At 37.5% G+C, this 61386-nt stretch overlaps 1 protein-coding gene across 1 annotated transcript; it reads right to left on the bottom strand.

Moving 5' to 3' along the window:
* Window positions 1-759: 759 nt before the first annotated feature.
* SYT10 (synaptotagmin 10) lies at window positions 760-32776 on the bottom strand. Its single transcript, XM_042890173.1, has 7 exons — window positions 32626-32776; window positions 20526-20883; window positions 15068-15632; window positions 3738-3858; window positions 2649-2820; window positions 1133-1262; window positions 760-831 (listed from the first exon to the last, which is right to left on the bottom strand). Exons 1-7 carry the CDS (start codon window positions 32774-32776, stop codon window positions 760-762), a joined length of 1569 nt encoding a protein of 522 aa, XP_042746107.1.
* Between the last annotated feature and the right edge of the window lie 28610 nt (window positions 32777-61386).

The following is a 61386-nucleotide window of genomic DNA, read 5'->3' as shown; positions in this document are numbered from 1 at the left end:
TTTTTCTTTTTCTTTTTCTTTTTCTTTTTCTTTTTCTTTTTCTTTTTCTTTTTCTTTTTCTTTTCCTTTTCCTTTTTCTTTTCCTTTTCCTTTTCCTTTTTCTTTTCCTTTTTCTTTTTCTTTTCCTTTTTCTTTTCCTTTTCCTTTTCCTTTTTCTTTTCCTTTTTCTTTTTCCTCTTTTTCTTCTTTTTCTTCTTCTCCTTCTTCTCCTTCTTCTGCTTCTTCTTCTTCTTCTGCTTCTTATTATTTCTTTGTTTCTATCTCCTTCTCTATTTCTCTCTCACTTCCTTTCTTTCTTTATTTCTTTCTTTTTCATGCAGTGTTCAGCTTGAAGTGTTATCTTGAGAAGCCATATAAAATTTAGTTCAATTTAGATGAGATTTACAAGAGCCATATATGACTATTTGCTCTCTCTCAGAAGAATTAAGCATCCAAATCTGCAGTGGTTTTGCATTGCTTTAGGGAGTGTTCTTTTTGATTTCTATATCTATTCAAATATATTGGATCTGATACTGGGTATGTACCAGAGAGAAAACAGGTGAGTGAATTTTTTGAGAAAGGATTATATTTGGCTCAAGTCAACTTCATTCATATGTTAAGAAATTATTATAAACTGTAATATAGGACTTAGAATAGGAAAAAATGCATTTTAATACAAAAATATGGATGCAGTTCATCTGTGGAATCCAAACCTGTTTATGTAGATGTGAGTTACATGGGAGCACTGGATACTGAACCTGATGAATCCGCTCTTGTTCCCTAGGGTGTAAGTGGTGGTTTTGGTGATGAACAAGATCCCTGGCTATCAAAACTGGTTGCTCGGCCAGGTAACTGCAAGAAAAACAGTTTGCAGATTTAAGATCAAAATCTAAGGAATTTTAAAGGTTTTAATGTTACAGTGCTGTAACATGTGGTATCCTCATGAAAATGTTTGAAATGGCAGATATAATAAGCAATAAACCTAAGCAACCAGACATAGGTTGTGCAGAGGGTATTATAGCAGTGTGATAGATGGGAAGCTGCAACAATGATGTGCTGATCTTCATGATTCATAGAAGCACATAAATGAGAGAGAGAAAATAACCCTAAACATGCAATACACTCCAGAGGAGAAAATTGTGCTACTTCTTACCTCTACCAAAGGATGCCAGTGAGTTATTGGTTTACGTGGGTAAGCCAACATTTCATTCCAGTGATCTCTTCCAAGCCCTTCAGCATCTATTCCTGTCCGGCATACTCCAATGACCTCATTGTGCCCTACGCTGAGAATTGTAAAGAAAGATAATTATTTTTGAATGCAGTTTTAATAACATTTGATGTATAATTCAGGTTACTAGTTTCATGCAACATAGAATATATGTCCAAGATTTTCCTGGTATTTATTACAGATATTAGTTTTAGTGGATTTGTGGCAATAAGAAATTCTGTAATACCATCCAAAACCTTCAGCCACTCCCAGACTATTTCTAGGAGCTATAAAAACAGTGATGAAGACTTAACCTTTGCCATTACAATTTTACAGACCAAAACACTCAAGGAGAGTACGTTCAAGTTTTATTGTACGGGAAGGTGATGGAAGATGCCAGAGAATAAATTCTTGCTCCAGATGTTTCAGATGTAATTCACACTATATATCCTAGATCTAATTAATATCATTGGAATTTCTGCTAAAAATGTGAAAGACAAGGTGTTACAGCAGTGAAAGGTTTACCTTAGTATTTCAGAATTCCCAGCAGTGTCATAGACTTGCTGAGGGAACCCAGAAAGTCCTTTTCCTTACCTCCCTACAAGTACCTGAGACTAACATTTCCTACTTTCCATTTAGTCAACGTTTTGAAGGGAGCAGCTGGAGAATACTGGAGGAGCACAAGTTGCTCTACATTTCTCCCCCCAGTGGTGTTGCAGTGTCCTTTTCACATCTGAACCTCTTCCTAACAGAATTTATGGAAGCAGAATCAAATCTGATGGTGAGCAAAGATAATCTGACATTTTGTATAAGTAAACTGGACTTTCACTGTTTATTTGCCCTGCAATCTCAAGAGCTCATTATTAATAGCCCTGGAAGGAAGCAGACTTGGATCAGACACAGTACTGTCAGTCACAGTCTAGTTTACTTTGCAATATTTGAGCTGCTTTGAGTAGGAATCTCCTCAATTCTCAGTAAGGATACAGATTAGTTGAAGCTAAGATGTGTAATCAGTGAGGGATGAACTGAAGGATTCATCCAAATAATTAATTGTGGCTTAATTCAATGAGGCAATTAGGTACCTAACTCTTTCTTAGGCATCTAAACTTCCATTGATTTTAGATACCTGGCATTTAAATAGAAACTGGAGGCACAAGTGTCTTTTAAACCAGGAGCCACAACTGACAAACTTTTACATTGTATAGCATCTAGATGGGGACAGAAAGCATGTCACTGCTAGAGGCAGGCAAGGAGTTCTATCCAAGCTTCTTCCTTACCACAGACATCATGGACTGAGTTCTAAAAGTAGTGGAAGCTTAAAACCTCTTCAGGAAAGGCACAAATACTTTATTTTTTGTGACACTGACTTACTCGAAAGTTCAGGGAGGTAGAAATCAGTTGTTTGCAATGATCAGATAATGTCTAACTGAAGATTAATGTTTGGAGAGAAAACATTGCTTACCGATCGTAATCCATCACTGCAATTGAGAGGCTGACCTGGTCCACATTCTCTGGAGGGATATCAAAGATGATGGCCTCGTTATAAACGGGATTGAGTGTATTCTTCTTTGTGGTTGTTTTCCGCTTTTTCAGTCTTCGACCCTCACACATCAGTGACACTTTGACATATGGATCTAAGTAACAGACAATAAGTTGTGTGTACTTGGACTCAAAGCCACTCATACATGTAGCATATATACAATATTTGTGTAGGTATGTCATACTTATAAGACATAAAATGCAATATCTTCAGTGACCTTGGGAATCCATGCTTCCAATGCGCTGTCAATGCAATGGAAAGGTATAAACTTTCTGAATGGATGTGCCAAACACCACACCAAAGATAGCAGATATGAAGGCTGCCCCAAAAGTAATTTCTCCTATTTTATTATGTTAGGCCTTGATGTCAGAGACAGACGTTGGTGGTATGGCAGCAGAGATTGAACCTTCCTGACAATATCCTACTACATTTTGTTGCTGTGCAACAGATAGCAGCAGAGGGGAAGGCTGGCAAAATGGCATCTGACATGGAAGTGTGTAAGAAACAACGGTGCTTTATTGTGAATTCCATGCAGAAAAAGACCACACCCATTGAAATACATCAGTACTTGCTGAACATTTACGAAGACCAAACATCAGATGTGAGAACAGTGAGGAGGTAGGAGGTGCATTTCAGCAGTGATGCTGTTACAGCAGCTATGAAATTGTGGGTGACTTCTGCTGGTGGAGACATTTATAAGCATGGAATGGGGGCTTTTTTTCATTGTTGACAAAAATGCGCAGCTGATGGTGGAGACTATATTGAAAAATAGCGTTTTGTAACTGAGAATTTGCTCTATCAAATAGTGTTATTGTGATCTTCGTAGCCATTGTAGTTTCCATGGAAATAAATAGGAGGCCGTACTTTCAGTGTGACATACATAGGTGCTATACTCATTCTGATGCTACTTCCATTCAGAACCATGCTAAACATGCAGTAAAAGAAGAGGTTGTTTTTTGTCTCTTTTCTGAGTAAGCTCTGCTATGCTGCTTAAAAAAGAAGTAGATTCACCTGATGCACCAGTTATATCCATTGCTTTGAGATTTCTGCATTTGATGACTGTTAATGTCATTCTCCCCGCAGTAGGCAAATAACAAAGGGAAAACATGATCTCACCCAAATCTATGCTTTCCTGGAAGAGAAAAGCAATTATTAGAAATCTAATCACACTGCCAACAATTCAGTTCATACCATGCTGAAATTCAGAAATATTTTTACCATGAAGAGAAACATCTTTTGATATGAATGAAGAGAACCAGAAAACAAGAATATATGGAGCATACAGAAAGAATACCAATAGGATAATATTTTAATGACAGGATCTAGAGTTACTAAATGGAGAATTTAAATCAAAAGCATAGCCAAATTTTTCTGGAATTCCTGGCATTCATGTTGAATTCACAGTTAGAGAAGCTGCTGAATGTAGAATTTCACACTTTTCTTTTGGAAAAACTCAGATTGCATTATACCCAGTGTAAAGAAATCAAGTGGGATATTTAGATCACTTAGATTTCCTTGCATTTTAGCCACTGAAATGAATGCAGCAGTTTTATTCATTCACATATGTAAGTATCTGAAAGGTTCATTCTGTCTGAGAGCTTCAAAAAAATGAATGTGCTTCTAAACATTACTAGCCTTATTGATTTTACTCTGTTTAGTGGATGACTTTGTTTCAGAAGAAGATAAAGCAAAGGAGTAGCACCTCAAACTTTCCTGCCTCAAGGACAACTTCCAGGAGGATCTTACACTAGGACAGATAGAAAAGAAAGGATCTTGATGATACTCATGGAGAAATAGTATCTATGCTGTGACAATGTGTTGTAAATTAAAAAAAAATGCTATATAGTTCAGATACAACAACATCTGATGAATGGGATCTAAGGAAGAGAGTTTTTTTTTTTTATTTTTTTTCCTTAATTATACACAAGAACATATAATTTCTTAATATCATGCAAGTTTAGCTCTTCAGATATTAGTTATATTCTGAATTATTCCTGTTCTTTTAAGATAGTAAATAACTTCCTACTCCTCCTCCTCAAACAAGCAAACATAATTAACCCTACTACAACACGCTAAGAACAAGTCAGGATTTTTAAATAATAGCTTGTAAAGATCTTGTAAGGCTGTCAGCTCAGTAAGGCAGCAATTCTCAAGCATGCTCGTATGATCTTGAAGGATTATTTTTAACTTCACTAAAATGCTTGTTTTTAATTCTCAGCTTTAGTATTTTATCTGTCAGACCAGCAACTACCCTGAGATTACAAATTTGAGTTGAGCTGGATTTATGTTGCAGCTGATCTAACATCAGAAGGTGAGCATGATATATTTTTAAATGATGCATGGTGAAATAATTGCTGCTGGGTAGATGACAAACATGTTGCTTATAGCTGTGAGTCAGAGTGAGGATTTTTCACATTGTTCAGCTATATATATGAAGTCTTACTAGCTTCCCTTGGGTTAATGCTTAAACCTGAAATAGATACTTCAAATCTTTCTTGAATAAAGATGGACTTAATCACATGCATAGGTAGTTTTTATTCTTTTTTTTTCCTGCACAGTGAACTCTAGATAGAAGAATGTAATTTTAAAATAGCTTTAAAATCTCTGTTGCACTGTTAATAAAAGACTGACTTTTGTGTAGGTTGGTCAGTTCACAAGTTCAGTCATTTTGCTGTGATTCTGTTCTAAGTATTAAGAGTGCTGTGCATGTGTACCCATGCATTCTCCATGGGTAGATTTCATGCTTGTCAGGGTTTCTCAGGATTTCAAAATTATTTAGCTCATCCAGTCTACATAATAGAGTCATTTTGTACCCCCCTTTGTCCAGTTTCTTACTTAGCCACACAAACTGCACAATTTTGTACCACAGAATACCCACACAGATAGTGAACAAATTCACTTTTTTTAATTGCAAAAAACTTGAACAAATGAAGTGTAATCCTTTTCAATTTCAATTATTTATTAAAGTGATAGTTGCCCTGTGTTATACTTAACAGGTTTGTCATGTGTGGAATCCGTGTTTTAAACACAGCTTCTGTTGCTACCATTACTTTCTGAATTCAGACTGATCACTGGTCCTCATATACGTATATGAAAGACATCCCATCCTTTTCTTTGAAAAGAAAATGCACTTCCCCCACATTCAGCTATTCAAAGTGTGAAGCCTGAGTTGAGGGAGGTGACGAGGATGGGTTCGGTCATGGAGCACAGTGAGAAGATCATGAAAAAGATTAAGAGGTCATAAATTCTTCCTCCAGAGAGTTGATTTGTGTAGGTGAATAGGGAGAAAATAATTTTTTTCCAAGATGGGAGAATGTACTTGAATCTTCTATTATTACATTCTGAAGATAAATTGTATACACTCAGAAATTTGAGTGAGATTAAATGATAAACAACAGTTCATACAGGACTATTTACCATAACTTAAGTGTTTTTAAAAAATGCACTGCTTAAAACACTTGCAAAGCTCCATGTGGCGGTTAATCTATTAATGGTGATTAATCTATTAATCTATCTATTAATCTAATACTCATGAAAACCATCAGTGCTGAACAAAATGACAACGACTTGATACTAATGCTCAGCCCTTTTTCTTTCCTTTCTAAACCTTGTGTACTGAATATATATATTATCTCAGAAAAGAACTTGTAAAATTTCCTGCAATCAAACATAGTGTTTTTGACCACAAAATGATACGCAACATGCCTAATGCAACATAATGCCTGGATAACGAATGAGGGTGAGGTTTTCAGCCCACACATCAGGCCATGAAAAGGGGTGTATTGAAGTTACCAGAGCTCTGTTTTATACTCTTCAGTTTGAAGTAATAAGGGATGAGTTTTTCCCAGGGAAAAGGCTCTCTACCATTCCACTATTTATTCAGGCATCCCTTGAGACCTCCTATGATCTATATCTGGGGAAAAGGTGGCTCACTTCACCCTGAAAAATCTGATTTTCATATGGCAGAATAATACTCATGCTACTACCTGTGCTATGAAAACAGGTAAATTCTGCAGTAAGCTAGAACACATACTATTTCAGATAAACACCCTTGTCTATGTCAAAGACATTTATCAGCATATTGTCATAAGATCAGAAAGCTAGAAATAAAATCAGTAGCTACACTGCACTGATCTGCAGACACCATGTAACTCTCCTGGTAAAGAGAACCAGCTGTGATAGACTATTACCAGCGGTTAGGAGTTCCCATGGTCCTCTGAGGTCAAATACAAATCCTTTCAGAATCCTCTGAAACAATTCTGATGCTTTTCTCCTTTTGATTTGATACTAGTTGCAGCATTTGCACCTTTACTTATTTATTTACTTATTAATCTATTGTGGTGTCTTTTTGATTAGCAAGGAATCGAAATTCCTAATATTTTTACTAAATTTCTGTTCCGAATATCTGTTAAGACTGGTAGTCTTTCTTCATACTTGTGTGAATTGTTATGGTTATATTTTATGGTTATAACTGTAAAAGTTATGTTAAGACCTCTGGAAATTATCAGGCAACTGAAAACTAAGATATTAAAAGTAATATAACTAAAATACATATTCTTTGGAACTCAGGGTGAAGCCCAAGAATCTTGAACTTTAAAATTTTCTTTTGAAGGGTTAAGGATAAAATTACATATATATATATAAGCATCAGAGATTGGGCACCACATGAAATGGCTGGGATATCACACATTTTATTTTGTTTTTCATAACTTGTGTGCTAGAGGGCCATGAACTTGGAGATGAATACACAAGTTCAGACATAGATAATGAACAAAGTAACAGTCAACATATAAACTTTTTCTGAAACCCTTTGTCTATCAAACTGACTATCATGAGTAACATTTTTGAACACCTTGGGTACTTAAGTATTATTTCTTTTAATTGAGGTATAAAAATAGGATTTAAATTACTTCAGAATCCCATTGCTCTAGAAAATTTGTATTCCTCTCACTGTATAATACACTAGGTAATTAAGTTCACACAATTCATCTGACAGGAACCCTTTAGTTTGAGCAAATCTACAAAAGCTGAGGTACAGACAACATCACTAACTACATCTGCACTGCAATCCACTTCAAAAAACCATGACTCAGAGGACACAGGCCCAGAACCACCAGCAGCATCTCATGCAAATCTGAACTATCCTTCAGACTGCTTTACATGTACCACATATTCTCCTATAACTTTTGTTATAGCAGTACCTATGTAACTCTCATGACATTTTCTCTCTTTTCTTGGCCCATTTTGATATTTTTTTCTTTTTAAACTATACTCAGATTCTTGCAATCATTATCCCCCCCATCAAATTACAATAAGAGGTACAAAACCCAATAAGCAAAGAATAAAAACTACCAGCATCAAGCACAGCTGCACTAATACAGAAAGAAGCATTTGATGGTACTGCATATCTTTTTTTTTCTTTTTTTTTTTTCTTCCCCATTTATTTTCCTTTTGTGTATGGAAGACATAATAGACAACTAAGGAACTGGAACGGTGGTAAGCACTACACCAGTTTTAGTTATTCTTATGGCTCCCAATCTATCTATTCAATCCATTTTCTGTTACAGCAGTGCTAGAACAAAACAGAGGAAACAGACTATAAGTATGTCTGTTAGCTACACAGATTAATTTGATTTTTTAGATACAGAATGTAAATTCTTTTTTGAATACCATAATTATCATCCTACAAAAGCAACCACCCCATAGTGGATATGCTAACCAGTTACCAAGTATCTGTACACATTCATTGTTCTATGTCTGCTTGGGATATCAGCCCAGAGGTTGGCAAAGTTGGACAAAAAATCATCCTTATTCTATTACTTTGTCATCAGACCCACCAGAGAGCAGTACTCACATCTTCACACTTAGTTCTATGCAAGCATTTCTACAGAAATGCTCCCCAGTTATGTCATAGAAAGAGTAGAGCATTGTAAAGAGAAGTTTGAAACCTTTGCACAGGAGCATAAATTAGCCCAATCAAGTTTTTTAGTTGTTGCTGGACAAAATTCTGCTGTTGCTCATAGAATCGTAGAATAGCTCAGGTTGGAAAAGACTTTAAAGATCATCGAGTCCAACCACGATTAATCATTCTGATTAATTTGTCCAGTCTTGACATTAAATTTAATCAGAGATAACATTTAGCTAAGAATACCTACAAATCCAGTGAGAAAGTTAGGAGAAGATGATATCACGTTCAGGGTGGTTTCCTTTCACAGATTGCCACCATATCCTAAACTGAATGAGAAAAATTATTTACCAGTTATGTTGCCAATGAGAGAATCTACATAGTGTCCTGCTGATATGTGAAATAAAGTGTCTTTTTACAATAATTTTGTAATAATAATAATTGGTCATAAATGTATTCTTGCCATTTGTTTAGGTGGTGCTTGTTCCTTGCCTTTCCTTTTTCAAGTTTTGCAATTCAAATAAAATCTTAACAATCTAAATGTTACTAGAACTCAAAATTGCATATACTTGTATTGGTACTAGTGTGTCTTTTACTTCTGTTGTTAAAATACCAGTGATTTGCAAAATGAATACTGCTCTAGAAATTGAATTTCCTATGAACCATCCATGTTAATTTCATGGTCATAATCTTCAACAATTAATAATTTTAATTTTTAATCTCTATGTTACTATTGAGGACTACTTTCCCAATAGTTCTAATTTAAATGGTGTTTTAATGATTACAAGAGTTGATTACAAGAGAAAATTCTTAGATTGGCATTAATTTATTTTACACCCAAAGAAATGATTTACACATTTTCTCTTTCCATTTTCCTGCAGTATGTTGAGTGAGTGCCTGTACTAAGTAGTAATCACTTTCTAGTTATCATAGAAATTATTCAGACACATTTCTGAATTCTTAGCTGTTCAGACATATTAAAAACTATCTTTATGTCCAGTATGTAATAATAATAATAATTAATAATAATAATAATAACAAAGCAGTGGCAGAAATTAGACCTTTGGACTTTTTGAATACTGTTTTCTCATCTATACATTTTGAATTTGATGCTATTTATGCCAGCACAGACATTGTCAAAATTGCATGACGTCTGCATAGGACAGCTAATTCTACCATCTCTCAATGGGATTTCACTTTGGAAATCTGGTCCTCAAGGCTAATATTTACTTCCCTCTTCTGTTATTCTTTGGATACAAAATTCAGCTCTTTTTCTTCTTCCCAGCACCACTTATTGATTGAGTGGGTCTCCTGGAAAATGAATCAATGAGATTTGTGTTTGTTCTTGCCTCTGTAGAAGATGGTATAGAGACATTGGGGTCTGTTGCTTCATAATGACTGTGTCTTCCTCTTCAGGAGGCCTAATGTTTGTTTTAGCCCGATGTCCTGATTGCTCTGGGTAGGAGTAGTTTCTGATTGTGATTCTGATCACAGAAGGAGGACTCCCTGAGACAGCAGTTAGGATCTTGCAGGCTGAATGCTCCCAACAGGAGACCAGGAAGCCTCCTGGGTGCTGGTTTTGTCAACCCTTCTGTACCTAAATATCTGCCTTATGCATGTAGGGGGTAGTTTCATACTTCTCACCAGCAAGGAAGCTCAGAACAACTAGGAACAGAGATACGCGTGTGATCTAAACGTGGCGTCCATTGGCAGGTGAATGGAACAGTAACTAAGTAACTTCAGATATATTCATCTGAAGGAGCAATGAATTGATCGCTAAGAGAAAATCAGTAGCAAGAAATTCAGAGGTCACTTGAAGCTCAGCTACCACCTGGAGGCAGAAAAATTAGTTTCCTCAGGGTAAACCACCCTCTTTATTCATCTACTATCTCTTACATTTAAGGTAGATCAAAAGTAGTAGTTAGCTTTTAGCAAGACAGAATATTCAAATGATCTATTGTTTCAAATGAAAAGAAATATTCAACAATTGAAGCTGCTTTCAGGGGCTAGTAAGAAACCCATTCTTTCTCAACTGTCTTTTCTGGCTATGAACTGGGCTGAAAGCAGTCCCAAACCTAAATAAAAAACCTAAGCACTTTTCCTATAAAGACTGACCAGAGTATTCTCTCATTAGTAGAGCAGTAGGTAATCATATGGATCTTTTATATTATCAGGATAGATTGGAAATGGCAAGTGCCAGCTATTCTTGGCTATAAAGGCACTGTTACTATTACAGAAGTAAAAAATGTTTCTGTGCTTACAAGACTTTACTCTTTCACATGCATTCAACATTATTTCACAGCTTTTATGGACATTTCCTGAAATGGTAAGGTAAAACCATTCTGATGAGGATGGCTAATTGCATGGCATAGTCCCCTACATTGCCAGTAATAAAACAGCTCCTGATAGTTCTGCTCTTTGAATGTCAACAAATAAGATAATCCAAATAATGTGGCCTCAAGGTTTGACTACATAAGAGAAATTGTTATTAGCTCTGTACCACTATTGCATTACTCAGTCCAGTATGCTACTTTTATCCACTTATAAAATTGTAAACTACAGGGAAAACAAGGAAAGCTGCAATAGCCCTGGGTAAATGGGCTTCAATTGTGTTTGATTTACTTTCCACCAATATTTTGGGCAATGACATCAGAGGCAGATGTTTCCAAAGCAGTGCATCAATTTTCAAATAAGAATCAGAAGTTGATGAACTTTCACATCCAGAAAATATTAGATCATTTCAAGAAGTGTCCTTTTTGCCTAAATCTTTTAATGATACTAAGTACTGGCACTTAAATTCTTGTTAGCAATTCAAATTTTCTTTTTCTGTTGATTTAAAAAAAACAAACAAACAAAAACGTACAGTATATAGGTAATAACAAACTTCAGAAATATATGCAAAGCTTGCAAGCACTTTACAAAAAAAGAAGATAGATATGTTGACTAAACAGTTCATGTGATATTGTTTGCCTTGGATGCTATGAAATAGTTTCCTACAGTGCACTAAGAATTACAGTATACCAGTATACTGCACAACCTTTGCAGGTGGTCCAAAGCTGCCTCTGGTTTGTCTTTTAATTCAATCAATCAAACGAACCAAGTAAATAATGGATTATTTATTGAAAGTTCAACCACCCATGTTGAAGCAAAACTGGGGGGTATTAATATCATCAGATATCTAGAATACTTCTTTTCCACAGCCAATTTTACACCAAATTTATTTTGGTAATTTAACATTAAAAATGAAAATGCTTTAGCACTTACAACAGGTACATGCTACATATTATACAATAGCTGCAGGTTTCCAACAGAACACATAACAGAGAAACAATGATATGAATGAAAAATTAAAGGAACAAAATACAAAATACAAATACAAAAGATGAATAAATATCAACGGTTGAAAACTATAAAACTGAGTATGTGAGGTACCAATCCTGCACTTCATTAAGTCATTTCAAATAACTATTGTGAGAGGAAAAAAAAAAAAGGATTCAAATTGTGGTTTACCACATAGTCATTGGTTTTACGGCCAAAAGGATTCAATGCATCCACTCAGACTCACCTTCCCCAGGTTGTGTGTTTCCTCTACCAAATAAAAACTCCTTATAGATGTGCGAGCAAAGCCTCTAAAGATGTCTGCCTGACAGCCTTTACACAGTGGAGAATCTCCTGATCTGCTGCAGCAACTTCCTTCACAGTAAAATTTTGTAGTTCATTTCTCTGGTAATTCTGTCTAGTGGATCTTCAACTCCTAGACTGTGTCATAAAAATAAGCTTTTTCCAAGTAGACAATAAGAATGTTTTTAAGTTCATTATATCTTCTGAACAGAAAATCCTGGACTATGGAAGAGATGCAGAAGACAAAAAGCTGAAGAGAAGCCACTTCTGCTGTACTTTTTAAAGTTTTGGACCAATTTTTGATCCACCACTTCTACCATTTTCTACTACTTATCATTTAGCAAAAGTATGAGCAAACCACTGGTGCAGAAAGCATATCTGAACAGTAAATCTGCAAATTTCATACAACATACAACAAAACAGAGCAAAGGTGAGGAAGGAAAAAACATGAGGGAAATATATTTGTATGTGGGTGTCTTGATTCCTCCTTACAGTGAAAGTGCTTTCCTGTTGAGAACCCCAGTTTTCTTTTTTTCTTTTTCTTTTAAATTACAAGTTTTTTATGAAAATCAAAATATGCCTGTCTTGGATATAGTTATTTTTTACTTATTGCAAAACCATGCAGATCATGTTTTTCAAGGCTTGATCCAAGTTCCATTGACTCTGGCAAGTGTTAGTTGTTTAATAGCTAGTTAGTGACTCTGGGAAACTTTAGATCTGGTACGCAGTACTGTAAATCCCCACTGACTAGTATCTTACGTGCTGTTTCTTGCAGTGCAGGATTGGCTCCCTCATCTTACAGTTTCTGAAATGTCAGAATTAGCAACCTTTATTACTAATTGAATTTTAATCTACATGAAACAGCAGAAGTAAAACACAAGGCAGCACATTGCACATATAGTAACAGGACACCTTATAGGAGGGCTCCATTTTGACAGGATTAAAAAAAAACAAAAAACAAAAAACAAAAAACAATTACACCAGTTTATTACATAATTTGCTGAGAATTAGGTGAAGTGTGTGAAAGTGCGTACAGTCACTGAATGCTTGAAAATACTTTGTGTGCATGTGTTTACTGCTAATGATGTAGGGAAAATTTATGCACTTGGAATACTATAAGCTACAGTGGCAGAAAGGCTGAAATCCAAATGCTAGATGGTTTATCGTAAACTTCATACAGATTAAAATGGGCAGAACAAACTAAGCACTGCAACTGTGTGTACTAACTCTTAGAGAAGAAGAAACTTTGATTAGAATACAGTGCCAAGATTAGCAGACTTTTTCTTCCAGATGTATATTAGTCTCTCTATAGAATATCTCTCTCTCAACAGCACCATCTGCTATGCCATTTCAATCTGCCTAAAATGATGGGACAGTCCAGGGATTCTAAATTACTGAAATCTAATTGTAAGCTAAAGACACACTCGTCTGTTGCAAAAAAACAGTAAGCATATAAATTATTACTAAAGTATTAGAGATAATACCAACACTAGAAGAAATATATATGCATATAAGTATATATATATACAAATATAAAAATATTAGTACTATATTATCTCAAGGCCTTAAACACAGATTTAACTTAAAGATTGAGAACATCATCCTTAAGTTGAAATCTGAGTTTGATCAAACAAAGCATACAGAGATGTGTTTTTCTGGAGCTGTGCCAGAGACTGCTCACAGCAATTTGGAAAACCTCATAGTTGAAATAAATAATTGTTTTCCTGAATTCACTACTGAAAATTGTCCTCATTATGTTCTGCTGCCTGGTCTTCTCCTTCCTCAGGAAATATGTCGCTCATGCTCAAACTAGTGAGCAAATCCAAGTCCTTCTTGTCCTCTTAGTCATGCACACCTAGATTCCATCATCCAGCAGGTATGCACAGCATGAGAATGTTTGAGAGAAGAGATATGGGAAGTCTCTGGCTCTACTGAAGAAATGGTATGAAGATTCTGCCTCTGATGCAATGTCTAGCATTTCTTAAAAACCAGGATAACAGACTATTTTGGTTATCTCCACAGAGCAGTGGAGGGGGAAATTTCTATAAAAATAAGCATTTTAGTTGAAAATACCAACCAATTCATCAAAACAACCAAACCATCTAAAAACAGTGTTTTGCCGTTTCTTCTCAAATTCTAACCAGGGAAGATTTTTAAGTTGATGATCGTTAGGGACTGGTGAGTTTTCAGATGATAGTTTCTCACCAATTCTATGTGTGAATTGTGCGGGCCTTCTTCTCTTGCTTGTAACAATAAACAACAAATAATTTATATTTCCTAACTCTCCTTGCTTGTGTCTCTTGGGTTTTGCTAGTAACCAACAGCAACAGAGACACATCTACTGGGGGACTCTAAGCAAAGGGCAGCAAGCAAAGAATTTCAAGCATTTTTAGCCTCTCTTGTCTCATAAGTTTCACAAGTATTGAAAATCTGCTAAAAAGAGGAGAATGGGTTCTGTTTCTTAATAGATGATCACTTGGAAGGACAAGGTATTTTCCTATCAAAAAAATATTAATAGTTATTCTTGAACGGTGATTTTTTTGTGACATATTATTTAATTGATAAATCTAATTTACATTTGCACAGTGAGCTATAAGAATGCCGATATGTTCCCAGAAGATTATTTCAGTAATTAAATTTTATAGCTTCCTAAGCATCTTTTTCTCTATGCTTAAAGGGAAATATTGACAAGAGTTTAGTTATTCATATATTTATTTATTCCTTCTAGCATCTGCTGATAAGCAGGATGCTCTGCCATGAACTACAAAATGGAAATGAAAATATCACATTAATAGGTTTGGAACACATTACTTACAGTGGTTGCACAGTGGATGTCTTTCCATACATTGGCTTCCCTGGAGAGATCTGAGACTTCAAAAAGGTTATCAAGAATTACTTCCCCAATCATGTCATGTCTAGAAAATCTGTCAAAATCATAAACACTGAAATGCAATTTTCTGTTGCTGAGTTGATCATAGGCTACAGGAAACTGAAAGGTTTCATCAAAGACAGGATTTAATGTCTTTCTGTGAACTCGTGTCTGAAACTTCTTTTTCCTATCTGGAAGCAGATAAATCTTAACGTAGGGGTCAGATGTTCCTGTGAAGTCTTTAGCAGGCAGATCTAAGGCTTTGACAATTGTGACAGCCAAAAGTTCGTTCTCATAATCATACCGGAGAGTGAAATTAAGTTTTCCACATGTTTTCACATCTTCTTGTTGCCCATCGGAATCCACAGACTTCTGTTTGTAGAGTTCTGGTTTTATTCTCCCAATGCTGGTTGTTGTCTCTCCCCTTTGTAAAATTGGATCTGTCCCCATGTTAAAATCAACACTGGACACTTGCATCTGCCTTGGCAAGTGCCTCCTGAAAGAATTGTGCCTGCACACATACACACACAAAATGAGCCATGGTTATCTCCAGGAAAAGACCTGGCTATTACTAAGTAGAAAATACAAGAAGACAAAATTAGTAAGGCTTCCACTCTTTAAAGCAACCAAAAAACAAGCCTCAAATGCTTTATAAGTGCTAAAACAACTTTAAGAGGAAATGATTATTCAGAATGAACTTGGCCTGAGAAATGCTCAGTATCCTGGCATTATATATATTTCTTACCTTGTTTTCAAGCTATGCAGCTGAAAATGAGCTCAGGTTCTTTCATAGAATTCCAGCATTATTTGATCCTACTCTGCTAGGACATGAACAAAATATAGTCATGCAGAAAAAAGCATCACAGACAACAGACCTCCTGTTGTTTGAAGGCACTCCTTGTCTGCTTTCCAATTAAATGTTTACCATGCTTAACAGTGACCACTGTGAAAGCCTCAAGGAAGCCATGGAAAGGTATAGATGTTTTCAGCATAGTATTTACCAACCTGAAACACTTTATGTGTACCTATTGGGTATCTGGTACACTGAGGTACAGGTCATTTTATCCTGTAACATTGTTTTGGCTGCAACACATTTCATTTTCAGACAATATTTTACTGTGGCATATTTTTTTTCCTTCTGTTCTCACACTCCTCTGTGTAGTGTATTAGCAAACAGAATCTACTACAACCAAAAACTGTAAATCCTCACAAAAAATGTTTAAATCCTCGCAATTCTGAATACTATGTAGTATATCTGTACTTATTTATGAGATTATCTTGACGGATGAACATTAATGGAATTAATGGAAGAGTGAAATCAAATCTCTGGTATATCATACAGCTTTAAAATAGTATAAAAACATTGGTCAAAAAGCTTCATAGACATAATCATCAGCAGATGCCATTATGACTACATCGTTCAGTTTATTTTTTGGACATTTTCACTTTTCCTTGGTACTTCACTACCCTTACAATCTGCACTGGAAGAGCTCACTTCCTCCTCCTGTGAGCATACTCAGTTGCCATTAAAAAACAATTTAATTGTCAGAATTTCCTCTGCTTTTTGCAATCAATTGCTTATTAATGCCAAATGCAGCCTTGCCTTATTGCTTGGTTTCCCTGTGGTGTTGTGTTCTGAAAACAAGAGGTGTCACAGCTGTGTGTTTCTTTCTTTAAATCAGAAATGCAAATTGTCTATTTGGAGGCAACTAGGACTCATTTCATAGATATTATTTGTATTTTTGCTTAAGTGAAGTGGTTGCAGAAGGCACCCAGCACAAAACGACTGCAATTTAGCTGAGCAGAGATACAAGAGGGTAATCTGCAGCCATTAAATAATAGACAAGAATGTTTCCCATTTTGGTTGCTTCAGTACTGCTAGACGTAGTATGCAGCAAAATTGTGACAAAAGAATAGGGGAGGGAGAACTTTGTAGTTCAAGTTTGAAGTAACTCCAGAAAACACAGGTGTTTTGATTTCCAATTTAGATGAACAGTAATACACCTCTCATAATACATTGCAACTTTTCCATATACACACATTATTTATCTGTTACAAGCAGATAAGTTCAAAGACTTCCTCTTCTCTTAAAAGATTAAGCTCCTCAAATTCAAAGTATACGATATCCATGATGGAATGGGAAAGCTCTAACTAGTCGTAAAAGCCCAACTATGTTCTTCATGGGGTCCATAAACACCACTGAGCCTTCATCCACTGGGAATTCTGGTCTCATGGATATGCCAAACACAGGGAAGGAACACTCCATCCAAAACGTAGTGGCAGTAAATTTTTAGCATGCAGTTGGTTAGGAGAAATGAAAATTGCCTGCATGTCATTTCAAGTTTAAATTTGATATATGACAAACTCTCTTTTCCTGTAGTCTCTTGCATTTATGAAGACCTGAGTTAATCCTTGCAAAAGTAGCATGTAAAAACATGACTATGATTTCTAAGGTACCAACCTCCTTTCAAACTGTCAAACACTATATACGTAAGATCCTCTGGTGAAGACAGTCATTGCTGCATGGCGTCACTAAGTAGAACAGTGCAGCTGTATGGCTGTGCCTCATGGGAACCAACAGAACTTTTGCTCCAGTAAGCCAATGCCCTAATTACATAGCGCCTTGTATCTGCTCTGAGTCACAGCATTTCACCAAGACAGCTAATTGGTCTGTTAATTATTAAGATGCTTCATTGTTGTCATGGCAACATATTTATCATCCTTTGTTCTGCAATAACAAAGGAATTAATGACTGTTAAAATGAAGTACAAGGATGTCAAGCAACCAGGATAAAAAGGTGTAGGGAAGCTACTGACGTGTAAATCCAGGTACATCCACTATTACTGGCTTTCACTTAGCAATCCTACAGACACACTTTCCGTAACTTCGAACAAATACATTTTGAGTGACAAAGCCTGGACAAAAATCTATAGTATAAAACAAGTTTGCATTGGAATAATGATAGTATGAAGCTGAGTTCTAAACAGCAAGAGTAGCATATGTAAGACAAATGAGAAGGATAGGATGGTGATTTACAATATGACTTGAGATTTACAACATGTGGCTCTGATCTATCTTCAAGAGATGATATTCAGGTGATGTTTTAGACCATATCCAGGAATGGACACCAGCATTTGAATCACATTTTGCCAGGACTGAGGTTACTATTTCCATCACCAAATTCAATTGACCTGTTTGCTTTTCTTTAATCTTAACATTCCCACACACCTCACTTTTGCCTTTGTGCCTCATGGGAGCTGACTTACTCTTCTAGAGCTGAATGACAAGCTCCTCTCCTACTTAATGCTAAAGAGCTCAAAGCTCTTTGAAAATACAAGTGAACATTTGAAGGAAGAAATATTAGTGAATCTATAAACTACACTGCAGCATACCTTTACAAAGTACAGGGAAAAATGGCCCTCTCTAACACTGAGCAAAAATGCATTTAAATGAACACCACTGCAGGAATTCTACTGCAGTTTACTGCACCTACTATTAGTTACTTACACCTACTATTAGTTACTTAAGGTGAGACAAGCAGGGCTACTCAGGGGAAATGAACTGTCCCTCTAGGAAAGATTTAAAACTTGTAATTTAGACAAGATAGAAAGAAAAAGCTTCCCTATAGTAGATACTGAAAGAGCAGGACAGATGACAGACTTTAATTTTGTAAAACTGTGCTGGATTTCACTTTTATTTTATGTATTCATATCCCAGTCCAAATCACTCTGGAGATCTGTGGAAATATTTTGACAGCTCGAAGTAGCTCTGGATTACTCCTTGGAACTTCTTTCTTCCCCTGTGTTGCCATAGAGAGTTTTCAAGCCTATCTGCCAGCTAGTTATTTCTTCTGTCTGTTTAGGAAGTCAGACAGTCTGATCACCTACAGATTTACCTGTTGGCACATGATGCATAAAACCGTTCCAATTAATATCCAATTAGATAGATAGCAGCATAGCAGTTGCAGATAGCAGTTGCATGAGATCCTTGTCATGCGACAGAGTATCATTTTTTGTCCCTCTGCCTGTCCCTCTTATAGCAGCTACAATGTCAAAGCCGCCTTCCCAGTATTCTGGAAAAGTTCCTCAGAGCAGTTTGGACACCATGCTTCCTATCTCTGTAGGTGGATATAGTAGCTGCAATCAGGCACATGCAGGGCAACATGGCTTAAATGCAGCTATACAGTCTTACCATTCAGGACATGGTTCAGCTGCTGTAGTCAGCTAGACCTTGGCTGGAGTGCTCTACTTTTTGGTTGCCCGTTGTCTGTTCCTTGTTTTTGCAAAAGTGGGAAAAAAATCACTTCTACACTCACCAGTTCTAAGAATGCACTGAGCTGGCAGAGTACTGGTCTTAGGGACTCTCAGAAAGCCAGCAAAAAATGTGTCCACTAAATGTAAAACACGTCTCCTACAATCTTGTGTGTCAATGAAAATGGAGTGGATGTTTTTTTATTATTATTGTTTGGCTTTTCCTTGTTGATTTGTTTCACTCGGTAGCATGCATCCATTTAGCAAAAGGTCCACTGAGTTAAAGCCACTTCCTATACAGGATTTCTACTCTTACAGTGTTACACAGTACTTCAAATGCCTCTTTTAACCTCCTATTTTGTGTTAAGAAAACATTCATTTAAAAAAAAATTATTATTATTTATTTTTATATAGGAAGTGTTCTTTTTAACTTGCTGCCTGCTTCCCATGCATTAAATTTGCTGACAGTATTTGAAGAAAATCACGTTAGGTACTACAGATCACTGCACATCTTTTCTTCAGAACTTTTCAAAATAACTCAGTATCAGCAACAAAATCAAAGTTTCTGTCCTTCAGTTTAATACAAAAGAAATCATTGCTGCAATAGTACATGCTTGACATATATTCCAAAATACAGAATCTGTATTGCTTTGAAATCAATCTGTAAGGACTACATTCTTAGACTGGGATTTTAATTCCTTTATAAGAGGCATACATGTCATGAATAAATGCCATCAACAATAAATCTTTAATCTTTTTCTTTAATGAAGAGGAAAACTTTCATCTGTAAAAGCAACTGCTAGGACTATAAAAATACATCTGTGAAAAGACAGACTTGCAGTACTTTGAAAAATCACTCGAGGATGGATTTTCCTATACACACACAAAAAAAGGAAATGTTGTAAATACGTATATGTAAATACATATGTATTTACAAAGTAGTAGAAGATAGATTTAATCTTCATAAAACAGTGAGGTAGCTGAAGATCTGCCATCTTATTTGGGATATTCAGTTAATGATACAGATGCTTTACCTTCACACGGCTGCTGTTTTGCCCATAACTGCTAAGAACTCACAAGTACCCTACGATCTTGGAAATTTTACGGCTGTACCTTTTCCCAGGAAACATGCCACAGATGCAAGTATCCCTTACCTTGATGATGACGTGGGCTCTGTGATCTGTCTCTGCATGCGTGCATGTCTGATCAGATGTTCTTTCAGTGCGTTCTGGACCTCTGCTGGTATATCGGGTGAAGTGTGGCTAATTTTCAATGCAGCTTCAAGTACCTTTGTTGTAGGTTTCCCATTTTCTTTAACTTCCTTTTTCTCACTGGTCTCCAAAACCTCTGTAGGAGCACTGGAAGTGCTCTGCGGGACATTATTGGCATTGGAAGTGAGAGGTTTGCTTCTCCAGCAGGGCCAGCACAATTTCCAAAAGACAAAAAGTGAGACTACCAGCAAGGCGAGCCCACAGAAGCTGACGACTACTGCTAACAAACTGACTGAGATGTCTGCAAGGAATTAGAAACAGAGATCATAATGACAGACAAACATGAAGAGAAAAGAATATGAAAAAAGTGAGAAGATAGAAGCATTGCAATCATTGTCCCATGATGAGTTTTGAAGCCTCATTCAAAGCTATTTTTCTTTTTGATATCTAAGCCTATGCCTTTAAAATGCTACCATTCTCCACTACCTCTTTTCCAAATTCCCCGTTCATTGTTGCAAAGGCTCAGGGCCAGTACTGAAACCACCGGCAACACACAGGCAGTCAAACTTCTTAGGAAGTAAGGGACTACCCAAACAGTCCCAAATCCACCTATCTATAGTGATCAAATGGTGTTTGCTTGGGAATACATCTTGCGGAAAAAAATTAAACAGCAATCAACATTTTCTGTAAGATGAAGATAGGTCAGTTACAAACACCCAGGCTGATAGAGAAATTCCTTAGGACTTGTCAAACTTTTGACTTTGTGTGCTAACTGGTTCATAAGCATGTTAAAACAGGATAAATAGGAACAAGTTACAGTCTGCCATGAACAATAAGTTGTAATGGTTAAATCTCAAACACTGTTGATCATGACATGAAGTTGCCTTCATACTACACTATTCAATGCCCTTGGTTGTACGAAGACCATACCATACACTTAGCTACCCCTGCTGCCCTGCATTTGACTTTCTCTGCCATGGTGCATTAACATATCCAATAACACTGCCGAAGTAAAAAGAACAGATTTCGTACTGACTAAATTCTGCAAACAGACTTGTATTTTAGGAGATGGTGGATCACCAGAAATGCCGATTGGAGCTTAATTAAGACTTTTATTCTGTGTGACACATTTCAGTTTGATTTTTCCAGAATCATGTAATCTTCTAAAATATAACTAAAATAACCCTTTCCTTTTGAAAAGAGGCTTCTGTATGCTTTTTAAAAAAATCAATGAGCCCTACTTAAATGCCCCTCAAGCAAAGGCTGCTGCTTCTTGTTACAACAAGGTTTGACAGTTTAACAGCTAATATTTTGTATCCATAGCTGGAGGCTACAGGCTACTAAACTGAACCAGTGGAAAAGTGCAACCAGGGTATGAGCATACTTTTTTCTAAAAGATCACAGGATTAAAAAAAAAAGTCCTCTAGATGTGTGTTGGCTCCACAAAACAGTTTGCAGATCATGAGTCCTCCTGGGAGATTAAGTTTCCGGAAGATAATTTCAGAAGGTTTTCTTTATTAATATTTAATCTCCAAATACAACTTTCAGTAAGAAATAATGAGCTTAAGGCCCATTCAACATGAAAATGGATGAGCATAGTCAATGTAAATAGGTGTTTATAGTCTGAAGACACACTTCAGCTCAACCCTACTTCATGTATGTCCTGGCCAGCTTCATGGAAGAATTGGCAGTAGATGTGCTTTTGCATTTGAAGAGTTTAGCACTAACTGCTTCCCTGCCTTGAACAGAAGTATGCCTCCATAAACACTTTTGACAGGCCTGGGCATCTTTTTCTGCCTGCAGTTAAATGTCAAAATATAGCCCTTGGAATATTCACGTCAGCTTAATGAGAAATTCATACAGCAAATTTCGATTTAAGATGCGCCCATAAAATGAATGGATGCATAATTATACCTACTAGCAATGTAACACAAGAAGCAAGCAATACTTTTGCATACAGTTTTTCTAGAGAATGAATCCTCAGTAGGGGTTATTAGGCTATTTGGTTTGATCTACTATTTACCATGCTATGTTTTCTGAGTCTCATAATTTCTAATGGGCTTGTCCATGTTTTGCAGCAGTGTCTAATCTTGACGGCAAGAGAAGACATTAAGGGATGCTGATGGAGTTTACAGCTTGGTTCACTGATCAATCACTTTGTTGCAAATTTGTATTTCTGATTTGTATTTTTGTAGTACTAATTTACAGCCATTGATTCTTTCACACCTTTGTATGAGAGACTGAAAGATATAATATGCCTCATAAAACGTGTCTATGCAAAACACAAGCTAAAAGTGCTAGAAACAAACCAGAGCTTGAAACTCAGTTACCATTGCCAGTATCTGGAATGTTTTTAATCATTTAATGTCTCCCAGCCAATTCCTGGGCCTGGGTCATTAGGGAAGGCTAACAATCATTCATCATAGGCACTTGGATGTCCTTCTATTTCAGTAGATGATGGACAGAGACTGTGACATGTCAGTTGGCCTCAGTGCCAGAGAATGGTCACACGTTAATTCTATACATGAATACAGAGGTATGCCCCCACTGAAAGAACTTTTTTGATAAACTAAGCCAGCTGAATTTTCGATCAAGCTAGACAGAATATTTTCCGATTCTCAAAGTCCGACAAAATGTAGAACTCTTGCAAAAGGTTGATGGTATCTCAGAAAACAACAAAAAAGAAAGCCAAAAAGAAATTCAATTTGGGGTCATTTGCAAGATTTCCAGCTCAGTGTAGGTGTTATTAGCATAATTAGCTTATATTTTGAGTTGAAGGCTGCTAGAACTGGAAAGTTACAATTACTCATTTAGAAAATGGTGAAACATGAAATTATTTCAAAACCAGATATATAAATATCCAACAGAGCTTCAATTTAATGAAGGCACTATCAGTTGATTCTATCAAAGCTTTTCTAGTCAGTCTTATTTTAAGTTTTTCACTGCAAGACATTTTTCAAGTCTTCTAATAACTTGGTGTCTCTTTTCGATATCCACTTCAGTTCTTCAACTTCCTCTAAATTTTCTTTCTTTATTTCCATTAAACTATTTCAAATGGTCTCTAATCCAGTCTCAAAATCTTTACAGAAAAACTAAGTTCTGCAGCCCTAAAACATAGCATGAAACTAATTAAGTTTTATAAGTAATGAAAATATTTGAGAGCTAATTCTGGAAAGAATCATACAGATTACAGTCTTCACGTCTGTTATTTTAGTAGTTTGCTCAACAGCCTCACATATTGTACTTGATAGTGCAACAAATATTTAAAATAATGAAATACAGTAATTGCTAAGGAATTGAACAACAACAAAAAAATAGTTCATTTCAATAAAAATTGTATTTATTTCATTACATTTACTTCCATAATTGCTAGAAAGCAATCACTATTCCATATCAATTAATGCAAAAATCATATTGTTTGATTTTCTCACTTTTGAAAGTCACTCTATTCAACAATTGTTATGCAAGATTTGCTGTTATGAGAAGATTAGAATCATTTGTAGAACAGCAGACAAATGAAGCTTCCTCGACACTTTACATATTGCACTAGATATGTTTAATATATTAGCCTTTCATAGCAATTTAAGAATAAAAAACACTAGGAGATGGTTCAGCAGAAGGAGTTTCTTCACATCGAGGAAATCTGGATAGAGAGGAAAATGGTTACCAAAAGAAGGATGTGTCTTTAGGCTGGGATTACATTTCAGTTATGTAAGTATTCTTCAGATGGTGACAAGTTCAAAGACTGCCTTAAGTTTTTAGAGTCAGAAGGGGATACACTCACTGGTCTGGGACAATGTTAACTGTCAACATTGTAAACAATATTCTCACCCTTCTCTGCTGTGAAGGAACAAAAAAATCATTTTCAGCCTCAGGCAAGCTTTTGACAACTCTTTTTCCAAACTGATAATTGCAACTTGTCTCCAATGCTATACATTTGCACAGAATAGATATATTTTTGAATACCTGTCTGGGCACGCTGCACAATGGTTTTGCCATTCCTGTTCACATGATGACTAATCTTAAGAACACGAAGAAAAACCCTTTCTCACAGTGCCCCTCCTGAAAAAGTGGGAAATCTTCCACTCATTTCACTGAAATTAACATTTCACTCCTGGTGATATTTCTTTACTGACTTCTCCTTAATGCCATCTTCATAGTTTTGATAGAATTTCATGACTGAAAGAAAGTGGCCTGTTTCTTCATGTTTTCCTATTTAAAATAGCTCAATGAAGATGTCCACTGTTGGTCAGTTTAATACTTCTCATTTCAGAAAGGCATATCTACTTGGGAAATCTTGAGCTATATTTACTTCAACATCTTTCTGCACTTTTTATAAACATTTTTGGAGAGACATCCAGCCATCCAGCACAAGAGGCTTCTTGACGGCTGGTATTTCATATTAGGCAAGTCTGTAGAAACATCCCCACCTTTTTTCTGGATGCTAGGCAACATTTTGAACCATAGTTTCTGTACCGTGGTTTCCAACAATTTGTTGCTTTTAACTTGCCTCAGAAAAGTTTTGCACATGAACCTATTCTCAAATATGCATGCTGGCAGATGTCCATGTCCAAAGCAAATTAAATTCATTTCCATTACAGTTAGTTCTCTGAAAGCATGCGGCCCTTGAGGCTTAGCTTGGGAAAAAAGGTACTCCTCAGCCCTTATTGAATTTATATTGAGGAGATCACTCAGTGTGTTAATGTAGCTGCCCATTTGTGTAAGCAGCAGGCAGGGCAAGGAGGGACCAGTCAGCTACAATTGTGTGAAATTGTATTATGTGGTCTCTCTTGTGCCTCACACCACATGACAGCAGGTATACAGAGGTATGTACTGACACATTGCTCCTGTTGGGGCTAGAGGATAGAGACAAGCCTGCAGTACAAAGTTCTACCACAGACTCCTACTTCAGGAATGTTACAGAGCCCAGCAGCTCTTTTCAGCCATTAGAAGAGTGCTGTGAGTGTCCCTGGCAGGCAGGAGTTGAGCTATGTACATGCAGTAGGCTGAAGAGAACCTACTTTTGCCAGCAAAGCAACAGAAGGAAAGGAACTTATGTAAAAAAAGGAGTAGAGTTCTCTTTTGACCCCTTTCTTGGTATGCAGCTGATACTGAATCTCTTAAATATTTAAACTTCAACATCCAATAACTTTTTTCATAACTATTTTTCTTTAACCGTTTTTTTTTTTTCTTTTTCTTTTTTTCTACTGTTAATCGTCCATAAGCAACTCTACTATTTCCATAGGAACCACTCTGAAGGGAGCTCTGGAATATCAGCAGTCAGCTCTTACAGATTAATTAATACATCTCTGATTTTCTAGAATTTGAAGGATGCAGGAGCTTTATCAATTATAAAACATGTAGGTCCAACAGATCTCCTTTATCCCCATGCATAGGAAGTTGCTGGCCCAACCGAACACTCCTGCTGTTCTGTTTTTTGGGGGGGAATTCGAAGAATCAAAAGTTGCTGGTGTTCATTTCTACTTGGCATCAGCAGATCTTCCACAAATCCCTCTCTGTCAGGTAAATCCCCAAGGATGAGGATATAATGCTGTGGCATGCCTCAGACAGCAGCAGGTGTAGTCTCTTGTATTTTCTCTCTTAAACTCACTTGGTCACAGCACCTGACTTACCTTTCAAACTACAAAAATAACCTTCACCTTGGAAGTCTGCATATGGTCTCTTCTGCTCTTCCCATAGCGAAACATACTTTGAAGATCTTCCTCAAATCTTTTGACTCCAGCCCTATTGTGAATGTGTTCTCTCCTACGTTGTTAATTCAGTCTGATGTCTGAAATTGTACAAAATAGCCATCAGCCATCACCATCTCCTGCTGGTATATTGCTTCTTAGTGCTAACAGAACTCAAGGGTAGCATTTTTCTTGCTGGTAAGGGAATCCAGTGAAGTCAGGTATCACTGTGATTTGTTACATCTTTACTGCACATAAAATTAGTAATCTCTTGTCAAAATCATTTTATCTAAATTACATCAATTATCAATGTATCTGATAACTTCTATCTGTCCAGCCACTAATGGAACATCTTCTTTCACCATTTCAGATCCCATGTATGAGTCTTTCTATTATGTCACGTATATTAGACATAGGGTATTTGCCAGAAGCTTGTTAACCTTTACCTAGTCCACATCATCTTTGGTTTTACAGAAATCTGAAGGAATTTGTCAAAGTAGTTGAGTATAAATAAATTTTGGTACATGTTGTATGTAATGAGAAAAGATGGCTCTCACTTTGCCTGTCTGGGTCATTGTGTTTTGCCTACACTGCAGGAAGCAAAAGATGCTGGATTGAACACTGGCTTTTCCATTCTAGTTTACTCTAGCAAATGCAAACTGTTTTCCTGCATTTCCAAACTCCTGCCTACCTAGTTTCTTACCTCTTAGGTCTCCCTTAGTTTCAGAAAGAGGTAAACTCCCATTTCTGCATAGCCCACACTTCCCATTCACCTTCCATTAAACAAAAACACAGCTTTGGGTTTTGTCCCATGCTACTCTGACATTTGCAAGTATGTCTCTAAACATAGAAACACGGGTTAAAAAACATCTGCAAGAATATATCGCTGTCTTCTTTGAGACAAGAAAAAACTGCAAATACGGCACAGGCCCTTTGGACAGCCAGCAATCATGAGCATGCCTCACCTACAACCAAGTTCATGCAGCTCAAGTACCATTCTTGAATTGTCATGGTTATATTTACTCATACTCAGCAGTATATAACAAACATGTCACACACAGGATAAGACCCAGCTAAACACTTGTCTCTTTATGATCATTATAACTGATTTGTCCCCGAGCTGCTCTAAACATTCTTGTATTTTTCATTTCTCTGCAAAACATGTGAGGGAGGAAGATTCTTTTATAAAGTGCTTTTACAGTACATCACTGCTGCCTGCATGTTGAAGACTTCTGCACTGTTATGATTGCCTTCACATTTACTGTAAAGAAATCTGGTTTCTGTGGCATGTTTATCTGTCTGTTATACCTTTATATTGCTGAATTACCTGCTTTTCTGTTTGTTCTTTTTTCTTCACAGCTTGCTAATAAACATTCCAGAAAATACAGTTTTCATAACCCTGCACTTTTTTTTTTTTTCCCCCAAATCTTATTTTTCTCTGATAATAGTTTTGCTCTGATCAGGTGACAAGTAACATCACAAATAATTTGGTCTGTCTTTTAAGTTTATTATTTAATTTTATCACTTTTCTCTGCAATAAAATGCTCAATTGTTTCAAATAACTGTTACTTCCTAATGAAGAAATATTTTCCTTTCATGTATACTTGCAGCCTATGTTGTGTTTTGTGCAGTGTTTTCTTACTCCTATACTTTTGTAGCAAATTTTCAGGGATTTTCAGGGATAGGGTTAGAAGCTTGTTAGGTTAAACTAAATAATAATAATAATAGTAAAAATAAAATAATTGTGATTAGAATATTTAGGTGAATAATAAACAGACCTGTACAAGCTGATGCTCTTTGCATGGTCAGCTTAAAACAAATTCACTGCAAGAGCAAACAACACCCCCTAGAGCTCTCCAACCATCTTCTAGCTGGCTAAAATATGACCTCCTGGCAGGGAAATGACTGACTTCCCAGCTCTGTTAAAAACACTGTTTTCCCATGAGAACTGATAATGAGATTCTTGAGTTTGCAGGCCTACCAGGCCTAGAAAAGCAAAGACAGCAGTAAGTGGCCAGCATCTGCAGAGGATGTGGGATGGCAGTGAGTTTTAAACATGTCCCCAGAGCAGGATGCCTATCTTCCTCTTAGTACAGTTCTTGTAACTGCCTTAAGCTTCAGAAATGCTCCCAACTGGGATTTTGAAGTGCTTGGCTCCTTAAAATGAGGAGATGCTTAACTGGCAAGAAAATGAACTAGAGTTCCTTATTGCTCAGACAACCTGAGTATAAATACAGGTAAAACCAAGCTGCACATATGAATTTTGGACATTTCTAGAAAATAATTTGCATTAAATTTTGTTGGGTGCAATCCTGCACATTTAGTTCCCACGTGTTTAGTTCCCAAACTCTTCCCATTATCTGAAAAATACTTTTGCCCAAAGCTGTTAGATGTAAAGGTGTAAAAATAAATCAGTTGCACCTCTAATTCAGCATTTTGCAAAAAACATTATACTCTTCTGAAGAACGCTCACACAGTCATCTAACTATATAAAGGCACCATAAATGTAAATAGCTTCCTAATCTTTTTTTCTTGAGTACACCCCTTGGGACAAGATAATTAATAGTCCTTGTAATTACCAGGGTAGAAAATATAACGGCAGATGTTGTATCTTCACTAATTGTCCAAAGCTCTGGGAAATTTACGAAATGATTTCTCTCCATAAGATTCGTTACTACGAGTTCCATAGATTAATTATCCATTACATGAAATATGATTACCCTTCTTGACCCAAGTGGTGAGCAGTAACTGAGGGTCCTAATGTTTTGTTGTTGCCACTAAGAGGAAAAGACACTGAAGAATCAGCTTTTTCTTTGATGTAGTCCTGTTTGTCTGCAAAGAATGTTCAAATCTTTATTTCTTTGAGAACACAGGGAGTCAAATGCCTGGAGGTTATCATTATTATTGTCATTATTATTATTATTGTTGTTGCTGTTGTTGTTAGCATTAAACCAGAGCGGCTCTCCTTCCTGCTTTGTTGTTTCTTTTTGTATCCTGTCTTTCAAAGCAATACTCTCCTTTATTTTCTTTGGTCTGACCGTGTCTCTGGTTTCCTCTTCTTTGTTCATGTTTGATTCTGTTACCCATGCTGTGCTTCTAGACATCTACACTGTCAAAACAATAACAACAATAAAGCAGATCCCAAGTTCTCCACTTGCCAGCGAAACTTGTTGGGTCACAAAGTCAATGTTGTCTCATATTTTTGTTTGAGTCTGGGTTGTGGTTGTGATTCCTCTGAGGTCAAATGCTTTATTCAGCTGAACAGACAGCAGTGATCACACCCTCCAACACAGCCAGATCACAGCAGCTCTAGTCACCAATTTTAATGTTCTAAGTTCCAGAACATCACTGCATCTTTGTATTAAATAGAAAAGGTTTGCTTTCCTTTTTACCATCCACTCTTTTGCCTTCTGAAATGTTTCTGTACTATTCTATTCTTTCCTTTCCAAATATAGGTCTCCTCATCTTTTAGCCTTCTTTTCTGTGCTGAAATCTCATCAGTGATTTTCATATATACTACATTTATGACACTTTCAGGTAACTCGATTTTTAAGTGAAGAAAACTGAATGATCACAGAGGGAAAATAGGCTGTTCCTATATAGGTAACTATTATATTTTCTTTTTGCATTTCTTTTTACGCTGCCTTCCACACTATTTGCTTTTCGAATTTTCAATGAATTTTTAGTTGTGATTATATAATAACATAGTATAATAAACCATTATTCTGTAGTCACACTCTCACAGCCTCCAGAACTCCTTCTAACAGCTCAACTATCTTCTTATTCTGACTACAGTAGTTTCTTCACTGCACGCCTCAGTGCTTGCTACAGGGGCTAATGTCCAGTGTGCTGTACAGAGCTCCAAACCACAAATAACTGTGAAAGAGCTTTCCACATTAGGTTGCTGGAGAAGCTAATGCAAAATAGGGCTAAATTAGCCCATGCTCCTCTTTACCACACAAGTAGTGTTGCATGACACCAGACCTGTGCAGAATTTACTAAGCTACAGGAGGATATGTCTACTGGATATAGGCTCACAACAACTGCTACCATTCCAGACACCAGTGTTTCAATACTACACATTTATGACTTCAGTCTCAGAACAGAGAACACTTTAGGTTTCCATCTTTAACTAACTGCAGATGGGGATGTTGAGCACTGTGGACAGCACTTACTTCAATCACAGTGTTGGAAAGATACTCTATGTGCGTTTGAAGAGCAGAAGATAAACCTTTCTGTGACATGACTGGCCTTTCCATAACCAGATTTCTCTTAACCTAAACACTGCATTGACAACCTTTCACTTTCAGAAAACTCGAGTGAGTAATATTTACATCTTGTCTACTCAAGTGTTTACATACAAAAATACTGTCAGTTATCAACAACTGTGTGCCTGCTCTTCCTCTGGAGTCATAAAGTATTAAAATGTGATTGCTAGCGTTCTTTTTAATTAATGAGATGATGTTTACTTTAACACATATGCTAGTAAAGTTGATACCTTTACTATTTTCCTTTTAAGGAGGAAAAAGTGAGATTTAGGAATTCAGTTGAGATGTGGCACCCAGTGGTTCAAGTCCAGTATCTGTTAGTCATCATTTAGTTTCCAATCTAACAATTCTGTTACTTAGAATTTTCAAATGTAAAACATTAAGTAGATTGCTGACTTTGAAGAAACACAGACAATTGTACAAAAATGTAGACAACTCTTCAAAAGCACTGTATACAGTCCAATATGAGAGCACTTCATATTGGAGATTTAAATTTTCTAAACAGCAAGTCTTGGTCTACACTGCAGGACATTTTTGTATCCTACCTATGTATGTAAATATACACTTTCCTACTACATGACATATAATAGTGACTCCCTGTGCAGTATTCTCTACAAATCAGAAAAAGAAGCTAATCTTTTAATAGCCCAATTTTCAAAGACTCATCATGCTGTTTCAGGCAACATTCTATGATTCGCACCAAGACAACTCACAGAGTGTATGGCAGGACTGTACACTGTAGTTTGTATTTCCAAAGCACAGCAAACCCACGATCTGGAAGCACGCTACCCCCCACACTCTACTGCCCTGATGGGTTGGCCCCAGAGCCCTGCAACCCTCACCAGCTGCAAACACAAGCACAAAATCCTGGAAGGAACACACAGGTACTGGAGTCTGAAAGAAGAACTGCTCCTCTGTAAGGAAGGCTGCAGCAACAGGTTTTTTTATTATTTTTTGGGGGGAAGGGAGGAGAGGAGTTTGCAGAACAAATCTGTGGGCACTAGAAGAAAAAAAATACAATATCAACAGCTGCTGTGGTAGCAACAGCACGGCTAGGGCACATGCTCAGTACCTGCTGCCTTTCACGACTTGGTGTTCAATTTATTCAATTTGCACTGTACACTTGGTATTTGTTGGCTACAATACAAGCTGTCCTGCTCCATTTGTGCACTGATGGAACAGATTATGATCACTTCTGACAGAAATAAAGAACTTGGTCTTATTTCCAAGCCCTCACCACAAAATACACATGATGGCCAACAACGGGTCTGGAGTGTACTGTGTGGAGAAAAAGAGCGGAGCTGCTTTCAGAAGACCCAGACAGTGGCCAAATCAATGACCAAACAACGCTAGGAGTTGAAGTCGTGCCCGGTTTCAACCTCGACATTTTTGTTCTGGTTTCGGAACATTTCAATTAACCCGAACTCCCTCCTCTCTCCCCCCACATTTCCCAGACGAGTCCTGGACCGGCGCTCTGCCCCGACCTTATGGCACCCTGCCGGCAGGCAGAGCTCTCGCTCAGCCCTAAGCCCTTACCGGGTGGATACGGCCGTCCCGCACCGCGCTCTCCCGGCTCTCTGCGCACGGGGCGCGGAGCTCGGCGGCTACCCCACGCGTGCCGCGTCCCACCCGTGATAGCAGTGGCGAGCACAGCCCCTGCCCCACCGCCGTCCCCGCCGCACGGAAAACCTGGGGCTGGTAACGGAGCCGCCAGGGGCAGCGAGTGAGTGGCTGCGGTGTGGCTCCAGCTCATCGCGGTGCTCGCACGTCGGAGAGGATCTCACCCTCTTCGATTCCTCTCTGTGCTCCCCACTCCCGCACCCGTCCCCGTCCCTGCGGCGGTGAGCCCACCCTAGGTGCGAGGTGCCCGGCGGCTCTTTCCTCGCTGCGCTCCGGACGCGAAGCCTCCAGGTCGAGAGGATTTTAAAGCAGGCTGCGTGCCTGCAACCTCCGCCCCCCCACCCCCCCTCCATCGCCGTCCGCCCCCTCGACACGCAGGGAAGGCAAAGCAAAAAGTTGCGCTCTCCGGCCGCCCACGCGGCGGCTGCAGGACGGGAGCGGCGGGGCCGGGGCCAGTAGCGGTACCTGTGCCGCCGATGCCCTGTCGGGCGGTCTCCAGTGGGAAGATGCCGGCGCACTTCTCCCGCTCCACCTGCCCGCCCAGGCACAGCTCGGAGATTATTTGAAGCGCTTTGTGGCAGAGGCTGCCCACGCTGTCCTCCGCGGAGAAACTCATTTTCGGGCCGGCCGGTCGCTAAGTCATGGCTGGAGAGGGGCGGCTCCGCGCCGGACCCGAACAGTCTCCCGCGGGGAGCGGTGCGGAACGGACGGGAGCGGAGCGGCGGGCGGGCGCGGCGCGAGTGAAACCGCGCTCACATCCGAAGAAGTAGTGAAGGTTGAGGGGGGGAGGAAGGGGGGAGGGAGAGGGGAAAAAAAAGGGGGGGGAGGGGGGGGAATAAAAAGGGGGGGAAAAAAAAAAAGCATCCACTTAGCAACGCCTTTTGTGCCTAGCGGGCTTCGGTAGGCGGCTCGGCCAATGGCAGCAGGGCGAGGGGGGGAGCAGGTGGCGGGGGGTCTCCGCGCATCCCTCGGGGAAAGTTTTCCGTCCCCGCCCCGCAGTCCCGAGAGCGGCGGAGCGGCGCTGTTTCGCGCGGCGCGGTGCAGTGCGATGCGGAGGCACTGCTGGTTGAGGCGGATGGAAGCCCCCAGCACAGCCCCGCGGGACCCCTGAGCTCCTACGGAGCTTCCCTGATTCCCCGCTGCTCTGCGGGGCTCCTCGCACGCTCATCGCGGCGGGAGGATGGAGGATTTATCCTGCATCGGTCCGGTCGGTTATCCCGCGACATCATTTCGTAGATGACCCGAGGAGTGCAGTCTTCGGTGTAGTCTAAAAAGCAACGTCAGATCATTTCATTAACAACAACAAAAGTCTCCACCACGCAGTTGGAAAGTAGTTTACTTTGGTTATTTCTCTAATTTGTAAACAAGCTGGCAAGTGTCTGGTCTATTTCCTCAAAGAGATTTGTGTTTGTTTGTTTGTTTGTTTTAATAAATTATTATTATTTTTAATAATCATAAGTTTATTTACAGATTCGAAGTTCCATTTGCTGTGAGTTCTTGAACATGTAATGAGAAATGAGTGCAGGACAGAATGCAGGTGGTTATTCCTGCTACTGGCTGCGTAGCAGAACAGCATTTCATGCTATCAATTGCGTGATATACTTCCTGACATTCTGATACATTTTTGTGTTTGTGAAGAAAAAAGCTTCTACTTTGATGGCATGTGTATCTTTCAATACTTAACAATTCTGTTTAGGCGTAGAGCAAAAGAAGTCTGCCAGCAGCTTGCTGAACAGAGCTGTCTGTAGTGTCCTCTGCGCTGGTTTCATAAGCATGAGAAGTTCATTTGTGTACCAATGTGATTTTTTCCTCTCATTTCAATGTTATGTGAATATCATAATAACTCTCTTTAAGCAAATGCAAAGTTTAATGTCTGATGTCTGAAAACTTTATAATCACCAGTAGTTGTAAATTATGAAAGATTAAAGAAATGTTTATTCTAGTGTAAATCTGAAGTTATGTACTTCATATAGCATAAATGCTTGTAAAAATACAAACAGTGTTTCTACAAATGAGCTGTTTGGCATTTTGAAGGCTCATACATTTATGCATATTAATTCATATCCAAGTATTTTTCAAGTCTGGAGAAGGCTGCAGGGAGGCATCATTACAGCCTTCCAATATTTAAAGGGAGATTGTAAACAGGAGAGAAATCAACTTTTTAAACAGGTGGGTAAGGATAGCACAAGGTGGAATGTATTTAAATTGAAGGAGGAAAGGTTTAGATTAGGTGCTGGGGAAGTTTTTCACTCAGAGGGTGGTGAGGCATTGCCCAGAGAAGCTGTGGGTGCCCTGATCCTGGAGGTGCTGAAGGCCATGCTGGATGAGGCCCTAGACAACTTGATCTAGTATTTGATCTAGCAGTTGGCAACCCTGCCTGTGGCAGGAGGGTTGGAATGTGATGATCCTTGAGGTCCCTTCCAACCCAGGGCATTCTATGACTCTGTGAAATGAACTGACTGTGCAGTACACAAACCGTAACAACTACAGAAATTGTGTTCTTCAAAGCTTTTTTCATATGTATAGCAGGTATTTCAGAAACATCAGGTGCTAGTCAATGTGTTTTTCACTGCTCAGTGCATTTCCTGAGACTAGCACTGTCAAAACTTGGTTACCGCAAAATGTTCTGGCAATTCCTAGAATGTTTAGACTCCTGTTACAACAGCTGAGGACACAGCACCGAGTACTATTTGAACACTCATTTAGCTTTCATAGGGACCTAAATTAGTATGATTATCTCATGAATATAGGCTTGCTAGCAAAATAAATAAATAAATATGTACAGCTTTTCATTGTAAGGAAGGCTACTGGTCCCTACTTCCAAACTTCATGATGTGAGCATATTTACTGTTCTTATGACATTAACAACTCTGTTCCCAAAATTCTGTCATGCACCACCAACTAATAATTAAGCAGTCTGTTTATCTTTGAGACATATTCATAACTCTGACAGAAGCTAACAGGAGATAAATATGCAGAAGGATGAAGGAAGTGCCTTGACCAGAAATTGGCTTTGAAGAGAATGAATACTGCATTCAAAGCCTGAGACCTAAACTGTTCTATTTCTGAACTCCTCTACAGACTCTCTTTGCACACATGGATGTATCACACAGTTCATGAGTGAAAGGTTACTGTCAGTGTTGCCATTGAAGACAGTACAATCAACATTTCACACATGGATCAGCTTGCAACTCACTGACTTATGTAGTGTGAATTTTGTACATTCTTACATTATTTGCCTTTTGTACTCAAGAACTTTGTTTCAGTGGAGAGCGTACTGTATTACTGCGGTTACCACTGTAGTACTGATAGGTACAAATATAAGGGAAAGCTCAAACAGGTACTCTACAGTGAAAACCATGTATTCCACATGTGAAAAATTTGTGAGGACTGAGGTTTTCAGATAGATGTCTGGAGACAAGTACCCAGCTGATGTGGCGCCTCTCATACATATGAATTATAAACAAAACATAAGATATCTGAATACATAATCAGACATGGAAGGCTACCGAGACACTGGAGCATATACACAGCAGAGAGAACTGAAGCTGATGAAGGGAATAGAATAAGAGTTATGAGGGGCAGCTGTGGACACTGGGTTGTTTAAACTGGAGAAGAGGAGGCTGAAGGGAGACTTCATTGCGCTCTACAACTACCTAAAAGGAGGTTGCAGTGTGGAGTGTGTCAGTCTCTTATCTCAGATGACATGGTGAAATGGTCTCAAGTTGCGACAGGGGAAAATATACTGGATACTGTGAGGAATTTTTTCATTAAGAAAGTGGCCAAGGTCTTTTCCAACATAGATAATCCTGTGATTCCATAATAGCTGTTCTAAGTACTTTTAAAAATACTTTGATGTGCATGGAAAGTACCGGTCACAGTCTGCAGTATTACTGTATATTCATCAAATACATCACCATTCTAGATCCTGTTGAGTAAAAAGTGCTCTCTTTGCTGTGTCTGAAGTTTAGCTAGAGAGGCAATGCATAATGCCAAAGATGTCTGCAATAGAAAGTAGACTCTGCACTTGTAGGTCTGCTTGCAAACAGAGATTGGCCCTGAGAGTACTGCTGGCCATCTGAACTGGAGGCTCTGTAGATACATTCAGTGAGAGCTACGCTTTGCTTTTGTGCAGATTTCACCATCTGTCCTCTGTGATTCTTGTACATCGTGTCTTTTAACATCTTTTCATGAGAACTACGCAATGGAACATGACAAAATGGAACCCTGATCTTACCTCATACCTTCAAGTATTTCTGTCTTTTTACCTCATCTGAGAATTTGGCCTTGGTTCCTTGATTTTAGATTCAGTGATGATACTAAAAAGCAACAGAATTGGTGGAAAATAAACATTTTACCTTATAGCCCTGAGGAAACTGTAAGTAGAAGAAGAAAGTGAAAACAGTTTACAACTAGCGTTTTTATTTGTAACTTAAATAGAAAAAATAAATGTTAAAGATTGCTTTACTTTGGCTGAATATTTTTAACCCTCTAATTTTGTGTAACAAGTGCCTTTCACTGCTAATGTGAACAAAAAAAAAAAAGAAAGAAAGAAAACAGATGACAGGCATTATTACAGTTATACCGCAATCCAGGAGACAGTCAAAGAGGAATGTTCCTAGCCTGCAAATTAGAACATAAGCTATGTAGAAGTGCCTGTAATAATAGACTGAAACATTATGTCAGCTGGATGTGGGAATGCTGCTGTTCTTCGTCCTTTGTCATACTAACTGAACGAAGATCTGATCATTTTTGTCATAACTCGGCCTCTACTCATAAGGTGAAAGGCTGGCACATGAATCCAACCCATTGTAGTGCTTTTCTGTAGTGCTACAAAAAGGTTGCTGCTTGGCATTGTTTTGTCAGAGCAAATGCTGAACAGGTTGGGTGAGAGCTTCCAGCTTTTTGAATATTCAGAACTGTCTGCTTGAAAGAAAACCAAGGCCTGATGGCTACCGCTTCGAAGGGCATTGGGTGTAAATTCCCATTTCCTGCAGTCTTCAGGCTGTCACTGCAAATGCAAGAGTGACTTAAATTTCTCCTAGTTATGAACTAAGATATGAGGACTCTATTATCCTTTATTTTTCTTGCCTTCTTAGTGTTTGAGTATTTATAAACATGCACCCTATCACAGTTTCAGAAGTACTAAAAAATATACTAAATTTCCAGTGTTCTATCATTCTCCTCAATTTACTATTCTCACATATATTTTCATAGTACCTCATGCAATGGAGCTCTTATATGTGATACTTTTCAACTTCTAATTCCCTACAAATAATAATAAAAAAATAATACCCACCACCCCACACACCCCACCATCCCACCACTCCAGTTGGTCCAAACATGGGCTTCCTCAATTTTCAGAAATGCTGAACATTCACTATTTTGTTTTCTGTTTGTTTGTTTTCCATGTAATTTGTTGTAGTTGATATTTAAGACTACAAGGCTGAACAAAGAGAGTCCCACTGGATGTATACAGGATGCATACAGAACGTTGCTGATGCAACTTCTGAGAGCAGCAAATGCTTGCAGTTCTGTGAAAGTGTTTTTCTGCAAAGTCATGGGCATCTAGTGTGGTATTTCATGTTGCTATTTGAATGGATGGAATAGCAAAGCAGTTGGTCTGGAAGCTAGCAGATTCAAGAGGTCAGTCTGGCTATCTCAGAATATGGCTGGGTGGCTTGCATGCCCTTTGCTGCATGCAAAGATATTAAGACCTATCTACCCAACAGTGTACAAAGGAGCTGTGAAAATGCACTGCTTAATAACCACAAAATGAACAAACAAGTTGATATCAGGTTACAGGGAGGGCAAACAGCTCACTGAGAGTTTAGTGTAGGGAGAAATGGGGGCTCCCTGCATCCCTGCATGCAGGGGGCTCCAAATGGGGGCCACAAGTGCAGGGTCTGATTGTCAGAAATTATTGCATTGCCTAAGCCTGAAACAGGGCAGCCCCTGCCCTAAGCTGGACTGTGGGGCTGTGGAGCCATGGGGAGTGGGAAGCAATTTGGTGCTGGAGGCTGGGTTGTAGTGAGTCCCTGCAGCAGCCTCGTTGGTCAGGGCCTGATGGTCATGGACTGACAGGGGTCTAGGGCTCAGGATGTGTGAAGAAGCCCTGGGACATCTGGGCAGGGAATGTCCAAACTGATTGTGCCCTTAAGGCCCTGTCTGTTAATAGATAAAAAGTTGTAATAATAAATGGAAGCATGGAGTGCTAAGAAAACCACATCTGGCTAATCTTCAGTCATAATACAGTTGAGACTGTTTGAAGGTACGGTGCTCCGTGAAGAGGAAGCTCCAGACAGGCGACAGATACCAGCGCAAGGCAACAGTGACACCTGTTACATGATGTTACATGATGGCTAATTATGTGTTGGAAGAGGTGAAAAGAGTGATCTTGAGACAGTGCTCTCCTCTGATAATATGGTGGGGTTCTTTTATCGTGTGAAGTCATCTTGAAGCAAAGAAATCTTTTATGACTGGTATTTCTTGGTTGAAAGTTTTCCTTATATGTGACAGCTGACTGGGTCATCTTCATCATACAACCTCTCTTCTTTATTTTTTCAGCTATTTTTTAAAACAGAAGAAAGGCAAAGTCATATGAAATCAACATTTCTGAGAATGCGCGTAAGATGCGGTGCCTTAAAAAGGACATATTCTTTCAACAGGTAGCATGTTAACAATCTTTGTTGCCTTTTTTCCTCCTTCCTTTCCTTCCTTCCTTTCTCTTTGTTTCACTTATTGAATAATGAGGTTGTGACTGACACTAGAGAGCCATGGTTATCAGCTGTAGATAAGAAGTCATGCTGAAATAATGGTGTTACTTGGGAAGTAGATTGGATCAAATAATTCTGCACAGGATAACAGATTTTTTCTTTCTTGCAGAGTTTTCAAACGTTTTCCTTAAAGCCAGCTTCCTCAAAATATACTGCTTCTGATAAAACAAGCCAGTCATAAGCCTTGGTGAAATAAAGTATGGTTTGCTACTGGAGTGGTTCAAAGCAACCAGATTTTACTGATGAATTTGAGCCATTCATCTGCATCCAATGAATTTGTGCCTGTATGTGGCTTCTAGTGAGATAGCTATGAGCATGTTCCTTATTGATTTCCAAAAGCTGGATCCAGCCAAAAGATGTTTGTATAGTGATTATCATTTTTTATTCTGCTTTCATTTCTCTTTGCTTTTTTGTTTCATGGCAGAGTTCCTTCTATAAGAGCTCCAAAGTTTGTTTCTAAAATATTTCATTAAAAAGCCTAATAAATTAAGGGTTTTGTGGCACACTGTTTTCTGTCTTCCTCTCACTGTAATATAATGCAGCCTTAGTGGAACACAGTGCAAAACTCCCTGAAATAATTTGGGTGGTTGTACAATAACAGGAAAAAAGCGCTTTTTTTTTTTTTTTGAAGGGCTGTACTCTTTATCTGCAACACAATACAAGATATTTCCTGTCTAAGCTAATTAGAATAAAATAGGTCAACTATTTATGAAATGAACACCTGTTCATCTACACTGTCAATAGCCACTGAACAAAATTATTACATCTATATCAATTAGCTCCACATAATAGAAACAAATAATTACTACTGCACTTTGTCAGAAGAGTAAAGACATCAACTCTGCCTTGACATTCATACATGATAAATGAGCCTCATTTTAGCATTTGTTGAGCAGCAGAAGACCTTTATCCTGTGACACCGTTCTATTCCACTGTCATTATTTCTTAATTATCATCACTAGTTTGGAGCTCGGTATATGCTACTGGACAAATTTAGCTTTGACTTAAGTGGGTACAATGACATTTATTCCCAACAGAAATTATGTCCATTTGTGTAAGGACTGAGCTTATTTCTCAGCTCTTAAACAGTGGATCATGTTTCATTTCCTATGTTCACAACAGGTTCTGGAAAATGAAATCCAAAAATTTTTACAATGAGAAGATGCCATTCAATAGGCACAGACCTGTGAATTAGTTTCACACTTCTGTCTTCATCACCTTCTTTTTCTCCTTACCATCTGCTCTCATTCTGTGTGGGAAAAAAGAGAGCTGCCCCCAAAGGGTGTTTGATGTCCTACCAACTAGGTTTACATGGTGAGATATGCTCTTTGAAGTAGTGATGGAGGCAGTTGGATTGCAATACTCCTTGGCCATCCTCAACTAAACCTGTCCCTTTAGGTATTTGAAAACTAATCAGCTCCTAGATTCTCCCTGCTGTGCTCCAGTCTTTTGTACTTCAGCAACTGCTGCATAATACTTTGGCTAGACCATGCAACTCTAATATGTGTCCGGTTGTAAAGTGATATATCATATGCTGATTCTGAGAGAGCTTCAGTTTCTCAGATGAATTATGGTAACTAAATTTTGTTAGGCTTAGAAGGATGCTTTCAATTCTCTAATATTGTTTCCTTTTTTTTTTTTTTTTTTTTTTTTTTTTTTTTTAATATGAAAGAAAGGAACTAATCTCTAGTAATTCCAATTGACACTTCAGTTTTATGTAATCACTCATTCTTGAGATTTCTTCCTAGCTCTTGATCAGTGCTCTCACTTTAGTTTACAGTCAGAGGAATAACCCGGAAACAGTGCTCTAGTAAAAGGTGTCAGCACCGTGCAAAGATCTATCTTCAGCATCTGTCATATATTTTTCCATTAAAAATCAAAGCACAGTTGCTAATTGCTGAAGGATTTTATGGAAATGGAAGCAGGAAGTTGTCATGATTTCCTAGAAGGGATAGGAAGGGAGCAGATAGAGCAATGGCATCAATTTGTTTTCCCCAGTATTAGATTACAAAATGGGCAGGCTTGTTGTACCGGGAGAAGTGTGCTGCATGTCTTTGAACAGTTATTTTTTCCTTTCATATACAACTTGAAGATATCAGATTTCACTGTGGGCTCCTCCTTTTACAATGGTTGTGGTTTTGCAAATGGCTTAAATAAATGCCTGGAAAACTAATTCCTTCCATCTCACCTCAAATTCTGATTATCCATCATGGATTAATTACCATATCACAATGTAGAATATTTACATATATCTTGATTCAGTCCGCGAACATTGGAGAAACTTGCAGCAGCAGAATTTGCTTCAAGGTCACAGCTATTAATGATTGTGAAAGCTATATTGGGGGTATTTTATTTCAAGTACACTATATTTTTTCATGTTTAAAAATAGTTTTTCAGCTTGTTTGAATATGCTGTCATGTTGGCCCACTACACTGATGGGAGTCCTGTGATGTTTATACAGATGTAGGAATGGATTGGGTTATATGCAAGTAAATGCATATTAATAAGCCAAGTATGTAAACCAATGTATTTCAAACGTGGCTGAATCATGAATATTCTTATCAGCTTTCTTTATCAAAATTTCTAACTTGCCATTCAATCATTGTGTATACGTGAGCAGTGTTTGCATAAGTAAAGTCTAGTGAGGCACAAATAAAGTTTAAGAGGTGTGAGCAGTGCCAAACACTCTTGCTAGCACATCAGAATCTAAAATGTAAGATTCACTAAATTTAAAAGACAGCTTCTCCTAATATCTAGTCTCTGTATCCTTACAAGCTGGTGTCATAATATATATTTCATTCACAAAATTCTTGTCTGAGAATGTGACAGAGCTGTAGAGGATATTTTAGTAATTCAAAGTCCCCTAAGAAAATCCATACTTGCAAAATAGCATTGCTACTTTTTTTTTTTTAAATTACTTTTTTTCTGAAATATGTGAATTTTTTCAAAAATGCTTACAATATGCATATTCCAATGAAAAAAAGTAGCCATTAAATATCATGGCAAAATAGTATATTGATGATGATTTGAATTAATCTTGTATTAGCTGACTGAAAACAATCCTCTGGAGCACTCTTATTAGTGCATCCTCCCATTATCTGTGCAATTCAGGAATTGAGATAAAGGTCTTTTTTTTTTTTTATTTTTTTTTTTTTTTTTTTTTTTTGTAGAATCACTGCCAAATAATTGTGAAAGCTGAGAATTTAGCATTCCCTTCTTAAACAGTGAATGTGGTCCTTAGGGAGAATACATTGAGATGATAAATTTTAAAGACGTACATTTTAAAGGAAAAAGACAAAAAGACCAAACTCTTCACTATAGCTAAACATCACTCAGTGTAACAAGAAGAAACCTGCAGATAATCCATCTGTAGATCTGGTTATGAGATGGGTTCTGTACTCAGCTTTTGATTAGGTTTGAGGGTATTGCTCTGTTTTAGGACAGGAAAAAAGCCTTTTTAAAATACAGAAGAGCAAACAACAACAACAACAACAAAATCACCCCGAACCATAAATAGATTATACCCATCTGTTAGCCAAAGTTCAACTAGAAATCATAGCTCACAAATGCTTAAGACATAGCTGTATAAAATAAGATTTTAGAAGAATTTATGGCTAGGATTCATCTCACCTACATTTAGATATCCACATGGTAGATATATCTGATCATTCATTTATATCTCATCGACAGAAATGGGTAGTGAACTGTGCTTTATCTGAGCCATTTTGCTTTTTCACCTTAATATGAGATAAATTACTCTCTTGGAATATCTATTCGTCTCCATGGAAGAGATGATCAGCTCAGATGAGCATATGAATCCCACTGCTGGATGCCAAGTCCAGTGCAGTTATTCGGAATTTCATCTTCTAAGATAATGATACATGTAGAAACTATTAAGATGTTGCAGTGTACCATGAAACCACTGAACCAAGGATTTCTGTGAAGAGGCAATTCATTTTTCACCAACCTCCTGCTTCCCCACTGAATCTGATCTCATGGGGATGCTTAGATTTGTTCCTTGATGAACATCATCCATGATGAAAGCCACGTGCCAAGATAGTTCTGAATTCCCCTTGCACAACCTCCTTCCTTTCTGGGAAGTCAGTCCTTCCGCTGATGTTCTGCACGCGGTGTCCATTTGGGCACATTGCCATGAAAAGGCAAGAGAATAGTTGCTAGGGCTGAAAATAGGACAGGCTTTTGATAAAAGACTCATTTGTGTCTTCCCTGCCTGACTTTCATTCCTCTGCAGCTGACATTCCTCCATTACAGAGGGCATGACTGGGACTGGAAAGAATTGAGGCTCCACTTTGGATCATAAGTTAGTTCTGGAACTGTATTATTAAGTACAGTTATAGTATTTGCATATTGCTCTTCTCTACCAGGAAGCAGACACTTTGCTTTCTAAGTCACTAAAGTGATCTAATGTAGAAGTAAACATACTCTGATGGATCTGTCATAAAGAAGCAGGATTTCGTCTCTTACAGAACACAATTGACATCACCTACTTTCTAAAGCTCCCTGGCAATGAACAGTTGTCCATGCAATGAGTGCTTGATTCATGCAAGGCTCATGAGCCTAATAACCAAAAAGCAATAGATTTTCTGCACGTTAAAATTTGTAGCCCTGGGGTGTTCAGAGAACCCACTTTGTCTAATGACTTGACAATTACAGCACTTGGGTGGTCTGTTCCCTAAGTATGTTCTAGGTACTGCATGACAGTGTCAGAGCAATGGGGAAGAAACAGTCATTCCTTTGTCTCACAAACTACCTGAATGAAAGAAGAGTTTGGACTGCAGATGAGAATCTGACTGACAGAGCACATCCAGGGATGCAACTTACCACTGCTGTGTGGTTTGTGAAATTATTGGTAACACATGCAGGTGTCCCTTTAAGAAGCTGTAAATCTTTTCGAAGAGCAAACAGCAAAAAAACATAACCAAACAAAAAACCCACACCAAAATAAGCTACAAAGATTTCTTAAAAAGGTAAGTTTAAGATGGGAAGTAAAATAAAAAGGCAGGCTAGAATAGGAGGGCAAGACTGACATAAGTAGGTTAGTGAAGCGTATATCAAGCAGAAAGAGAATTTTGAAAGCTGATTTGGGCTGGTGACACTATTTATTCCCGAATTATGGTGAGAGTTTGGTGCTGCATTCTTTTGGCAGGGAATCTTTAGCTCATTTATTGCTTGGTAACACTAGGTAGATTTCACTCTTATTCACACAGCAGTATGCTGAGGAGGCATCATGATTTGCTGTTTCTATCAATCTCAACTAAAGCATCTGTATCTCCTTTGTCTGGGTGCAATGTCAGGGATGAGTCGGGTCCTTTGAAACACAGGCAAGGGATGCATGTATAGACTATCTTATCGACCAATAATAATAATAAAAAAAAAGTTTATGCCTGATTTTATTGGGCAAGTTCTTATACTAAGTAAAATACTATACATAATGATACATTCAACACTGAAAATATATAAAATAATATGACAGTTAAATTAATCATTTTATTTAATCTCAATTTAGTTGACAGTTCAGAGTTAACTGGAAGCTTGTTGAACAGTAAGAATTCAATTCCCATTCAAGATGTTCATCTTTAACTGTTGTAAACAAATATACATGCATTTATATATATAGATGCACGATGGTACACCTATATGCAATAATTGTTTCTTTGTTTCAAATTTCAACCACTCTCTGCTCTTGCTTCCTCTAATTGTTGTCTTACAGCAGCACAACAGTTCTGAAGTTGTGTATGTAACTGATTAATATTATACAATACCTGCTTAGGATCAATCCAAAGCCATTTGAACTAATAATAATATTCTTCCTGACTTCCAGGGGCTTTAGTGCAAGCTTTCCAGAGGTGCCTCTTACTGAACAAATGGATGGATGATTTCTGCTGTTATATAATTCTAGATCAACAGACATTTTTCCCCCCAGAAAATCTGAATATGAAAAGATGAAGGCAACATTTCAAAATAAATATATATGTAAAAATATGCATAATATTGTTGAAATATTAGAATTGTTTTAAGGCTTTTCATATGTCTAAACATGTATTGTTTAATAATAGTCAACTATCTAAAAGTGTTTTGCAGATATTATATCTTTGGGTACTAAATAATTAATCACTTCATCTTACTTTTCAGTAGAGGGCACTCAGAACAAATCATAGATCAGAGTAAAGTCTAAAAGACACTAAACTGATGCAGGATATTTATTAGAAACACCACTGTGTCTCAAGCAAGGCTGGTATATATTTACATCTGTTTTAAGTGTAAAGCAGCTACATTAAAAGACAAAACTTAGCAAAACTTGAGCTGTATCTTGTGAACATTCTTAGGTATTTCACAGCATGATGTAAGTAAGCTATCAAAGTTTGAGAAAAAGCGGTTTGTTCATTTTTATGGATTAACTACCAGAATCTTATAAAATATTTAACAACTTTTTAATGAACTAAGCCTGTCCTCTCTTTCCAGACATAATGAATAGAGTGTATAGGTCTTGGCAGTAGAAATTATTGTCTTTTTTGTTACAAATAATTTAAAATATGCAAAGTAGAAAACACTTGGGCTTTGTTTCCAGCTAAAACTGAAGTGCTAATAAAGAGAAAGGCCCCAATTTCTCTCTTTTTTCATTTATCTTTTATATCAGTATAACTCTAATGAACGCAGCTATCACACCATTATAAGAAAAGCAATGCGGTATGGATAAGCAATTTGATTATATTACATTTCACAAGGAAATACTGCAGATTCAAATTAGCTTTTATAAAAGTGCCAGTATTTTAAATAAAATTCAAGGAAAGAATAAACTTTTGCCACTTAGAAGACATTTCCAAATGAAAGTGAATTGTAATATATTTATGGCATGAAAGATTTTGATGTCTTTCATACAGTTGTTATTTTGTTCCATAAGTAGAAAAGCAATGTTTATTTTTTTATTTGATAATATAACATTCACTTTACCTTACAAATATCTGAACTTACAGTAGGCATTGCTATTTTATAAAATGAATGCTTTGTGAATTAATCTTTATTAGCCTGAGCCCACAGCAAGAAGAATTCCAACATAAACATGTGATTCAGGCAGTTTTGGGGGGCAGAAAAGTCTTCCTTTCTTACTTGGAGACTAACTTCTATCATCTGTTATGACTGGGTTAAGTTAAGTTTAGACAATGATATGTAGGTGTACTTGTTTGTGCCTAAACAGAAGTAAACATCACTCGCCAACTTCTAGTTATGTCTTCAAATGATTATTTCGTATATTCTTATATGTTTTCCATCCTTATGGAAAGATGAAACTGCTGCAGTTTACCTACGGAAAAAGTACATTAAGAAAGTAAGCTTTCTTATATATTTCAAAAAATGTGACTCAAGTTTGACCTGCTGGAAGAGCAGGAAATTTTGTCTGCATGTTCAGTCTTTACTAAGAAGGACTTCTTCAAATATATCCAAGCTAAGGCAAATCTTTCAATATTTTCAAAACCCAGTGGATGAAAGTAATGACTTTAGCTTTAGAAGGTTTGAATTTATTTTGGCGTGTAATGCACCTCACTAACACTGCACTGCTTCTGCTATTCCAGTGATAAGTTTCTATTAAACCATCGCTGTTAATCACCTGGAACCAGGCACCAGTTCTTTGGGACTAACCACTGGGTATTAGCGCGAAAACTGCAAACTCATTTTATTTCTGTACTAAACTGCCACCAGAATATGAAGCTACTCATGGAGAGGTGAAAGCTAGAAAGCTAATCTACCGTACTGCTAACGCAAAAGGTTTAGCTGTACAGTGCTGTACCACTGTGTGACATAAATCAAGGTTTTATTTTTTGAAATATGTAACCCTGGTGGTTTATTGACTTTAAAGATCTTCCTAGAAGAAAGTTTGTTATATTATCTCTCCTCCTCGTCAGAAAAGTACAGACTGTGAAATTAAAGTAACACACCATTTCTCAAAAAAGGGAAGCTAGTCTGTGCTTTAGCACAGTACTGGGGTAAAATTCTTCATCAAAAATCTGTTTTATAAATGCATGTGTTATGTTTGATGGAGACTAAGCACCCCCCCCCCAAAAAAAAAATATATATATGTATACTTGGTTATACTCTTATACTTGTGTGTGTATAGAAATATCATACAGTATATTTCATGAACAGCATATTGCTACATTTCAGACTCCCACAATGGTACTTGAAAGTGGTTCAGAAATTCATAGATTTAATTTTTTTTTTAGGAACATTAAATATTCGCAGTTCAATTTTGCTTAAAAGTACCTTACATTATAAAGGTGAACAAGCAATGCCCGCATAGGGTTCTGTTCAGATCTGGAGTGCATTTGCAGCTGTCTCCTTTTTGTGCTCTGCAGTTCACATCTCGGGGTGATCTCGTATCTATGAGTAGGATTCCTTTCCAAAGAAACAAACCTGGAAGAAAAGATCCAGAAGTGTGCTCAACATGCTCCAACTACTAATAAGTACTCATTAGTCATTCGCTCATCAGGGGGCCAGATTAAACCTCCTGAAAAATTTGATGTGGATATTGAATTCTCAGCATCAATATCTTCACCCCATTGGTTTCTCCTGATGTGTTGCTGTTCTTGCTAATATAGGCACAGTCAAAACAACCCCAAATCTACATACCTTGGCCATCCTAAAAATTCTCACTTTTATTTCTTGGTCCATAAAATATGCAGAGGCAGTTTATCACAAGCATTTGAAAGCTGAAATGTGGGCTGTGTTGGTTGGTATAAATATATACTCAGATAAGATGGTAAGCTTCATACCCCGATTAACTGAGGAGGGACTGGAATATTTATGTTTATAAATTCACAGTTTGTTTTCTACTCATATTCTCCAGTGGTCACTTAACATTCAGTGTTTTATATATTTCTGCCAAAAAGCAAGTTTGCTGTAATAGCCAAGCAAAGAAATTCTCATGATTATAAGAACTGTGATAGCAAATTAATCTTCCTAGAAATGGTTTTATACTCTATCTTCCTAGAAATGGTTTTATACTCTTTGCCCACGAATAATTTGGTCTGCTTGCCTTTTCAGCAACAGGGAATATAGGTTTTGACTGTTTCAATAAACGTTTATAACGTTGAAGTACTTATAACCATAGGAAAAGTATTTTTACTTGCAAAATAAAAAGTTAATGATGACTAGAGGAATCATTGCCCTTTTGCGTAATAACATGCACTGTAACCACACAATAAAATACCAAATGAGACATCCTTTATCCTTTTTTTCCCTAACATTATTATACGGTGTTGAAAATACTATTTTTAAAAACATCTGTACTTTTGTATGTCTTTTTTTGCGTCCAATCACAGCTGCTAACTTTCTTACGTGTACTTTTCTTAGAATCCATGCTAGCTTAGATTAATGAATAGAAGCATGAATGCAGGAGAAATGACAACTGTCTATTTGTGTATTTCCATATGTGCAAAGCCCTGTTGGATGCCCCAAAACCCTGGGTTACTCATACCTCACAATGAGTTATAAAAGTTGCACATCATATTTGCTATGTGGAGATGTTTCATTTTAGTATTAAAATTGGATTAGATTTAACTAGACCAAGAAAAATGTGAAGACTGTCCTGCAAACATATCTAAGTGATGCTTTATGGCTGGGTTTCTGAGCAGGTACACCTGCTTGCCAGCAAAATGTCTTTCCACTTCAAAAGAAAAAAACCAAACTCATCTTTTTATACAATCTGTATTTCTCATTGTTCAGGTGAATTTTTGCAACACGATCTTTTTGCTGATATATACTTCAAGAAGATGCATGCCTGAAGTTCTTGTGTAACAAGCATGTCCATTATTCATACAAATATTGTAATGCATTTGAGATCATATATATGCCAACAAATACTTTTAGCATGAGGTCTCTCTGACAGTTAAATGCAAATCTAGTTGTTCTGTTTCATATTTTTTCATAAAGAAATTTATAAAACACTGGTCCTAGAAGATCTTATAATTTTTTCAAGCGCAGGTGAATAGCAAATGGACTTCAGCTCATCTTTGCACTATCTCCAGAGCAGATATTAGGCTTTTGTAGTCTTTCCTATATTTAAATTATATCTGACTCCACTGTATCATTGTACATCCCTTTATTGCCTTAAATCACTGCAAATATTTTAACAAGGAAAAAAAATATTATTTTTGTTTACTCTAATGATGCTGGCATGATAAGAATATAAAATGAATACAGTAACAAAGCAATCACGTTGCTTAACACCAGTGCCCATATGGCTCCATATCAACTTTCTGACAGTAAGCAATATTTGATCTTTGAGAAATAGTATGGGAAACATAATGAGAGCACAATGATCATTCCTTAGGTGCCAGCTTCTTATCACCTCTCTGTTTTAATGCTTGCACCCAATTCATTTTGCTATAGCCAGTGAAGGACTCCCTGTATTTTTCTAATTCATCCTTGATGTCAGAACTCTTCAAATCAGTAAATCTATGCTTGAGATTTGAGATCTTTTTTTCCTCAAGAAGATCATATTTTAGGTATCTAATCATAATCTTTAGTATGTTTGTGTTTTCATATATGATCTGGATGAAGCTTTAGACCTGAGTAGTGAATCAATCTGATCCATCTTGGTATGGCAGTAGGGGTTGAGCCTTCCATCAATATTCTGGTACATTTTGTTATTGTGTGACAGGTGGCAGCAGAGGGGCAGACTGACAGAACTGTGTCTGACGTGGAAGTACGCATAAAGCAAAGGTTTATCATTGAATTCCTCCAGGCTGAAAAAATGGCACCCATTGACATTCATTGATGATTACTAAATGCTTATGGAGACCAGACAGTGTATGTGAGCACTGGTGGGAGGTGCATTTCAGCAGTAGTGACAGAAAGTGTGGGCTGCCTTCAGTGGTACAGATATTTACAAATGCCTCAGCATGCAGGCTTTTGTTCATTGCTGATGAAAATGGATAGGTAGTGGTGGTGACTATGTTGAAAAATACTGCTTTGTGGCTGAGAATTTGCTGCATCAAATATTGTTATTGCCTTTGTATCTGTTGTATCTTCCATGGAATAAGTAGGAGGCATTACTTTTGAAGTGACTTATGAGTGAAGTTCAAGCTGTCAGCATTTTTCTTTCCACTCCTGAGTTCTCCTTGACAAACACAGCAGCATCACGCTGAATTACTCCTGAGCAGTATGGCTAGGACCAGTGGAGGTAAATTTTAAATCAAATCAGTGTACAATCTAAATGAAGATTGGATTTTGGCTAGATTCGCTTACACACTCCATTACAAAGCATGTCTTTCAAACATGTAGAGAGCAATTGCGTATTCAAGGTTGATGAATTACCAGGCAAGACAAATAGTGTACAGGTTGAGCCATAATAGGCATTATAGAAAGACAAGCAAACGCCATTCCTCCAATATTCTGCCCTTTTATCGACCAAATAACATTTTCTGGGAATGTTTTTCAGAATTTCAATAGGCTGAAGTTTAAATAAGGTCAATTTGTTCTGCTTTCCCCCTTAAATTCCTGGCAATGCTTTGTTCTGCTGGAGGCACAATTAAGGCCCTTATTATTCCCTTGACAGATAATTTTCATGCAGAGGAACAGAAATTATGACTTTGAACTAATGTTGTTTTTTCTCATTTCTCTATTGGAGAATATTCCATAAAACAGGCAAAGAACTCAGGGCTGTAGACACAAATTGTAAGATCCAGAGAGGTCAAGGCATAGAACAAGGCCCCTTTTGCTACAATGGCTGTCCACCTCTGCTTCTCCAGTTATTTGATATCTTTTGTAGTAACTGCCCTAACGCTAGTCCTAAAAGCCGCTTAAACACAGAGAGGGATAATAGCAGTTATTCTCCTATTCTACCACAGAGAAGAGGTGAGGGAATCTTTGGAGCACTTAGCTCCCTAAAATGCTTTGAAAACACTTTCCATTTGCTGAAGCAAGTCCCTTTCATGCTGCAGCTCCTTCCTGTGGATGTGGGTGACTCAAGGGTTTACAACACTCTAGGGTGCCTGCTCTCTCCTTAGATTCATCAGTGGTTCATGACACGCAGCAGCTTACACATTATCACAGTGACCCTCTATGTTTTTTTGCTTTCTCTTAAATAAAATGAAATATTCAATTACCACTTATTTTATGGTTGACAGGGAGAGAGAGTTCTTGGAAAAATGAGAACAGATGATCAGAATGTGGGTTGCAGATACATCATTTTTGTTTTCAAATTTACAGTAACTTTTTAGAGCTTGGACTTCGAATGGAAACATGTCAAACTGTCATTTATGAGTGATATTACAGAAATATACTTCTGGATTTTGCCAAATATAACGATCAAATGTATTCTGTGATAAAGCTTTTTAGACTATGATTTCTGAACTCACTGAGTTTGTAGTAGAAACAACGTGTTAATCTCAGCTCCAATATAGAATTATGACTATTGCCATGCTTTTAAACATGCACTTTTACAGAAATACTTGGAGTGAATAATTAATTTCATAATACTCATGTTAAATTCAATGATCACTCACGGAATATTCTGAAACTCTTAAGAACTTTCTTACAAATGTTGTTAGGAAGAATGTTTTGCAAAATGTTTGAATGATCTCACTGTATAGTTACACTTCAAATATCCTTGGAAAGGAAAAATCCAGCTACACAGTTGTGGGAAGCCAAGGTTCAAGAAGATTTTAGAGAGAGTTATATCTGAAGTACATCCAAAGAAGCAGCATTGCTTTGCAACTGTGGAAGATTGGCCTTGGGCAGTGATTACTTTCAGTGGAAATGTTAACTTAGCCTCTCTAGGTAACTTAATTGGAGAGAGAACAGAATATAAATTACTATTTCTAATCTAATATGTTATCTAAATACATGTGCTTTCTTACTTAACATCTATAAGGAAATAAAATGTTCTCTTATTAAGTGTACACTTTGTATGAATAAGGTAAGCAGCACTCTTTAATATCTAAATTAGCTTAAATATCAGTGTCCTTCTCCAGAAGGTAAAAAAAATATACTTAACTGAAAAAACTTCCTACAAAAGAAATTATTTTATGCTCAGACTGTGCTTATACACATATATAATACAGGTATAAGCTTATACTTGCTTATATCTGCAAGTTCCAGAGCATTACAAGCACCTGGTCAGAATCAGCTCTGTCCTTCAAAGCAGACATTTTTCCTGCTGTTCTGCCATAAGTTGTCTTGTGATACAGACTCATTCAACAAGTAAGACTGGAATAAGTTTTAAAAAGAAAAAAAGTAGAAGTGTAGTCCAGCAGCACCTCTTTGACAGTAGCTCTGTTGATATGGTGCCTGAAAACAAATTTCAGATTTTGTTGGACTTAATGGAATCCCAGAAACAATGCCATCATGGCCGGGGCAGTGTGAGTGCTGATGAATGTCAGGGTAATGGGACAAATTTAGCCTTCAGACATATCTACTGCACATTAACTCTGAAACCTCTTTAGATCATATAAAGAAGACAATTTCAGGGACTGCAGGATGTGCTCAAATCTCTTAAATCAATATGCTGCTATTGAGCTATTGGAGCTTTGCTGATTTAGATGAAGGACAGGTCTACTTCTATATTAGCTGTGCGTTCTCAAGTGCAAAGTTTTGCCAAGAAAGACTTGAGCCTGGAACTTTCTAAAAATCCTCAAAGTGCAGATGAATTGACTGAGAAGGATGTAAGGTGAGAATCATTCAAAGTGTTCACAGATCAGGAAGTTGTACAGAAGAAAAATCTCAGAGTCTTTATTCATGCACATTTCATTTCTGAGTAGAGATTAATATCAGTGTGTTTATCTCATGAAAGCACAAATGATTTTGAGTCCTGGCTGCATGAAAAAAAAAAAAAAGAAAAAAAGAAAAACAACAAGAAAAATCAAATGTCCATTTTTCTTGAGCAAAATTGTTTGAAATGATCATGAAAAGAATTGCTATAATTAATGGCTTCTTAGATCAAAAGGTTAGAGGAGCTAAAGACATATGAATTACTTCCTGCTGATATGCAGAATAGTGTTGTAAACAGCATTTTAGAAGATAGACTGGGAGTGTCACATGACTGGCAGATGTTCATCATGATTTCTAACAACTTCAAATACGTTTTGTCGTAACCCGTAATTGAAATGTATATTTTTCTTAAGTAATTGCTGTGATAGTCCTACCTAAATTAATCAGAGGTTTGTATTAAGAATTCATTTATTCAGATACTCAACCTCTTATATATGTTGGTGGAAGTAATGTCTATCCATTTGTGTCTCATATTTCTGGAAGGAATAATGCCATTTCGTCACATTTTGTGTGTTCTTAAGAATGAAAAATGAATGGTAAAGAAAAAGGGGTAGTTTATTCCTTTCTAGTAAAGCCCTTGGTACAACCACTAGGGAAAATGCTAACTTAACACAGATGTATTGGGCTGTATGTTATTTTCTTGTTCTTGTGTTATTTTCCCATTATTTTTCTTTGTTAACTCACCCCTCCTAAGTGCCACCAGGTGTTGTTCTATGTTCATCTAGGATTAGGGATAGTCCCTGATTTGATTTGCATTAACTCATTCAGGATTTGGAAATGAGGTTAAATTCCTTGGAATTCCTCCTTATCTAGGTATGGGCCAACAAGGAACGCTCTGTGATGGCCTGGAAAATGGTAAGTTTAAATGTTTGGAGCTGAGGTGCATGTAGAAAGGAAGTTGAATATTGGAGCTGTTATGCTTATTCAAAAGTATGCTTTCTAATTAATTCCTTTACTTAGAAGTAACTAAAGAATAAATAAATAAATAGGATTTAAAGGAAACATAATTCATTCACCAGTGGGGAGTATTGTGTACTGATTTCTGTTTTTACCACCTTGCCAGCTCCATGATTTTATTTAGAAATCTCTTTTCTGAATGCATAAAAATCTTTGGATATTAGCTAGGATCCATGTCAATAGGGCATTTGTATCTATCAGTTTTGATTATGCTTATGAATACGCAGCTTTGTCTTAGAAAATAATCTTTAAAAACCACTTTAAATTGATGTTGTTGCCTAAAAAGAAAGTGCATCTTAATGAATGACAACTGCAATCCATAATTACTGAATTTTTGCCAAAATGTTGGGAATCTGGGTGATTAGCTTTTAGAGAGATGATGCAACTGTTATGATTCTGATTGCCTCTGGGCAAAGGATGCACGATCTTCAGGTTCTGTTTAATGGATGCAAAGTGTACATTGCTTAAAGTCTCTATAACTACATAAACGATGCATTGCATGTGCTATTTGTTTAAGAAGGAATAATTTTGCTGATTTCTTCCTGTAGAGCTTTTTAAAAATTGCTCTTTGGCAATTTATTGTTCAGAAAGCTAAAGAGCAATTTTATGAATTTAGAATATTCACTCGGATAACTGCTGCTCCTAATGTACTGTTTTTCTCTAGGTAAAAGATATTTGGACTATCCTTAGTTTTATCCTCCGCATTTCTTTTTTAGCGAAAGAAAATACATTTTTTCTCACTTTACAGCTGTTAACTGTTTCAATCTTTCTTTGCGTTTTTGGGGTTTTTTACCTTCAACAGCAGTGAGATGCTGTTTTTGGATTCTGGGAAAAGAAAACTGTAAATAATTTATTACTATTCTATTGTTCCTCGTTGCCTGTGTCAGCTTAAAGATGCAGATTCTGGCTAAAGGCATTTAATGTTGTCCCTGCTGATACAAGACTGCCAATCAGCTTCCTTCTTACATACCACTGACTGCCATTTCCAGAGGCTGGGCAAGGGATCTGGTGCAATAGAGCATGTTTGCTGCATGATTTTCATAGTAAATCTTCCTTTTGGGAGATTTAAAACAATGCTCAAATTGCACAAGATCATATTCTTCTAAACTGAAAGCTTTATTCAATTTCACTGTCTGGAATCTCAATGGTGGTAAATACTGACATGCAGAATATCACAAAGAAGTAATTTTTTTCTGTCTGTTCTTCTTGTTGTCTTCTGGGGTTGAGAAGATAGTTACTGAATGCTCTGGACTCTGATTTTAAGATATTAGAAATTCCCTCATTGACAAAAAATTTGAATTGCTACTGTGAAAAACTTGTTTGAATAACCAGTGCTCAAGAGGAATGCATGTTTCTGGCCAGGATAAATAGGTCTCAAATGGCTTATATATAAACAAAAAGCTAACTATAAGGAACAGAAGCAGCAGAAGAGAAAGAAAACTGATGGAAAGTTCTGACTTGTATTAATTTTAATAGTTAGGAATCTAAAGAAAAAAGGGGATTCAAAACATTGGAAAGCTACTGAGCAAGGGTATAATCTTTTACGGTACCAGATTTAACAAAATTCTATCTTAAATTAGGAAGAACAGATTAGTTCATTTCTTGTCCCTTCTGCTAAGACATGTGCTATTAGACAGATGTCAAAACTACCGTGAGGACAAAGCTTACATCCTTAAAAAAGTTCTTGAAATAAACAGATCAGGATGAGGGATAAAAAATAGAGAGTAAAGAAGTCAGATGTTATCTCACTTTGCATTGAAGCCTTTTTATATAGGTCTAGGAAAGTGGTAACTTTATGTACATATTGCACAGCCCTTAGGAGACTGAACTCGGTAGAAAAACAGATTCCTGAAGTTCATCTCTAACAAAACTCTCTAATAAATGCAGATGATGACCAACAGAAAAGCAGAACAATGCTTTGGCTCTAATAGATTGCTTTGCAGAAGTTCTTGCTATCTCACAGATCTGCACGGTGTCTTAGTTCCAGGATTTAGCCACAGGCTTTTTTGGAGGAAAGAAATTTAACCCAATCTCTTATCAGTGAAAACATTTCTCATCTTTGAGTGAAAGCAAACTTAAATTCCATATGTATCTATTCTAAACTACTTATGTATCCTGAGGGGGGAAATGTGCCTGGGTGACTCTGCCTGTGTTCTTACTGCCGAAGGTCTTCTTCAAAGGAAAGATAATAAGAAGGGAAGGGTTGGTTTTGTGGTTAAAGCCAAAGAGTGGGGCAGTGGGTCTTGCTTCAGTTTATGCTTCTGTCGTATATCTCTGTTATGCTATTTCTAAGCTGTCTACACCTCCAGAAATACACACTCTGGGGAGGATACTGCTCCTTTTTTTTTTCTGCTCTTTTATTTATCTTCCATATATTCTGAGTTAGGGTTTGTCTCTTTCAAGTGGCTCCACGATGCCTAGAGAAAGATTCACTGCGATTACTCAATACTCCTGTTCTTTATCTATAAAGAGTTCAAAAATCAAATATTAAAAACAAACAACAACAAAAAAACAACAAAAAATAAGAGAGAGAGTAAGAGTAAGGGTAGAAACTCATTTGCCTGTCAGCCTGGCCTTAAAAAGGAGTAACAAGAAGGGATGAATGAAAGAAGAAAAAGAGAATCTTATCTTTATTATGCTGTGAGCAAGCTACAAAGCACCAGCTAGTTTCATAGCATTTCATCTAGCTATCAACTGTCTTGGGCAAGGTTTCTTTTGGGAGAGCTTTGCTGGATTGTGTTGCATTGGTTTGCTGGATGAAAAGTTCTTCCTATTGACAGCAGAGTTTATAATCTTTTCTTGTTTATCCAACTGAAAGTGAAACAAGGAAAGAATAAAATCATAGTTAATACTAAATATTTTTCTACTGTTTCTGATAGAAAGGGAAAATAATTATTTGAGTAAAATGTGGGTTTATGAGCATCTTTTCTTTTTCACATAGGACACATTAATTAGATATAAAGTCAGAATCTCCTTCCTATCAACCTGAGTTGATGCGCTGATAGTATTATGTATTGCTGTGAGAGCATCACCAAAGATGTAAATTTATGTTGCTGAAGATTGACTACCTTTCATGTGAAGTTTCTAATATTGTACTTCTGATAAAGCTTGAAAACTCTTAGATAAACTGTTATCAACTCACCATGAACAAGGGCAGCATTATAGAAAAGGAGCTGTCTTTTATCTTATGCTCTGAAATTTTCCAAAGTCAACCCAGTAAAACACTTTAATATAGCACACAGTACTGCTCTCTACACAGTTTATTTTGAGGATAATACCAAAAGAATCTTGAGGTGGTTTTGATTTCCTACCTTCTGCAAAAATAAAGCCAGGATTTTTGTGTTTGTATAAAGCAAACAAATAGTGAACAGATGAATTTTTAAGTTGATTTTATTTTTCAGTTGAAATTCTCATGAAAGTTTGGAAGTAGGAGCATTTTTATCATCTTATTTTTTTAATGCACATGTAGAGAATGAACACTTCTGGATCCTTTTACTTATTACTCACGAATTATTTCTCCCATAATTTTTCTCCTTAACTGCTTCTAGGAATCCTTCTGCTGTCCTTGCTGAAGATCTGAGCAGGAACAACTCGGCCTATTTCTGAACATTTCTACTACCATTCAGCACTATAATGCATACTTTTGTGCTTCTAGTGTTATTAAAGCAGAGACACATCTTATGAGTGACTGTTCCCTGGTGTCAGGGAAGTATATGCCTTGGAATCTATCTGTGGATCATCAGGAAGATTAGAGGAAAATCAGAGAGTCAGTGGTGAGGACAGTCACTGCCATCCTTCTCTCTTCTCTAGCCAGTTCTATCTTTCCTACTGTATCTCCTGATGGATGAGCCAAGCCTGCTTTCTTCTTTCAGGTATCATTCCATCAGGCTAGTAAGAACCACAATCAAAAAGGGAATAAAGTTAATTAGTGATGACCCCAAATACTGCTACTTAGTAATCCATTTGAGGCCAGACATACTTAGTCCCTGTGTAGAAAAGAAAAGGGTACAAAGATGGTAAACAGCTCATGCAACATCCATCTTTAGCTTGAATGAACTTGAAAATGCATCTCTAGGAGTCTGCCATTCATAGACATTTTTCTGGCATGTCCCTCTAATTCTGTCTCAAAGAATACTCCTGCTATGTTGGCATTTATGTCCGCTGCTGGAGCCCAGTTGAAGCCAAGTGCCTCAGGTCTTCCAACTCACTGTGCATTATTTCAGGCTGGTTACAGAGCTTTTCTCCTGTAGCTTTTGTTTAAAACACTTCCACCACATACTGCAGAGAGCACAGCTGTGATGGTAGCATGTGATCTGCTGAAAAACATTAGTGGTAGACTACTAGGCTCAGCATAGAGACTAGAGACAGGCGCTTTTAAAAACAACGCTGATATTTTAATTATAACCTAAAGATTTGCAAAGAGATGTACATAAATCTACTCCTACTCACCTGTACGTGAACATGTAAATAATAATTAGCTGGTGTTGATTTCCCAAAAGTATGTGCTTGCCTACCTGTAGCTGTGAGTAGCTGATGCAGCTGGTGGAGGAGGCAGGCCATGGCCACAGGCATCCTCATCAGCTGGTCTGTGGAGCAGCATCAGTGGAAACTAGCTCAGAGGCTTCATGGTTTTTTTTCTTTAAAACTGTGATGCTGATGCAATAGGAGGAAATTTCAAACCTTTCAGTGAGCTTCAGAATGTTAATAACCTTAATTATTCAAAAAACTGTATCTATGGGGCCTTTGTGAGAAGAACATCCTGTCCAGCTCAGTAACCTGCCTCCAGCAGCAAGTAGCAGTCAGTGAGAGGAGCTTTCCTTCACAAGAACTGGCTGTTCCGGCGTGCGTGAGAGGCATGCAGCACAGGTCTGACCAACTGCTCAGTATTAAGGCATGGAGAGAGGATGACATTTATCAGGTGTACTCACTGTTTGATACTGGGGTTCACAGCTGTGGATTGCTGCAAGATCTTTGTTTGCTTGTGGATGTTTTGGGAGAAACTCTGTGCAAACTTCCAGCATCTGTTCTTGTCTAGAGCAGTGTAGGTCTTGTATGGGAATAAGAAGATGATTTCAGAGATTATCATAATTTCAGCATTATTCAGAAGTTCACGTTTCTGAGGAATTCGGCTAGTCAGTGTTCTACACCTGCTGCTATTTCCAGAAGGAATAAATTACTACTGTGGATGTATAAAGCTGTCAGCACTCTAAAAGTAAATCCAATACTGTGCCATAAATCTGCAGTCGGGATGGGTAAAACTGTGGCTTTCTAGTTCAAAGGGGAAGTGCAAAAACTGTCAGGAAGTCTTCTGTTGTAATTTTAACATATTTCCAGGCATTTTTTTCCCTCCCAGAATTCTATTGATGTGATGGAAGTATTTTGACATGGGCAGAATGTTAGGAAGAAGGGCAGTGGCAGGTGATAGGGTTTGATAGGTTCAGGGCTTTGCTAGGATAGGTCATTTCACTGGATTTAATATAGTTGTCCTCAGACATGCACACGTTTAGCCTTCAGGTTAAGTAGTTATAAAATATGCGGAAGGCTGGATTAAACTGGGTTAGCAATAAAAAAAAGAAACATCTTTGCTAGCATTGAGCACACATGCATTACACAACCATTTACCTCTCCTGTGTTTAAGTAGCTGTTTGTTTGAAATCATTTTGAGCCCAAGGTTAAGTTTACCTTTAATGATAACAGAATGTAGAAAATATGAACTCTGTCCACAAGAGATTTGAGAATAAACTTAGCTGCAAGGGCTAGATTTCTCTTTTCTTTCTTTCTTTTTTTTTTTTTAATTTTTGTTTTTCTCACAGAAGCTAACAAGCGCTGCATCTTTTCCTTTCAGTTCTGTAGAGAAAATACTGTGATGGATCACATCACATCTACTTAAGCAGCAGCACAGCAAAACAGTGCTCCAGTAATTGTTCAAACTGTGCAGAATACTGTGCTATGATTGCTACTGGATATATCTTATCCAAGAATATGTAAAAATATGAATATTGGGGTCCATAAATATTTATCTGAGGGAAAAATACTGACAATACAAGTCTTTTTAATCTAACAGACTTGCATAACAACATCCATCTCTGGAAAAATTCAGATAAGAAATAGTGCGCTTTTTTTTTTTAATAGAAGAAGTAATTAATCACTAGAATAATTTGTCCAGAGAATGTTCTGGCTTCTCTGTTACTTGGAGTTTTAAAATCAAGATTAAAATGTCAGCCTAAAAGATTTGCTGTAATCAGATAGAAATTATTGGACTGGATGCCACAGATAATAGGCAAACTTCTAAAACTGTAATAAATGGGAAATTTGGCTGGAGGATGCTCTCTCTTTCTTTTGACCTTGGCATGTCTGACTTTATAGTGTCAGACAGCATGAACTTCTAAGTATTTATGAAATGAAAGGAGTTAAGCATTGGACAGGAATTTCTTTGGCATAATGAATGGATAATGTCCAGGGCAAACCTCTGTAGCTGCTCTGAGTGGTGGGTAGATTTGGGCTGGATGATCTCCAGAGGTCTCTTCCCAGCTGAGCTACTCTGTGGTTCGTTAGTATCAGTGCATTTTTTTCCCAAGTAACCTTCAGCCTTTGGGACTAGCAGACATCTGCTCAGACTGAGTGGAACTGGGGATATTGTAAAGATCTCTTTTTAACAACGACTCTTATACTCCTCAAAAGTGCTCACTGCTTTCCAGGCACAGTTTGATAGCCATGGTAATAGCTTGTGATTCTATTCAGTAGGTGGGTAAAATATACTCTCCATCTAACGGACCATTTCTGTCACTTACTCATTGTTTGGCCTTTATTGTTAAAAATAACTATTATTAGCTGCTAAAGATGACTCCTCCCTGCTCCTCAAAAAGTGGACAAATGCAGGAATAAACATACTAGAAAAAGAAGTAAGAAATGAGAAGATAATGTCAGGTCTCATGCAGCTCTGACAGACAATACAGACTTTATTTGGTGGACTGATACTGTTTCAGTCAGTTTGTGTGTTGAGGTACTGTTGACAAGAGGCAGTAATTTTATTATGTCACAAGGAGTTGCATGGGACAAATGGGAGCACGGAACCTTGCACTGAGCTCCTGGGCTGCATTGTGGTGCTTCATATCCCCCCAAAAAAGCAGAGCTTTGATGAACACTAGAGGTGTCCACATGGTACTGCACAGGCTCTGTCTGGTTGATGCTTAAACACATTGGAATGCCACACTCCCTTGAGGCCAAAACCCTGAGGGCCCTTTTCCTAACTGCTCTCCAGAGCTCTTGGCTGCTTCACTGTTTTCATGCTGGGATGAAACTCCCAGCAAGCAGCACAAAGCAGGTTCTTTTCCCTTGGCAGCTATCTAGAGTGTTGAAATGGAAGTTCATTTAATTCTGTACTGCTTTACTGAAGGCTGTCTCCAACAATTTATTGGTTTCACAGAATTTCTGCTTCAGCTTCATCTCTCAATAAAAGTCAAAGATTTTCTAGCCCCTTAAATAAAATATATCTTCTCTATAATTCTTCACTGTCCTCTAAAAAGAGGTAGGAGCAGGCATATGCCTGATGCAACACTTTTATGCCACAGGTATCGTTACCAGGCAACAATCACATGCAGCTTCAGCAGAACACGAAGTTCTCCATCCACTAACCCTTCAAGCACCTCAACCAAGCTGTGCATGCAGAAAATATCAGAGATCCTTGTGAAAGAAGGCAGCAACGATG

Source organism: Lagopus leucura, unplaced genomic scaffold (genome assembly GCF_019238085.1).
Source record: "Lagopus leucura isolate 7727_CA_CO unplaced genomic scaffold, USGS_WTPT01 Super-Scaffold_100159, whole genome shotgun sequence".
NCBI classification, from domain to species: Eukaryota; Metazoa; Chordata; class Aves; order Galliformes; family Phasianidae; genus Lagopus; species Lagopus leucura.
The sequence above is the reverse complement of the archived record's forward strand: the minus strand, read 5'-3'. Positions and strand labels throughout refer to the sequence as shown.

Excerpts from the sequence above, each read along its gene's own strand:
- SYT10 (XM_042890173.1), bottom strand. The coding sequence starts at position 32,776 with ATGAGTTTCTCCGCGGAGGACAGCGTGGGCAGCCTCTGCCACAAAGCG. Across the intron at positions 3,859-15,067 it reads ACATCCACTGTGCAACCACT|GAAAGCATAGATTTGGGTGA; the intron begins GTAAGTAATGTG and ends TTTCTCTTCCAG. Across the intron at positions 1,263-2,648 it reads GCAGTGATGGATTACGATCG|CGTAGGGCACAATGAGGTCA; the intron begins GTAAGCAATGTT and ends TACAATTCTCAG.